Source organism: Malurus melanocephalus, unplaced genomic scaffold, assembly GCF_030028575.1.
Source record: "Malurus melanocephalus ecotype Western Australia unplaced genomic scaffold, MMel_1.1 scaffold_128, whole genome shotgun sequence".
NCBI lineage: Eukaryota > Metazoa > Chordata > Aves > Passeriformes > Maluridae > Malurus > Malurus melanocephalus.
In genome coordinates, this window is record NW_026623360.1 from 1,049,709 (window position 1) to 1,102,783 (window position 53,075).

Sequence of the window (53,075 nt, forward strand, 5' to 3'; positions counted from 1 at the left end):
GTGTTTAAACACTGGAGGTGAAATACCTGATTCCTYGTCTGTGGGATATTCAATGACAGGATGAATTCTACTGTTTGGCATGAAAGATGGCAGCAATGAAGGTGAGGGTGCTGCCGTAGGGCAGGAGATGGGGTGATCTCTTGATAATCTCTAAGTATTTAGCAGGACTGTGTAAAAATAAGTAGATTCAGAGGGGAACTGTACAAAAGCCAGCAAGGAGGGGTTCTGGGAGACAATTAGATGAAGGCACAAAGCTTTGGAAAGCAAGGCAAAGAAAAAAAGTGAGCAATCATTCTTGAGGAAGATACAGGAAAGCTGCCTTCTGTTCTGCCAAGGGCACACACATTTCAGGCAGGGCTGGAAGACAAGTGCATGGYGTGAATCCTGCCCCTGGAGCCTTCCTGGTGCCTTGTGAATCTGACCCTGGCTGGGAGGTGCAGCCTCCKGCTGGGCTCAGTAATGGGCAGTACATGGGCAAGAAGTGTCTTGAGCACAAAGTTTCCCTTCGATCACCGATAGCTCATAGGTGTAGGAGGTTGCTCGCCGGCTTCTGATTGCAAGATCTGGGCCTTTGCTGGCAAAGATCTCCTGAATTGTTCCTCCTGGAATCTGTTATTTCTCAATCTTTCAAACATGCCACAACTTGGCTGGCAATAAACTGTTCTTGCCAGACAGGAGCATATAAAAACCTCTGATCAAACTGATCACTTGATTAGATTGCCTCCCAGGGGGCTGATCAGGTGTAATAATTGTAGTGAGAGGAAGTGGTTCTTGCTTCACCAAAACTGTATTGTTCTGCTGCAGATCTGCTCCCTGGCGGGACTCTTTGATCCCTTTAGTGGAAGTTAKCTGGTGTGCAACCAGGTGGGGAGTAGCTATTGCACTCCCAAGTGCATTTGTGATGAGGTAATGAAGAGGGAATGCAAGTCTGTATTTTTGCTCATATCTTCTGAGTAATCATGGTGYTCTTCTGCAACATTTAGAAAACCTACCCTCTGAAATGGCTTCTCTGTGAAATAGCTGAAGTAACACACCCACTAGAGAGAAAGAGGCAGTGGGAGGTTAGAGCAGTGACCTGGGCTCTGATTGCAGCTCTGACAGAGATGTTTACATCCATTTAAGAAGTTTACGTACAGCTTCCTRTGCCTGATATTTCTATACAATGGGGATATTTGTATTTCCTTTATTTAAAAATAGTGATTGATAATCCTTAGACAATGCTATGTAAGAGTATTGTGCATGCACATTAACCTGTAAAGCTCCTTGGCATTAGACATAAAGTCTTCCCTGTATTTTGGAAGGGCCAAAACCATAAAATCATAGAAAGGTTTGTATTGACAGGGACCTTAAAGCCCATCGAGTTCCAAGCCCCTGCCATGGGCAGGGACACCTTCCACTATCCCAGGTCACTCAGAGCCCCATCCAACCTGGCCTGGAACATTGCCAGGGATGGGGCAGCCACAGCTTCTCTGGGCAGCCTGTGCCAGGGCCTCACCACCCTCACAGAGAAGAATTTCTTCCYMATATCCAATCTAAACCTGCTCTCTGTCAGTGTGAAGCCATTCCCCCTTGTCCTGTCACTCCAGGCCCTTGTCAAGAGTCTCTCTCCATCTTTCCTGTGGGCTCCCTTCAGGCACTGCAAGGCCACAGTGAGGTCACCCCAAAGCCTTCTCTTCTCCAGGTGAACAATCCCAACTCTCTCAGCCTTTCCTCCCAGCAGAGCTGCTCCATCCCTCTGATCCCCTCGGTGTCCCTGCTCTGGACTGGCTCCAGCAGCTCCCTGTCCTTGCTGTGCTGGGCCCAGGGCTGGATGCAGCCCTGCAAGTGGTCACATTTAATTCTTCTCCACAAAAGCACAGTCAGAAATTCCCAGACCGGGATCCCCTGGTCTGAAGGGCAGGAAATCAGCCCAGCAGGGGTTAATGCAGTGATGACCTTTCCAGCTGGACTCCAGCTGCCTGTCCCAGCTGCCAGCTGCAGAGAAGGGAAGGGGGTGGAGAGAATTGTTGCTAGTCCAAAGGTAGGAAAGGCCTCGTGTTGCAGAAATTAAAGCTCTCYCATTGTGCCACGCTCATTTGCCTCCTGAGAAGCCTATTCAGCTTCATCGCTCTCCTCATTCACTGGGGAAGGAAAAATTTTTCCTAAATTTGAAGGTATCCTGGAAAAGATAGAGACATTCCTCAATAAYGAAAGCAAACAGAGCACACACTATGCAGAAGTGCCTGAATATGATCTAACTTTCACATATTGAAGACTCACCTGTGCCTGACGTAGCTTTGCATCAGCCCTGACTTCAATCTAAGCTAAAATGGGCAGTCTTTGTCCCTGTTATCTTCCATTCACTTAAAGGCAGACTTCTTTTCCTAAGGAAAACTGAGAGCCTTCTTCCATAAATGTGTAATTTTTTAGATTTGTTTCTGTAGGGGTTGCAGAGAGAAGCTTAATTGATTTGTGTAAAGTCTAGGAGTCATAAACTCTAAAAAATGTTTCAGAAATAATATCATTACCCATTTTCACTGTCAAACCCTGTTTCCTTAGAGACYGAGAGGGCTGACAGCCTCTCTTTAATGTGACAATCAGTTTTCACATCTCTCCCCGAAGATCTGAAAGCAGACTCTACCTTCACTGCAATTATGAGTCAGCCTTTATACCGAGGGTGACTCAAATATGCAACCTTGGCACCTGTTCCCTGCCTGCCTGGGTTTGGGGAACGCTGATGGTGGCACACAGAGCAAAGGTAAACAGGAGTGTGTCCCTTCCCAGAAGCTGTTTGCCTTGGGTGATAAAGAACAAAAGCTGCTCCTTAAAGGTGCTGCAGCTGGAAGAGTGGGGCATTGTAGGGGAGGTCTCCTATCACTTTCTTCACAGAGGGAGCGGCTCCAGGGATGGATGCCAGTGACTCTCACACTTCCTTTGGCACTTTATTTTGCCTGTTCTGTGCATGTTCAGGGAGAAGGAGGAGGGACAATTGAGTTAACTAATTGTATTAACAATACTGAGGCACCTCATGGATAAAGACTGCTATTTAAGTGTATTATTATTATTATTATTATCATTATCATTGTTATCATTATTATCATTATTATCATTATTGTCATTATTAATATTATCATCATCATCAAGGGGAAAAACAATTCCTCAAGAGAGGAAGCTGCATCTTGCCCAGCGACACAGCTACAGATGTGAAGGGGGTAAAAAACAAGGCTCCACTTCACACTAACAAGGAGGTACCAGGGTTAAATTTTAGGTTCATATTGCTGGTTATCATYTGTCCTGGCAAATTTACAATGTACAGCTGCAAATAGCAACCCCAAACCCAGAACTGGTTGCTCRGCTTTCCTATGTATGTCATTGTCTGAAGTAATTAATTACTGTCACATGGAATCTCAGCCAGGATGCCTCTCAGACAGGTATCTGCCTTCAGTGTGGTTGTCACGCACATATTCATATGAAAAATAAGTTCAAGTGTAGGGAAATGCTGCTCACTGAGTATTTGCACTTGGTCCCGTCAGGTAGAAAAGCCATTTTACACCTCCTCAGAGACAGCTGTGACACAGCAGGCCTGGCACAGGGATTAGTAGTTCAAAAAAAAAAGGTACAGTTTCAGGAGGTGATGTTTGAAACCAGTTCTTTAAGATGAGGTCTRTCATGACTGGAAGCAGGGCCAAGCTGGGAGAAGTGTGAGATGTGAATSTGAACAATTCCCAGACAAATTCCACACAAAGGTGAAACTACAGAGCTGGTGTGGTTCCACCAGCTCTAAGTGCTCCCTGAAGGCAGGAGCAGGCACAGGGATCCAGTCTGACCATGTGGGTTGAGAGASGATCTCCAGCTTATCAGCTTAGGGRGGAARGCAGAGAGGAGGAGGATTTAAGGATTTCRTCACAGGATAAAAGGTTTTCTTTCTGTCTTCTTTGTCACCTCTGCCTTCATAAATCTTTACAAGGTGTTGTGGATTTTTGATTGTTTGTATTTTGAGCTTATTTTTATTTTGCTCTTACTTGCTTTTACCTTACTATAACTTATGCTAAAGGCAATTGCAAGGTAAGGGTCCCCCATTGAGACAAACCCTACCTGCATGAGTAGAAATGTTAAAATCAGGATCCTGGAATTCTGTCACTGAGCCCAGCAGCTCAAAACCTTTCTGCAGGATATCCAGAAGCTTTCCAGTATAACTCCAGTGATCCACATGGGGCTGTTTACATCTCATAATTCAGRAGCCCTGGTACAGGTGTTTTCTGGTGGCTGGTGTTAATCATGACAGTCAGAAYAGTGCCAGAAGCCCAGAGCCATGGAATGGATTTTCTGATTGCRGTAGAATTGCGTGGGATCTTGTGTTTGCCAGTGAGCATGAATCACAGTCTATTCCTGATAAGTCCAGTGACAAYAGTAGTGCTTCAGTGACAGGAAGGGAAAATTATAGTAGTTTCGTTTTTCCTGTGTATTTCAGGTGTACACCTTTGCTAGGAAAATATAGTCTCAAAAACATGCATTCTGCCAGGACAAAGAAGGCAAGAGTCTCCCTGGATGCATTAGAAGAGCATTACCAGCAGGGTCAAAGAGGTGATCCTCCCTGTCTGTTCAGCACTGGTGAGACACATCTGGAGCGCTGCATCCAGTTCTGAGCCCCCCCAGAATGAGGGAGACATGGAAATACAGAGTGAATGYTGGAAAGGGCCAGTAAGATGATTAAGGGATGGGTGTATSTGTTATATGAGGAGAGGCTSAGAGTGTTGGGCTGACRAGGGTTGGTGGATTTTATCCACAAGCGAAGAGAACTGAGAAGAGGATATAAAGAAAATAYATTTTAAAAAAGCCAGGCTTTTCCCAGTGACATGACAAGAGACAGTGCATCCAAAATGCAATACAGGAGAATCTACCTTCAACAGAAAAAGTCTTTTTTACTGGTCAAACTCCAGAACAGGATGCCCAGGGAGTTGTGGAGCCTTAAACCTTGGAGATAATCAAAATCCAGCTGAGCATGATCCTGAGCAACCTGATSCTGCCTTGAGCAGAGGGTGGGATTAGATGATCTCTGGGGGTGCCTGAAGAAGTGATTCCCTGTAAGACCAGGTAGCCAAACCACGATGAACCATGATGGAATATGCATGAGGTCAATAAACCAGACTCTGAAAAATGTGGAAAACTCTTCAGAGAGCCTCTGATGGTGTGAGGAAATACCATAATGAGCTCAGAGTGCTGCTGGGTGCCTGTGACCACACGGAGGCTGCTGGGTCAGGTTTATCCCTGGTCAGTCTGACATGATTTGGGATAGACAAGAGCACCTTCAGCTTACCCATCTGGTTGTGTGGCAAAAGGGACTGATAGCAAAGGTAGCATCATGGGAAGCTTAAGCTGTTTTATGTCAGGGCTAGGAAAAGCAGATACCCACTAGGAAGCCTCTGGTTCAGGTTTTGGGGAGGTGAGTGGCGCTGTGGCAACAGGGACAAGGAGCCAGACAGGCCAAGTGATACACCTTGTGACAGAAACAAATTTACATCAGGCACCCCAGGAGCAACTCAGCTGTTGCATCAGCTGTCTGTAGGGCACTGTGTTACAAGRAACACCCCTGTGTGCTGGTACCTGACTCCTTTCCAAAGGCTGGGAGATGGCTCCACACCACCTGCATTAACTCACAGTGAGGAGGAGTCGCTTTGGCTTTTCCAAGCCTCTAAGCCCAGAGTGGGCATTACCTACAGAGCTCCTTCTGCCAAAGTTTTGCATCATTCCAGGGACACGTCACCAGAAAATCTGAAGCTTCAAGAAATAAAATGATGCCAATGTAATGGGAATGTATATTAAATTTCATATCTTTGCTGAGAAATTATTAATAACAAGAGAACAATAAGAAACAATGCCCTTTTTTTTTTTTTTTGTCTAAACAGGGGACAGAAAGGAAAGAAATGGAGAAAGAACACATCCAGAAAGAAAAAGCCTCTTGCTCTTTAGCCCTTCCCTACAATCAGCCAAAAAMTTCCTGATAAATACATCTAGACCTTCAGCCCTAGAGTGCATCCTAGATCTTTAGATTGTGTTCAGATAGTAAAAAATCTCAGTCTGGGAAGATATTCCAGCTTTCCAATTTCTCCCCACATTTATTTATGCACACCATATTTATCTCCAGTTGAAGGCAGACAACTGGATTGGATTCTTCCATTTCTACTCTTTCCCTTCCCTCCCAATATTGATCCAATAGCAAYTTCATCAATCCCATTGATTTGCCAGGCTCAGTCACCTTCTGGCCTTGATCCCTGAGAAGCTGGTAACCCATGCAGTTTAAAATGTATTTCTCAGCCCAGTGCTGACCTCATTCTGAGGTGTGCCCTCCCTCAGAGTACAGATGTGTGAGCTGATGAGTACATGCCGTGTACAGTCATATCGGGGATCCACGCACCGAGTTCCTGATAGGAACTGCATCCCAGGGCAGTCAGCCCTGTCTGGGTCACAGAGGGTGTGGGGTGAAGAATGTTCTATGAGAGAAAGACTTCTCCAAACAAACAATTGGTGTTTGTGCCACGTGGGTGGGCTGCTCGGCCCTTCTGAAAGGCTTTCCAGAGCACAAAAGCRTTTCCAAAGCAGTGCTGTGGCTTTGCCTGGAAGCAGAAAGGAAGGGACAGAAAGTTCTTCATGTTGGGGAGACCTCATTAGCTAATTAACAAGAACGATGAGCTCCAGATCGTGGCCTTGACCACACCTTTGCCCTTTGGGCACAACCTAGGGAACATAAGGGGMCACAAGGCAGCTCATTGAGTTGCACTGTGCCTATGTGGAAAACTGCCACTGAAGTCATCTTTCCTTGTGCTAAAATATTTTCAACTTACTGAGAGAAATTTAATTCTTCCCATATACACATCAACAAATAGCTTGATCCCACCCACGAATATGCAAACAAATGCATAAGTTACGCCAAGTATTTCTCCCTCTCGCTGCCAAGTAAGAAAGGGAGATTGTTACTGCGACTTCTGTTTCCAAATACTTGGGAGGTGCTCCAATTSTGCAGTGAGGGGGACTATATAATACCTAGGCTGGAGCTGAAAGAGCTCCAGCAGCAGCTCAAAGCCTGGCTGAAATAGCTGAGTGGTGAGATTCTCCCCCTAAATGATGTTAGCAGAGCCCTACCTTTAAGTGAAACCACACATCCACCTCCTGGAGCACAGCTACCTTGCTGATTGCAAACAGGCTGCAAACATCCCAGCAGGGTGTCAGGTTTTGCTGGGTGTCAGGCTGAGCCCAGCATAGCCCAAAGCTTGTCCAGCTGCCCCCCTCGTTTGCTSTATTCTATTTTGGGCTGTGGCGAGGTGCTGGGACCGAGCCGGTGGACAGCAGCTGGAAGAAAAGGCCGGTTGTTCGTCAGGGGAGGCGCTCCCTGTGACACGCCGTAGGAAGGATGTGTGCTTGGAAGATGTGCAGAAATCATTAGGAGGGTGTGTGCAGCCCAGACAGGGGGACCCAGCCACAGGAGGAGGGAGCCAGGGAGGGGAGAGCAARGGGAGATGACGGTGAAGAGAGCAGGGCTGGAGGGACAGAGGCTGATGCAGCAGTTGGGACTACAGAAGTCAATGCTGGATGTAAAATACCTGGAGATAAATACCTCCTCTGGGGTGAGAATTGCTTTTAAATGTTAACTTGGTCACCTTAGAAGAACTAGATCTTCAGGCCCTGAACTGAATCCAGAACCCACGGTGAGAGTAAAATCTGCCATAGTCATCTTTCCGTTCCCTCTAAACTTTGCAGGGATCAATTTGGCTCCAGAGTATTTGATGCCATAATTTCTCTAAAATSGTTTGTAGGGGTTGTTTTGTTGCAGGAGATGCCTTAGGTCTGGCCCAGACAGTGTCCTAAAGTTTCCTGGTCTGAGCTGGGAGCAGGTGGATGAATCATCTCTATAGCAAATCTGAGTTTCTCTGTGTCAACAAAACAGCAGCCGCTCTTTTAGGACGCCCCTTTGCCATGCACCAAGAGGTGAACCTGGCAACCAGAGCCGGATTTGGCCCACGATGTTAAYGGAGCTTTAATCACAGAAGGGAGATTGTGCAGCAAAAACACACAAGAGGGTGTGAGTGAAAGGCCAGAAATGAACCTTCCTGTTTGCTCTGTGTGCTCCACACCTTTTCTATCCCCCAGCTTAGCTGTGCCGGTGGCTCAGCTCCTGGTCTCCCGGAACCACTAACTCAAATCCTGGCAGGATTGACTCAGGCCCTCTGTAATTTAGAGGTTGAAGGAAACTGTGAAACGAAAGATTCTGTGGCGAAGTGTTTGCCCCAGAATGTGTGACCAAAATCATCCTGATGCTTTTTGTACGTGGCACACTGAGCTGACTGGTGTCCTCTCATTGGGTCTTCATTCCTTCCAGTGTGCTAATTACCTTAATTACTGCCCTCAGTATTACTGAATTAGTCACGTGTTTTGAGGGAGAGACTGTGGTGTATACGTGCTATCCACATCTTCAGCTAATGCTGATGCTGTGCTATTGCCATTCCTGGAGTTACAATGCTCTGCTGAAGATCTGCTCATTAAACACACCCATTAAAATTCACAATAATCCCTTGATTTCAGCTCTTTATGGGTTATTAGTTGAGATGGATTATTTACTATTGGAGATGAAAAAAGCCTGTGGGCAATTTTTAAAGGGATCAGTCTGAAATATTTTTTATTAACTGTCAGGCTGGAAGTGGGTTGGATGGGATTTTTGTTTCTTTTCTTTGAGGGAAAATAAAACAAACATGGGTGTCAAAATGTAACCCAACCCTTGCTTTTAAAAATTCTCCCTTTAACTTTCTAGACTTAAAAACCTTTCATGTTTTTCTTTTTTTTTTAAATGAAATATTGCTAAAAATATTCTCCTGACCTGAAAGTTTTGACTGCCAATATTCAAGACTTCAAATATGCTTTTATAGCCAAGTTAAAAATCTATGAAAAATAGATTTATCACCTAAGTAGAAATTAACTTGAACTAAGCCAAGATCCACATGATTCCTTTATGTTTCAGGATGAAATGTCTGTTGTTCTCTTTTTTCCCTCCCAACTCGTTTAGAGGCTTGATATAGAGACAAATGCTTTTTAAAAATATGTCTTAACTCAGGTTCTTAAAAGATAAAGCTATCAACATAAAACCAACTCCAAGGACCTTACCACTCAGTTCTTTCTGCAAAGGTTTTCCATRCTCTAAATGAAATAATGAGAAGTAAGTTAGGACGTTGTCAAATACGGTGATGAGTAAGTGGACTCCTGAGCAATCCTGAGCAGCAGCATTAGCATTTAATTTGTTGCTCAGGACTCTACATTGTTGTGTTTCTGCAAATAAAATTCCAGCCCTGTGGGACAGAGGTTTCACTCTTTAGGTCTGTAGATGGGAATATCTACATCACTCTTTTGACATTTCCCTTGGAGGGGATGTCCTGGGGGTCTCACAGACTGAAACCCCATGGATCACAGTGGTTTCCCAGCACATAAAGCTCTCTTCAGAATGTCCCAGCCTAATTCATGTTCAATTCTGAATTCAAAAGTTGTTCACAAACATCTTTGTAGCTCACACAGCTCTGGGGGAGGCCCAGCAYGCCTCAAGGCTCCTCAGGGCCCACAGCTGCCAGGGCTCTCAGCTCTGTTGCAAAACCCTCCAAAGCTCAAAGAGGCTCCACCAGGAGCAAGCACAGAGCTCTGAGCTGAGCTGCTGTTCTTCCTAGCAGCAAACATGAGGAYGAGGAGGGTAAAGGACATTGACAAGGTAGTAGCATTAATTAACCGTGGTCACCCCCACTAGACYCCAGGTGTAACTGGGGATGCCTGGGAAGGAGCACATCCGTGGTGAATCCAGCTCTCTCAGAGCCCCAGGTATCCATCCCACTCCCATCCACCTGTACTTCTGTTTGGGCTGCCTGTCATGAGGAGATTTGTCTCTGCTCTACCCCTCCAGAGCCCTTCAGCCCTCCAGCTCCCCACTGCCCCCTCCCTTCTGCCAGGATTGTCCTTCCTCCAAAGCCTTTTCTCCCCAGTACGCTCCAGTCCTTCCCAAGCCCAGAGCCCTTCCTCTGGCCATGTCCCCAGGAGCTCCAGGCTCTCACTAACAATGCACTGCCTCTGTTTTGGCTTCTCCAGCTCTACCTGATGAAATGCTGTTGCCTCACATGTTGGCTCTCCTTGCCTACTCCTGTCACCCCACTGCTTCCAGGCTCAGCCTGAAGTGTCAAAAACATGGATRTGCTCCCGTGGGAACTGAGGAAGACTTGGCTCAGCTTTTGCTCCCTACAATGTCTCAGATGGGACTCTGGGGAAATAAAAGGGCACATCTGAGGAAAAACTGGATCTGTGGTCTCTTCAAGAGCCATTTTCGTTGGTTTGGAGCCGCTTTCTTGAGTCATAAAACCTGTAMGTTTTTGTCTTTTTTTCCCTCCCATCATAATGGCTGAAGTTTAAAGTTGTTTGTATCTTAAGCATTTCTATAGCAACACCTCATCAGCATGACCTTTTCTTAAAAATATCTGTGTTTTACCTGCGATATTCCAGTAAAATCTATAAAATATCACCCACTGAAGGCATTTCAGAATGCTTGGGGAAAAGGGAAATMTGGGAAGTTCTCATTTTATATAGCTGGCTAGAGTTGCCTGCAGTTGGTAGTATAAAAGAGATAATAGAAACAATTTTTTATGTAAAACTAGCCAAGATTTCAGTAGGCAATTCCAGAGGGTAATTAGGAGGGGAATAACCATCTCTACATTGGAAGAATACAAGCTGTTACAAGCTATTTCAAGTTACTTTTCCRTGTAGATATGTCCGTGTGGCTTTAGCATAGGCTCGTTTGGAAATGCGTCAAATCAAACCACAAAAAAAGGCACTTCTAGTTAGAGTAAGAGCATCCACGTGGGCAGTTMAACCACAATAACTCCACTGACACCCTGGCAAGTGTCACAACATTCCCCAAAGAGCAATGAGGAATTCCTGTGAGCTGCAGCCGGACAGGGACACTTGGAGGGTTCCCCTGATGGAGAGGTGGCTGCTGTCAGGAGCTGAAAGGGCTCCAGGCGACGGAAGAGGAAATGACTCAGGCTAAGAGGGGAAAATCATCCGATGGCCCTGTTTGTTAAAGGAGGTGGAGGAAAACTCTTTGTAACATCATCAGCCCTGTGCGAAATATTTTCAAGGTATCAAGTTGCTGGTATGAATTACATATCAGTAGATCAGAGGATTCTGTGTTTAGAATATAGAGAGACAACAGCTGAAATGKTTTTTTCCTCCCAGCCTCCCCTCCCTTTTCCTCTTCTCCCACCCACTCTTTTCCTTCTCTGTAAACTTTAGTGGTTCAGATAAACTGAAACATGGACCTTCCCTCTCCTCCCATTAAATGTAAAAGGAAACATCTTCAAGCAAGATGTTATAAACCCAAGACTTAGCCATGTGCATCCTTCCTTTATATTATTCCTGRGTTCAAGTTATATGTTCTCAGTGCCAGTAGGGTGTGAAATTTGAAAATGAAAGTATAAACAGTTTAATTGTTATTTATTCATATCCCAATTTGTAAATGCATGATGGTGGCATAACTGCTTACATTAGCCTGAGACAATAAACCACCAGAAGAAATGCCTTTAAATGAACAAAACCAGGTTTATACATAATTTATAGAAATTCCTGCACACAAAGAGATTTCAGAGCCATCAGTGTGTGGCATGCACTGAGCAATTTCCACCCCCACTGTTGTAGCTGTGTCAGAAGTAGGGCACATTTTGGGACAGACTTGGTACATTTACATTGTACCAACTTCATAAAACACAGCAATGTAAAACCTGCAGCAAGGATTTTTTCCTACTGAAACTAAGTAGAAGAACTGGGTAGGCAGAGTGCATTTATTTGATGAAGTTTGGGTAGGATTTCAAACCTAAGATTACTCCTGCTAGGCTAGGAAAAGCTGGGCATAGGCTGGGAAATAGGAATTGGGTAAAAGGTACAGTGATTTTTATGTAGGAGCCAGTCTCCTCCATAAGGGGCCAAAGGGCAATTAGGGAGTAAGCATTCACAAATAAAAGCTAAATCCAAGCAAAAAGCTCTGTGTCTGGAAGTTCTCTTGGACATGAGCACTTCACAGGWGGTTCAGTCAATCTTTTTGTCTGAGGGAGAGCATCCACTTTCCCTCAGTATCATTTAAAACTTGTCCCCCGTGCATGAGACTTTGTGACACTGGCTTCTTTCCTCGAGTTTCTGAGCTACTTGTTTGCCACGCGAAGGGAATGTTTCATGTATTGAAAATCCTCTGTGTCTTTCACGCTGGTTTTTATCCTGAGTTTAGCAGCGAAGGACTGTGCTTGGAAAAAGCATGTTTGAAAAAGACAATAGCATCTCTTAAGGGCTGAGGAGGGAGTCTTGATGTGGCTTCACTAAATGCCACACAAAATATTTCAACAATTTGCGAGAACTAGTTCTTGAAATGTTGTGAGAGAAAAGATACATTCTTACCCTGCCCCCACATTACTAAAACTGTGCTTTGCTGGGTTTTAACCTCTGTAGCTCATGCCTTCAGTGTAGGATTTGAGTACCTCACCTTACACAAAACCCCAGAAATTCAAATAGTAAAAGTCCTTCTCCTCCTCATAGAACAGCTTGTTTGGATGAAAATACATGTTGTTATTCTCCAGAAAAATACTTTTTCTCTAAAAATGCAGTCCTCTGCTTCTGTTCAAGATAGATCCTCCCTCACTCCCTGCTTCTGCCACAGTACAACTTTTAAGACACCAACCTATTCCAGAAGAGTGGCAGCAATTAAACACAGCAGTCATTGATTTCATTGCTAAGAGAAATGTGGGTTCTTTTTTTGGTACAGTCAGGGATGAAGTGCACCCTCAGCAAATTGCAGATGACACCAAGCTGTGTAGTTTGTTAACATACCTGAAGAGCAGGATGGCATCCAGACAGACCTGGACAAGTTCAAGCCGTGGCCCGTGGGCATCTCATGAGGTTCAACAAGACCAASTGCTGGTGCTGCACCTGGGGCAACACCCAGGATGGATCCAAGTGGGATGAGCAGATGGAGAAGCCCTGGGAGAAGGACTTGTGGGTGCTGGTGGGTGAGAGCTGGGACTCAGAAAGCTCCCATGCTGTGGGCTGATCCCCCAGCATGGGCAGCAGGGAAGGGGGGAATGATTCTGCCCCTCTGCTCTGCTGAGCCCCCCCTGCAGAGCTGCATCCAGCCCTGGGCCCAGCACAGCAAGGACAGGGAGCTGCTGGAGCCAGTCCAGAGCAGGGACACCGAGGGGATCAGAGGGATGGAGCAGCTCTGCTGGGAGGAAAGGCTGAGAGAATTGGGATTGTTCACCTGGAGAAGAGAAGGCTTTGGGGTGACCTCACTGTGGCCTTGCAGTGCCTGAAGGGAGCCCACAGGAAAGATGGAGAGAGACTCTTGACAAGGGCCTCGAGTGACAGAACAAGGGGGAATGGATTCACACTGACAGAGAGTAGGATTAGATTGGATATGAGGAAGAAATTCTTCTCTGTGAGGGTGATGAGGCCCTGGCACAGGTTGCCCAGAGAAGCTGCGGCTGCCCCATCCCTGGCAGTGTCCAAGGCCAGGCTGGACGGGGCTCTGAGCAACCTGGGATAGTGGAAGGTGTCCCTGCTCATGGCAGGGGATGGAACTGGATGATCTTTAGGGTCCCTGTCAACACAAACCATTCTGTGATTCTATGACCATGTGCACCACTGCTCATACAAAGTGCCACCGCAAGACTTACAACTCAGTTAAATGTRTGCATCTATGAACACAGGCAGGACATACGTGTACACATGTGTACATATGCACATGGGACCTGAAAAATGGAAAGACCAGCCCTAACTTTACTATGCTTTGTGTTAATCTTCTGTTAAATTGATTCATTCTCCTTTTTGTCTTCATGGAGCTGCCAGGCAGAAACTCTGTTTGTCTTTGTGCCTTGCACAATAAGCCTTTTGAATGAGATTTTACTATCTGATTACTGTATATTAATGTCTGTGATATAAGTTTATTACTCACCTAGACAGCCTTTATCTTGTTTTGCTTTGAAACAAAGAAACTGCAGAGCAGGCTTAAAGAAAGTCAGTTGAGTTAGATTTCTGTAATGCACTGTAATTGTACTGTTTGGCCACATGCAACCTCCATTTCTGCCTGTGATGTCAGATGATACTAATTATTTCTCTGCTTTCACTAAGTATTTCATTAATGAACACTGAAAGGAAYGGATGAGAATAAGCTACAAAGTTCAGGGGCTAATAGGAGTTTATATTTTCAGAAATTAACTTTCATTTTAGCCCAATCAAGTTTTCTTTTACATTAAAAATAAAACCAAAAAACCCAAGAGATCCCAGAACACTGACTTGAGCATCRTAAAATAAAGGAAATTTCAGGGTGATTTCTGTCACAATGCTCAGGGAAACTCTGATTTGAACTTTTTCCACAGAGCATCTCTCTGCTAAATAGRAAGCTTTGATAAAAATGTAAGGGTGATGTAAGATGAAACTGTCCTGTAAGGAGCCTGTAAGAGGCTGGAGAAATATCTGTGAGCCATGTGCAGACTAAAGAAGAAAATCAAAAGGCAAGCAAGTGAGAAATTGCTCTTTCATTTAGGACTGCATGTGCCAAGGAGGAATTTTCATCTCAAAGAGAACTATTGAGGAAAATAGCAAGGTAAGCTCATTCCCTGCTGCCTTCTGTCAGTCTGACAATGGGCACTCAAAAACAGTTTGAAACKGTAAGATCTTCCAGCTTTAAGATGATACAGCAAAAATTAAATAGAAGGATGGTAGGCAAAAGGGAATGTAGGGAAAAAATCTTGCACAGCATGTGCTGTCAAAAAAAGAGTGAGCTAAATGAGCTAACTGGATAACGTGAGGTTTGATTTGTTCTTGTGATAGAAAATCTGAGAGAAAAAGCATAGAAAGCAGAGAAATTATTTCACTGCCTTGAGTATTGCCCATCCCCATCCCCCYGCCCTCAAATCTCTTTGTTCTATTTTTCACAACCACAAGCCCTAAATAAACATCAGCATCCTCACTAATTACGTATGACAAGGTGCTCTGAGAACTCCTTGGAGGTCAAATATATTCCATGGTGTCCTAAAAGCTGTGTTCCACAGTCACTCCCTCCCCATAATTGTAGGGTGAGGACAGGGGAAAATCTTCAGGGTCTTATTTTTGGTGAACTACTTTGGTGAATACCATTTTTATACAATGAAAACTTGCAATCCTCTGTCATCTTCCTTTCCTGGGTCTCAAACAGATTTCTAAGCTTTACCAGCAGTGCCGCTTGATGGGAATTTTAGAGAAATTCCTCAAAAGTCAGTAGGTAATACTCCTCATCACAGAATCACAGAATCACAGAATCACAGAATCACAGAATCACAGAATAACAGAATAACAGAATAGCTGGGGTTGGAAGGGACCTCTGGAGATCATCCAGTCCAACCCCCTGCCAAGGCAGGGTCCCCCAGAACAGGTAACACAGGAGGAGGTTTGGTATGATCCAGGTGGGTCTGGGTCCCTCCAGAGAGGGAGACTCCACGCCCTCCCTGGGCAGCTGTTCCAGGGCTCTGCCACCCTCAGTGTACAGAAGTTCTTCCTCATGTTGAGGTGGAAATTGTGTTTTAGTTTATGGCCATTGCTCCTTGTCCTGTCACTGTGCACCACTGAAAACAGTCTGGCACCATCCTCTTGGCACCCTTTGAGATATTTTTATGCATTAAGGAGATCCCCTCTCAGTCTCCTATTTTGAAGCACCACATCAGTTTAGCAAACTATGGTACAGAACTTTCCTCTGCAGGCACTGAGGAAGGAGGAAGACCATCTTTTCTGTTCTTCTGATCAGCTGCAACTCTATCCTCACTTTGCTTAACACACTCTCTGGTGGCTTGTCTTGTCTAGTTTTAAATTATTCATACAGCCAGACTTGAGCATCAGATAAAAGAGCAGCAATTTCCTGGGACAGAATTTTGGAAATATTTCCATATTAAACAGCAATTAGTGAGAATAAATGAGGAATCTATAAACTGATCAATTACTTGATCCTATCCTTCTTGCTTTACTTAGGAAGCAGTTCCTTGAGGCCTGGCTCTTTTCTCACTGCCAATTGTGTAATTATTGAGCAACTCTAACTGCAGTCACCCCAGAGTAAAACTGACTTCCGTGAGAGCTGAAGCAAGCAAACTCTCCAAGAAAAGCAAGCATCAGTCAGGCCTTAGCTAGAAAATTTCTGTCCCTTAGCCAAGAGACAGCAAATTTTGGTGCCTTGTAGGTCAGGTTTCCTCTCTCAGAGCAGGATACAGAGGTGCTGACTTGGGTATTTCCTTAGGGTAATGTGTCTATTTAGAGAACATACAGACACTTGCTGATTACCACAAGGCTGGTTATAAACAGCACACAGTCAATTTCCCTTTGTAGAAACRCCAAGGCCTTGTCCCAAGGAACAGATGCTTTTTCTCCGGGGTGCTCACAAATCCAAGAGGCAGCTGTTTGGACGCATCCAGCACCCTTTTCTCTCCCCCACCACTAAATGTGAATGGGGGGAACCTTTGCCCAAGGCTCTGACCTCGTGGTGTGGAAAAGCATCTGGATCATTAAGCTTGGCTTTTATAAATCTGTGCTCCGTTTCACAAAGGCTGCTCAGAAAGGTCTGAATGCTTGCACAGAGAGACCTTCCAGCTACAGAGTATCCTCAGCAATTCCGCCCTTTGTGGTTACTGCTTGGGATTTTTAACTTTTCGTTGAAGAATTTTATCATGGGTGTGATGCATCATGTGCAAACCATTAACTCCTCTCACCGTAGCTGTACATTTTCGAATACAATAGTGCTCTTTATTAAAGCACTTAAAAATAGCATTCTGGTGCCAAAGGTTATCCAGTGCCTTTCTGTCAGCAACTCTTTGACAGTTTGCAGTGCATGGCAGTGATTTATTTGTGGCATTCCTAGAGAGCAGGGGCAAGCTGTGTAGAAGCCTTGATGCATCGAGTTCAATGATGTGTGATAAAAGATGTAATAGCTGATAACTCAAACGTATTGAGGAGGTCACAAAGAACATGCTCTCAGTCTGCAGACCTGATGAGAGCTGGGACCTAAGGACAAGTGAATGAGAATTGTTGCAAAGCTCACGTGGTGTTTTAATGTGGTCAGGGAGGGCCTTGACAGGGGATGGAAAGAGGCTGGCACATAACACGGGACACGTTTATTAACAGGTAAAGGGACAGGGACCCCTACCTGTCTGTGCAGCTCCACTCTGGATGGGAGCTGGATCTGATCCTTGGACAGACCCTGGGCAGACCTCAATGCAGGATTCTGGTAGTGCCAGCTCCTCAGTGCCTCAAGTCACCACTGGCAAATTGCTTTATGTTGGTCTGGGATGCGAGCTGGTCCCAATAATTTTAACCTAGCCTCAGATTTGCACCAGCTGAAAACCTGGCTCCAAGGGATTCTGAGGGAATTTCCTTGATTTTTCTCCACCTTCCCTTTAGMAATAAATTACTGCTGCATGTTTTCRATTTTCCTATAGGCTTTCTATCCAGTGACCCAAAATAAACATCTACATTTCCTTCCTTGCTACTCTATGTCATTATCTGTTTAGCTGCCTCTGCAAGAGCAAGGAATCTTAAAAATAATGACATTGGGATTAAACAGAAATTTCCTTTCTTTTTAGAATAATCTAAAGGYGTTACACCTCAGCAATACTTCCCACTGTGTTCACATGTACCATCCCTGGAAGTGTTCCAGGCCAGGTTGGATGGGGCTCTGAGCAACTTGCTCTGGTGCTCTGGTGTTCCACCCATGGCAGAGGGTGGAACAAGATGAGCCTTAAAGTCCCTTCCAACCCAAACCATTCTCTGAYYTTAAGRTTCTAGAATGATTCTTGCAGTGCTTSTGGATGCATTTCCTAGGGTTGCATGCTGTTGTGGACTACAACCTCCATTAACTACATTAACCTCCATTAGACACATTTTGCTGTAATTTGTTCTAATTCAAGTCTGGAGTGCATGCAGCCATGGATAATTCTGCATGTGTAAGCTGCTGRACGGACAGGGGAATCTTCAGAAATGAAGCTGAACGGAAACTGAATTACTGCACAGCAAAGGAGGACCTGCAATCTAGAGTAGAGTGTGCTTTTCTCGACATGAAATTCTAGCCCTGTGTGTGTGTGTATGTGAGGAAGCAGGTAAACAATCTGCTATTGCTGCTGCAGACAGGCGTTGCTTCTTCCTGTGTTTTTTTAGTTATTATAGCCTATATTGTAACAACCAAAGGCATAAACTAAGAACAACAACAACAACAAAAGGTTTGTAGGTTGCTATGAAATCCATATTAACACACATAATATATTTAGGCTGGCCCTAAGTGTAGASTAAGGACAGGAGACCAGGATGGGAAGAGGCAGGAGCAATGTGGTCCCTCTCTATTTTTTGCCCAYAGCTCTGGCAATGTGTGGAAGCGTGTGCTGAGGAAGAGCTTGGTTATTTGGGAGCAATTAATCTGCTTGGCATGGCCATACCCAGTAGAAGCAACCACTGTCCAATGCCTCCTTGTGCCTGGGCAGCAACAGGAACAAACAGCTCAGCTCACCAGAGGTTTTCTCCTAGTTCTATCCATCCCACTGCAGGGATGGCAGGATCCTCTCTGCCTCTGGCCACATATTTGAGTTCCAAAACTTAGTTTCAAATATAATCTTGTGAAGCCCAAAGCTGGCTGCAAGAGGGTTCACTGGTATCCCTCTACACACACTTCACTCCTTTATCTTGGTGGAGGCTCTGGCCACAGGAGCTGCCCCAGACCATTTACCACCTACCAGAATGTGTTATGTAACCAAGAGGAATGAGCACGAAATTGTATATTCATGCTTGGGTTTTGGTTCACAGAATAATCTGCTCAGAGACCAGATGTATTTTAAGCACCTCATGACTGGGAATGTGGGCATGTGCTTGACCCTCTCCTTTGTGTAAAATCCCACCATTTCCATTTCATGGCCTTACATTTGTGTCCTGCCCACACAGATTCTGCCACTGATGTGCATGAACACAGAAGTCACAGGCCACAGGGAATCCAATCCTACATTATTGGGACAGGCCAAAATGACCATTCCATGGGCCATATTTTAGCCTTTGGGACAGCAGTGAATGAGAATCATTGACAGGTCATGAAGATGCCACAGCAAGAGATGTGTAGGTCTTCATGGAAGGGGCAGCAGCCCATTTTCCATGGGAAAGGATACATAAGATGAGTCCAGCATGCTCCTTGCTATCGACATCCAGGGCTTCCAGCAGAAATTACCACCACCCTGTGCTGACCAGCCTTCTGGTGGCAAACAATTGCATCCAGATGGAGAAACACAGAGTGCCAACCAGAATTTTTTGTGTTGAACTGGTGATTTCAATTTAAACTACTTGCTTGCTCCAAAGCCACCAGGCAGTTCCCTGAACTGCAAGCCTGGGTAGCTTGGCTTTTCAGGCTCCAAGCTGTAAGAGGTCTGTGGATCACTGAGGTCAGAAGCTTCCAGCCTTCCCTAAATCTTCAAGTTGTCCAGCACCTCCAGAGGCTGAGTTTCCCAGTCTGGTTTGTACTCCCCAAGCAGCTGATGCCCAAGCAAAGAGGTTTGTGAGAAGGGCTACCCTGAGATTCTGCTTCTGGTTTCCCAGGGGAWTTGTGGAAATGCATCCTGTCCAAGAAAAATGTGAGCTGCTACTGCTGCTGGAACATTTTTTATTTCTTTGAAAAATATTAGCTCTTCATGCCTTGTCCTGAGCTGTAGCAACATGCTCAGCTTAACAGGTCTAGGCAAAATAGGCAGAGCACTGTTGAGGCGGAAAAAGGAACGTCGTTTCCAAAGTGCTGACAAGCATCTTCCCTTTTTTTTTTTTTCCTGAAGTAAAATTTCAGCAGTAAAAGACTAGCTTCTTCGGAAAGAAAATATTTCTCTCTTTTTTTTTTTTTTTTCTCTTTATGAACCATTTTAATATTTTTCCATGTGTTTCTAATCATCTCAGGGCAATGTATAGTTTTTCCAAACTCCAGAGAGGTGAAGCTCTTGGTGATGTAGAACGCAGCTAGATCCCAAAGATATTAATAATGTGTGCAGAGGCCAGTGATGCTGAAGGGCAGACAGTGCTAATGTGTAAGGCACAAATAAGTGGCAGAAATGCCACTCACTGGGGGCAGGAGTGGACTTTAGGCTATGCCAAAAGGCAAAATCAAATGAGTGTTTTACTTTGGGGTTGCCCTCAGTGTGGATCGGCCTCATACATGGATTCCTCTCACCCACAGAGGATGGGTGCTTTGAGGCAGGATGGACCAAAGGGATTGTTCAAGGCCTCTCAGCCCTGCCTGAGAGCACACACCCTCCTAAGGCACCAGTTCTCCTCCACAGCACTTGCCACTGGRAAAAAGAGCCACGAAACTCATGAGGAGAGCACCAGGGAGCAGCTCACCCTGGTATGACACAGAAACCTGGGATGGAGGCAGGTAATGCTGCAATCCTCCTGMGCTTCTGCTCCGTCTCAGGTAGGAGGGATCTACTTACCTAAGTACTTCTTCCTAGTGCTACTTTTTGGCACCTTTTAGGGAGCAGCAGGATTGGAATTCCACTGTGCCTAATGCCTTCTTTTCCTCCCCACAAGACAGTCCATGCTGCACACTCAGTTTTGGGCGCTGAGCTGCTGGTGCAAACAACAGAAAAGAAGCATCAAATCACTTGGTTTAGAGAGGCAATTTGGACACCCCACTGATTTTTCCAAACGTTTTTGGGCCCTATTGGGACAAAGCCCATTAACTTCAGTGGGCATTTTATGATTTCTTATATATACAAAACTTGAAAAAATGTGCTTTAAAAGAAATGCCAAAGTTAAATTGGGAAATTTTAATGATTCTCTTTGTATTTTAATTTGGTGGCTGTATGATGACAATATAATTAGAGAGATGCTATGTTAATTAATGCCAGATGACATTAGTGGGATGGCAACAGCATCCAGTTTTGTAAAGAATAGTTCACAGTTGWACTGTTCCTTTCTCCCCACCCCATTTTTAGTACAGAACCATATTAAAAAAGTCAGAGACAGCTGAATTAAACTAAAAGTCAAACCATTCCCAAACATCATGTATCTTAGCATGTTATTTTCAAGCCAAATCTAATGTTATTGCAGAGAAATACATTAGCCATGTTTCCTTTAGTGCCTACAAGCTAAAAAAGGAAGGCAGGTTTGCAGGACCTAATGTTATTCTTGTGCCTAAAGTGGGTAGTGGCCAACCAAGTTGCCACTGAAGTCAAAGGAGCAGGACCTAGACTTGTGCTTTATAAAGCTGAGTGTTTGAAATGTAATTTTTGGTTTAGGGTTTGTGGATTTCTTGGGGTCCATCAGATAATTTGAAAAATATTTGCAATGATGGGGCAAAACACATTCATGTTCATTGTGAGTCCATACATGCTATGTTCCTATTGTTGGTGAGTTCAGCTATGTTACATTTCAATCCGTCCATGTAAAATTACTGGAGCCCCCCAGACCACTACAGGAAATTTGATAAGGCATAAAAGTCACCATCCCATGAGAACCATTGTCTTTATTTTAATATAAACTTACATATTCCAAATTGCACATGTAGAGATATTTATCTATGGATGCAAATATTTACATATTTAAGTTCAYGGTACACTGTCGTATAAATGTCTTGTAGATCCTGTCTTGAGTAGAGTTAGTGAATTAAAAGTCTTGGGGAATATAATTGTATCCTGCTGTGTCAGTAGACAAAGAATTGCAAGCACACTGCAAGCACTGCTCTAGATGGAACTTGAAAAATCTGTAGGTGATCTCAACGAGAGCAGCAGAAGGAAGTTGGCAGAACTTCCGTAAAAGTCTAAATTTTCCTGGGRGAAGGAGGCAAAGGTAAAACCTGAAGGCTGGTAGATCCCAAACGACCTCTGGCTAAATCCAGTGAAGTATCCTGGCRCGGCCAGGACTGAATCTGTGCTGGTGCCTGTATGGCAATGTAGGTATCACTACCACCTTTGGCCTATCTAAAAAACAATTACCTTTACTAATATTCCTAATTCACAACAGGCAAACCTGAAGCTGCACAAACCCACTTACCTTCCTTGCTAACACTTCATTGGTTTTACATCTGCTTTGCATAGAGTTCAGTGCCAGGAAAAGCCACAGGAAAATGAACTCTTGCCCCAGCTTGTCCAACACTCTCTGTTAACAGGSAAAKCTTACTATTTATCCCTAGACTGGAGATGAATTTTACATGTCCTGCCCCCCAGCCCCCACAACTCCTGACAGGTGATGAATGCTCCTATATTCTCAAAATGAAAATGTCACTGAATTTATTGTATCATGTTTAGGAACGGGCAAATCTGAGTAGTGTAAATGTGGGATTATACTTGGCCTAGTGCTTGATATCATAGGGGAGGMATCTTGTTGGAGTAAGGAAGTGTGACTGGTGATTTGCCTTCCATGTYCCATATCCATGGAGGACCCAGAAGGCTGGGACTGCAATATTTTAATGCCATTGTGAAGAAACCTTTGAAGTGACAAATATGGTTTAACTTAAGTACTTAGCTGCAGCACACTGAAGTGTTCAGGGATTTGAGCGTGTGCATCACCTCTGTACGTGTTCAGAATTCTCTGTGCAAATCACACTGAAGAAACAATCACTAYAATGAAGTTGGTCAACTTACAGAAAAAACCTTCCACAGAATCTAAGAGGTTTTGCATCACTTGTGCTATCACCAGCTTTCATATCAATGCAGAGAACGGGCTGGAACTTAATGTTTTTGATCATTTATTTGATCTTGTTTTCCAACCAYGTGAGCACRAGAAGATAGTTCTAAATTAAATGCRAATACAGCAAAAAGCAATTTCATAATAGATATTTATAAACAAATCTGTGCACAAAAAAAAATAAAAATGTTTGCATTCTGCTTTTTTTTTCAGAATCCTAACAATTTGTTTTCCCTCCTCATGAAATGCAAAAGAATTGTTTGCACATTTTGTTGAGATCATATGGAGATAGGACAGCACAAGCTGTCATCAGGACCCGAAGTTTTCATGGAGAAGGTTCTGCCAACAGCAGCTGCTCTCCGGATACTTTCCTGATCCCAGCTGTGGCTGTGTGGATTCAGGGCTTCCCACATCCCAAGCTTGTGGTTTTACCACCAGGCTACTAGTTCTTTGAAAGCAAGTCTGACTTTTGGTTTTCACATCTGCTCATATGAGGCAGCCTAAYTAATAACTCTGATTTGTGAGATGATCTCATGTTACTCTGTCACATGGGTTTTTGTGAGGGTTTTTCTTATTGAGGCTCTTGGGAAACAACCTTTAACACAAAAATTAAAAGGTTACTAACACCCAAATCCGTAGAAGCAAAAGAGGAATCATAAAGAGTTTCCTATCCCTGGAAGTGCTCAAGGCCAGGTTGGACAAGGYTTGGAGGAACCTGGGATAGTGGAAGGTGTCCCTGCCCATGGCAGGGGGTGGAACTGGATGATTAAGGSCCCTTCCAAGCCAGGCCATTCTAAGATTCTATATTTCAGTTACAGGAATTATGGTTTTGGCCTTTTAATAAGAAAACATGGCTTACTGTGCACCTGTTAACTCATTTCAAAGAACGCTACACACTGTGTTTGGTAACTTTTATTCAGAGAAAATAATCAAACCKTGCATTTTACTTTGAAAGCTGACCAACTTTCCTTGGTTTGTAAGTGTTGCAGCAGTTCCACAAATCCTCTGCTGGCATTTCCATGATCGGTAAAATCGTTCTTTTTGTGTAACCAGGCACTGCCTGTCCAGGCAGCCCACACATCCCCTCAGGACAAGCCTGTCCCAAGCCTTATGGTGGCTCTTGCACCTCTTCCCCTCCACGGTCCCCATGGGCAGTGAGGGAAGGAGGAAACAGTGAGGRAATGCTGGAATTGTGCACATTTCCCTTCCCCGCCCTAGAGCACACTTCCCGGACGGACACTTCCCAAACGTCTCCTCTGTGCTTCTCCCCAGTCCCAAACCCGCATCCTCCAGCCCCATGGGGTCACAGAATGGGTCAGGCTGGACGGGACCTCAGTGGGGCACCTGCTCCCACCTCCCTGCTCCAGAAGGGCTATCCCAGAGCACACGGCACAGGATTGTGTCCAGACAGTTCTGGAATATCCCCAGTGAGGAGACTCCACACCCTCTCTGGTCTCTGTTCCGTGCTCGGTCACTGCCCAGGGCAGAAGTTCCTCCTCCTGTCCAGGTGGAACCCCCTGGGCATCAGTTCCTGCCCGTCCCTCTGGGGCCATTGCTGGGCCCCCCGGAGCAGAGCCTGGGCCCTGCTSGGAGCCCTCCCTGCACACAGGGACACACAGGGCTCAGGGCCCCTCTCAGCTGGGGCTCCTCTCGAGGCTGAACAGCCCCAGCTCCATCAGCCTTTCCCTGGCMGAGATTCTCCATTCCTAAATCATCTCCGCAGCCCGCGCGGTCTCCCTGATCCTGAGGATCCCGGGACCGGACACGGCCGGGTGCAGCCCCGAACCCGCGGCCCCGCGCTCGCAGCCGGAGGGAGGTGCCGGCGCTGCCGCAAGGGGCGGTGGAGCSCAGAGCGCATCGATCGCGGCCGTCCATCCGTGCATCGGCGCTCGGCTCCCTGGGCAGCGCCCGCCCAGCCCTGTCCGTCCCCCGCCATTTCGCACCGGGACGGGAAGGGAAGGGACGCGGAGCGGGAAGGGAAACCAGAGGAAAGGAAGGGGACGCAAGGCGGGCACGGCGGGTGCCGGGAGCTCCCGCGGCACCGCCAGCCAGGTACCGCCTATCCTCACCCCGCCGAACCGGGGCGACCCTCTTCCTTCCTTCCCCGCTTTCCCTTCGAGGTGGGAAGCGTAGCCGGGCGTCCCCTTCCTCCCCCGTGCCCGTTCCCCCTCCCGTCTCCGTTTCCCTCTTCTATCCCTCCTCCTCCCCCGCTGCTCCCGCCGGCATCTCCCGGAGCCTCATTCCCGGTCCTTCCCGGCGGGAGGGGACAGGTGGCCAACGCCCTTCGGGACTCGGCGCTCGCCCGAGACATCCCCCACCCCTCCATTAGCCCTCATGGATTTATTTCCCCTCCACCCCCACCCCTCCTTCCAGATCCTTGAACCCGGAAAGTTGGGGCGGCGAGGCGCTGGCGGGGGCAGAGGGAGCCGGGGCGGGGCGGGCGATGCCCCGGGGCCGCGGGGGTCCCGCCGGTACGGCTCTATCGGCAATTAAAAATTAATAAAACCTACCCTCAACTGTGTAGGGGAAGCMGCTGGGGGAAGCTGTGCTCACCTTGCCTCCTGTCCGGGTACGGGAGGCGCATTCCCGGCTCTGAGCTTCATCCCGATGGGCGCTGGGACGCTCCGGGAAACCGGGCGGGCTCCGGGAGGCACCGGGAGGAAGCAGTGGGGAACTAAATCCCTGCACGGATTAATTCCCTGCACGAAATGTTCTTTTGGCCTTTCTCGGAATTTGAYGCCTTTTTCATTTATTCAGTGGATTTATTTTTTTTTTTTTTAACTTATTTCGTGTTCTTTAAATCTCTGTGTGACCGCTGCCTCTCGGCCGAGTGCCCGCGCTACATTCCCTGTGTGTGTAATATTTGAGGAGCAGCATTCCCTCATCCCTTTTTGTCTTGTCTTGCAGGGAGGGAGCTGCTTCCCGGTAGTAGTAAAGAATCCTGACGCTGAATGAGAAGGCACCGGCAGCATCCTCGTTAGTGGGAGCCCAGCTCTGCTTAATGTTGGTTTCTTTGTCATCAGGTCTGCTAAAAAATGACAGAGTATAAACTTGTGGTGGTTGGAGCTGGTGGTGTAGGCAAGAGCGCCTTGACAATACAGCTAATCCAGAATCACTTTGTGGATGAATATGACCCCACAATAGAGGTAAACACTTTAATCTCCTACTTTTTGTGAGGGGAGATTATCAGTTAATAATGGTACCTGTTTGCTTTTGGACATTACCACAASGACAAGACTTTATAGTAAAAAGAGCTCAGGGATAATGGTCTGTATTGGACCAGCATTGGAGAAGAAATCGCTGTGCTTCTTGATCTGGCTGTAGAACAATAGCTGCAGTAAAAAAATACCAATTTGGATCAATTAAAAGCGTGATGTTAATTGCCATGTATCCTTGGGCAGTTTGGACGCATGTGCTTAGGATCTGCATGACAAAGTATTTGCAAACTCACTTGCAAATGCTCGGTGAAACTCTTCATGGCTTTGTGCAACCTCTTAACTTTGATATTTTTTCTTTGATAAGAAGGAAAATTAGTGGTTGTGAAATGTATGTGCCAGTCTTTCTCAGCTCCTATCACTGTGATCTGTTTGACACAGTGAGGAATGTGTCCTAGAATGTTACAGTGAATGAAGCAAAAATTGGAGCCTGTTTTATTTTATTTTTTTCTTTTATTTTTTAAACACACCAGTGAGTGTTTYCCTATCTAGACAAAATGTTATAAGGTAACTTCTATAGTGGATTCTTAGAAATACATGTCTCAGTACATCAGAGTTTGAATTGTGTTCAAACTTTCAAAGTTAYGTTGTTTTTAATGAAAAGGAAAGCTCTGCCTTTTAAATATAAGGAAAATACTAGTGTTGTCTAAAATCTCCTGTGGATCATTGCATTTAATAACCTCAGACTCTATAAAAGGAGRAATGACACCATAATTTACTCCAGGTTTTTATGTTCCCAGCACTGAAGCTCTGCATCTCATGACTTCATTTATATGTTTATCCAGTGAGGCACTTCCAGGCTCACTTGAAGGAATCACAAGGGTTTAAATTTGGGCTTGAAATGGAGAGTTGGGAAGTGTGTAGGTAGTGATTTTCAGGGAGACACAAGCAAGAGGAGCTGGTGCCCTGAGGTGACAGAAATTTAGTGAGGGCCTGAGCCCAAACAGAGATGTGTTAACTTGAACCTGTTTCGTGTGTGTGTGTGTGTGTGTGTGTGTGTGTCTTGTCTCTCTCTTGTATGGTCAAGTAACATCTTGCTTTCAGGTGATTTTGTGACTAGTGCAGGAAAGTGTGTTTTACACTGTGATATGAAGTCTTAACAACAACCCCAAAAACTCCTTAAAACTGCAAATCACACAAAACTTACTGAGAGGAACAAGCCATATGGGATTTTACTTGCAAAAGGAACTTCAGAGGTTGTTGGTCTTCGAAGATTGTTCGTCATTAGCTGGGTTTCTCTTAAGTTAGAGGTGTGTTTAGGCACTGCAGTATGTGCTGTGCAGSTTCCATCTTTTTAAGTTGTTATTGTGTAAACAATTTAGAAACACACAAACTTAAAGGCCAATGTTCCTGGACCAGTTGAGGGATTTTGCTGTGTAACCATCTGAGTGTTTTGCAGAGTAGCAAAAAAAAATTTAACATAAAATAATAAAATGGAAACAGAGCTCCTTAGAGAATCAGCCTAAAAATCCCAGGACGGTGTCTGTTCATGGAATCATAGGATGGGCTGGGTTGGAAGGGACCTTGAAATCATCTTTTTCCAGCCCTCTGCTGTGGGCAGGGACACCTTCCACTATCCCAGATTGCTGAGAGCCTCATTCAGCCTGGCCTTGAACTTTTCCAGGGTTGGGGTAGTCGTTCAGTGATGTGGTCCAGAATTCATGTGTTCTTTTGAAAGAAAGACACCGAATTAATGGATTATTAAGCAACCTAATAGGTTTTACTAGCATTCACAGTTTGTTACATGCAGCAGTATTAATTTCTGCTACTCTTGCAAGTTCTTGTCTACTAGTTCCTGTTCTTATCTTGTAAATTCTGAGACCTTGAGGAGGGAAATTCTATCTTCCTACTTGAGGTAATTTGCCTTGTGTATGCTCACATGTGGGTGGGCAATAATTCAGTTATGGCAAGGGCAGGCTGTGATTTGGAGTGGCAAACAAAAAAATCATTGGGTTTAAATGCTCCAGTTCGTTCAGTTGGGCAGAATTCTGCTTGTTGGGAAGGGTTGTGTGCTGGTGTTCCCTGTGTAGGTGCAGTTGTGGTGCTGATCAAAGAACAGTAGCTGTGGAGTGGGTTTTAGGCAGYATGAGGAAATAAGGCTAAAATTGCCTTCATTGCTGAATAGGATGGTTCAGTAGTGTCACTGCTGTTGTTTGCCACTTACTGCTGTTTCTTTCATTGTGATACAGCAAAATACTCCCTTTTCCATGCAGATAATCAAGCTAAATATTTTGGGGTAAACAGAGAAGTACTTTGGTGTTTGTTGTCCGTGGTGGATTCCATAACTACACAGCTACTGAATAATTCTAAATATTTCCYGTGATTAACAGAATCAAACTCCACACTTATAAAATTCTCCTGTTGTGAAGACTTGGTTGAGCAGAGCAAAAACACACTAATTACTTATTCACAGGTGCCTTTACAATGTTAATTTTGCTGCTGTTTTTGGTGGAATGAACCTAGTGATTCAACAAATAACCTGGTTAGAAAATGTCAGGTTTTAGGGCCTGCTTGAGTATTTTATTACTTACATCTGAGCATAGCAGATGGCAGGGCAGGGGGTGGAATGAAAATGAGTGTTGGGGTGGCTGCAATTGTTCAGATACCGATGTGTGTTTTACRGTCTAATACTTTATTTGAAGTAGATGTCCGAGCCAAGTAATTTTAAGTGTTTTAAATTATMCGTGCAATAACCATTGTAAATCCGGCTTGAGCAGTTGGGGCAGTGCCCTCTACCGGCTGAATTTGGGTAAATCTGATTTGTGATCGATTTGATTTCTTTCATTTTTAGCACTTTTACACTTTCAGGACATTTTAGCCCTAAATCTGCATCGTCTCTTAGATGTCCCAGAGAAAGGGCACCTTTCCTAGCTGCTTGTCAGAGGTTTTGAAATTGGATTAGCCAAATCCCTTGGCTGATTTAGGAATACTGATATTTAAGTCCATGTTCTTAAATGACCTGTACCCTTGTGGAACAAGCACCAATATTTAGTAATAGCTTAGTCTCGGAAACTGTGATATTTTAACATTAAATCTCTGGTATAATGGATTTTTGTAATAKTTACTTGGATAGATGGGATTTATTAAGCACTGGGATTTTTTAGCTAAATTCCATATGTTGTGTAGAGCTATTTCATATCATATTTTCTTATTAGTGCTTGGGAGCAGATGGACTTATTATTCCTTTAACATGATTCTTACTGTTTTTTGTGCCTTTTGAGAGACCAATAAAAGCAGGTTAAGTGATCAATGAAATTAAAAAAAAATTACATAGCTATGCCAAGTCTGCGTACTGGGGGAAAACTGGAATTTCACATTTGAAGCTGGCTAGGAATTAGGAATTAATCTTCTAGTTTGCATTATTTCTAGTTGGCATTTTGTTTTCACTTTAATAGTGACCAGTGTGGTTTCAGGTTTGATGTTTTGCAAGGGGGAGGGGAAAAAAAGCAAAATGTTTATTATTTCCCTTGTCTGAAAATCATAAGCTTCAAGTTTTCTCTCCCACATCTCTCTTTTCTTTCTGCCTCAAATCCGCTTGTGAGGTTGTGACAAAGTTTTCGCCCCAGAAGTGGCAAAACAACWTGGCATTTCAAAACAGTAATTTTTTTGTATCTATGATATACTTTATGCTCGTGTATCTTTGCTGCTACTGCTAATATGGTAGGMAGTTCTTAAAAGTGATTTTCTTTTCTCTTAARWAWTWTTYWYYWWRRWRAAWAWTWYTTAAAGCTTTTGTTTAGAGCTCAGTTGAGGGGAATTTATTTCCCTTTGAAGTGCCAAGATGGAAGGGAATAGTACAGGCTTTTCAAGAACTGCTTTTCGTATTTTTGAACTAGCAGTCAAATTGCAAGAAGAGAAAATGAAAGCTTTGTAAATATGTCTGGTGTAATGATAGAAGTTCTGCTAGCACTGTGATGCAAGTATCTTAGGATGTGGGAGATCTTCTCTCCAATAGAAGTGTTGGAATGAAGATGCATCCTTAGTTTTTTAGTTTTTTTTTTTTTTTTTTTTTTTTAATTTTTTTTTTTTTTTTTTTTTTATTTAAGCAGCAATATAGTATTTTAACTTAATTTTAAAACCTGTTGGAGTTTGTATATCTCTCAGGCTTGTATGTTTCTAAAGTAAGTTACCTGCTTCTTACTCGAATACTGAATTAGCACTTCTGTGAAATAAATAGTCCCAAAATCATGTTGGAGGCAAACTTTTATCTTTGAGGTAAACACTCAATATTGTTTTAATCTGATACTGTTAAATGTCATCCAGGCTCATAACAAAAGGGATATTATAGAGTTGCTTTAGTTAAGATACTGGTTCTATACAATTATCTCCTGCTTGTTTCTTAGCATGAACAACAGAAAAGAGGTGAGCCTTTTGTTAAAACACAAATCAATAGAAAGTACCCAAGAGTTGGTGTATTGTGCCCTAAAATGGGTCCAGGAGAAGGAAGGTTGTTGTGCATTCACCTTGAGGCTGGCTAGMATTGCAGTTTTAATTCTTTAATTCCCTTCCCGGTAGCTTAGGTTCCCTCCTGTTTAGTGTCAGAACAGCAGCAATGTTGTGTTAATCTCTAGCTAAGGAAGCTGAAAGATGATTCCAGGAGCTTTTATTTATACCTGTTATTTGTTACAAGTGCTGCTTACCRAGAATAATTCCTGGTACTGTTTGATGACACATTTTTCAAGCTCATTGCCRTGGTTTTATTTCAAACATAGAGGGTTTTATAGAAGTTATTTGGCATGTAATGCTCACCTTCTTACTGCTAAAGCTGTGTATTCATAGAGGCCTAGCACYAAAACAGAGATGTAATGAAATCTAGCTGGTGCAACTTTTTACAGATTTTAGCTACTTGAATCAGTGACCTGAAAGCTTTTATTTGATAGCATTGAAATAATTTGTTCTGACATGTCTGTGAACCAACCCATCAAGGTTTTGATATGGCTCTGTTGGTCTATCCTGGCTAAAAAGCTTGAATTTCAAATATATCAACTCAGCTTTGTTGACTTAATAACAGATACCATTATACACACCTGCTTAGGCACACAAAACAGATTTCCTGTCCCAAACACTGAAGGCTTTTTATTCTTCACTTGGTTTTCAGTGGCATAGATTTTTGGGGTTGTCTTACTTGTGTGTTTGTTCTATTTTATTATTTTGTGCATTGTTGTGGCATGGAATGAGAAGCAAATTTTAGTTAAAAAAAGTTGTTAAATWAAGTAAGCCTAAACACAGTCGAACATTTTGAGTCATTCTTATTGCTAGGTAATTATTCCAGTATCTACAGATTTACTGATATTCAAAACCTTACTTGTTTGTGGTTAACCAAGGTATACTTTTTCTTTTCCTAGGATTCCTACAGGAAGCAAGTAGTAATTGATGGAGAAACATGTCTCTTGGATATTCTTGATACAGCAGGTCAAGAGGAATACAGTGCAATGAGRGATCAATATATGAGAACAGGGGAAGGCTTCCTGTGTGTGTTTGCCATAAACAATACAAAGTCTTTTGAAGATATTCACCATTATAGGTGTGTATATGGAGAGATAATCAACCAACTTTTGTATTAGGTGGGCAGGGGGCTTGTTCTTTTTCTGGATARTATAATGATCTCTCATGAAATCGGGAAAATTTGAAAATTAACAATATTGCAACTTACTTGTGCATTTATTATCTGGAATTTTGGGTAATCTGAAAATCTGCCTCGTTCGTAAAYGAGGTGTAAACTAATGTGGCTTAATATTCCAAGTCATTACTTATSCAAAGGTAAGTTTTGCACACTCCACAGATAAAATAGTTTACTAAGATGGGTAAAGTGATGCAGTTAAAATTGTACAGACAGTAATGTCAGTTGCTAGTTTTGTTTGGAGCTAGAGGGGGAAATACCTGGGGAGTGTTGTGAGGAGAATAACCTGTGTGARCCCTGATTCCTAAGAAAGACAGACACACAAAATGAGAACTCCAAAATGTCACTAAAAAAACAACCTGTTACTGGTTTCTTTATACTATCTTTAAAAAAATATTTAGTTAAGAATTCCAACTYATGCTTTCTTTGTCAACTACAGAACTAGTACAGAAATAGAAGCAGTCTCTGGTGATTACCAMAGCAGATCATTTATTACTTAGTACCTTTCCAAATTCTCCCTGGGAATTGTCAGTGCAATTCCCACTAAAGATCACTGAGTTTAGCAGCATCAGCCTAAAGCTAGTCCCAGACACGTGTTAATCTATCCACAGTTAGGCATTTGTAATAATTAGTATTAGTCGTATTATCACAAATGGGTTTCCTGTGGTTTTAGAGGAAGAAGGGAAAAAGGCAGAAGAGGTGTTGATGTGAGGGGAAGAATGAGCATAGAGGKTTTTATAAAGAACTTTAGTTTTGAAAGAGAAATGCAGATTTGTATAAGACCTTCCCAGTTTATTTCAAAGCTTGTTGGGATTTGAATGCTGGAATTTTTTCGGTGCATTGAGRGAGCTCTGGATGACCTTGCAGGCTTGAGGCAGAATGTTCATMAAGAGCTGGAAACAGTGTCTATAATAATTAAGGAACATCCTGCTAGATTATTTGGGAAGGCAAAAATAAAGAAATAAGGGATTTTTATTCAAGATTTTTTACTAGTATATCTAAAAATCTTTCAAGAGGCTTTCTGAATAGTGCTTGAAAGGACTGTCTTACCAAGTTTCTCCCTGTAGAGAACCAGATAAGTGGTCTTCAAAGTTTTAAAGCTCCTATCCAATGCAGAATTTTTAATGCTGTCTTTAATTATATTAAAGATATATTATATAATATTTAAAGAATAAAATATAATCACAATCTTGCCCACCAAAACCAAACCTAAATCAAGACAGCAGACATGACAGTSTTTTGGCAAATAAATTGAGTATTATGAGCGTTGAATAAGCAATTAGCTGCTAAAAAGTTAAAAAAGGAAAAAAAGTTAAAAACCCAGTGTAATGGCATCTATAATATTACCATCTGTAGTAGTTTGCAGAATGTCAGCTTTTTTGTTTGTTTGTTTTGGTTTTGTTTAGTAAGATGCTAAACTTGATGGTGACAGGATTGGTCAATTTATTTTTCAGTGCTTCTAACAGCACTGAAATGCTGTTACTAATGTTTACTAATGTGTAGTAAATTAACATAAAGACTGATGTTGGACATTATTAATTTAATGTTTTGTTTTTAAATCTAYCATATAAACTGTTAATATTTGTTAAATACAATATTTTATTCCTTTGTTTTTAGGGAACAAATAAAGAGAGTTAAAGACTCAGAAGATGTCCCGATGGTGCTAGTAGGAAACAAATGTGATTTGCCTTCCAGAACAGTAGACACAAAACAAGCTCAGGATTTAGCAAGAAGTTATGGAATTCCTTTCATTGAAACATCAGCAAAAACAAGACAGGTAAAGCTCAAAACTTCCCAATTGCAAAGGCAGAGCTCTCATCTGATTTCACATCATGTTAATTATTTYAGGCATTGACAATTACTTGGTCATATCAATGGATACATTTCTCCAGATTGGAAATCCTTGGTGTCTCTTCTTTCTGTCAACTTGCTGATAATTGGTAATTGTTTATTGATGAGTGATTCATTGGCTTCATCTGGGTAGTCTTGGGCTGAGACCTGGCCTGCTGTTGGTCTTCTCTGTCATGTGGTTGCAGCATTCTTGTAATTRTGAAAGGTTTTAATAGAATAAAAGCACTTCTGCTTAGAGGTGAAATGCTTTTTTTTTAATTCCTTAGAAAGAGGATTAAACAGATAAACAGCTAATTAGTTTATTGTTTAAAGTGTTTTTATTAATAACAAAGGAATTTTTCCTTGAGGCATTAATTGTGTAATTAGGGGGACATGCTTGATACACCTTTCTGTAGCTAAGCAATTGACCATAAGGCTTTTTCTGAAATTACTGAATTAGTTGTTTGAAATGATACTTTCCTAAGACTTTAGAGCTCACTGTTGGTTTATTGTAGCCTTTTTTTTTTAATTTTATTGGTCCTTTCAGTGTCTCTGTTGGGGTTTGTGAGGACATAGGTGACAGTGGCACACCTGTGCATTCAGGAGAAGAGAAACTCTATAGGTAGAAGTGGAACTGGTTCACTACTTCTGGAAAAAAGCAGTGTTTTCAAAAATGCTGGTTGGTGTTTTCTCTTGTAAGAGCAAAAATTTTACTGTCAGTACAAATTAGATCAGGCCTGAGTAGCTCATACTCTGCTAATCAGAAGTGTTRTGTGCAGGTTGTGAATCAGGAATTAAGGAGGTGAATAAGGGCAGAATGCTSCAGTTTGAGTAACTGCTCAGTAGAACTGCTAAAGAGATCCAGCTACATMACCTGGCAGAATTTCCCTATAGTATTTTTCATATAAGAAATGAATATTTTATTAGTGCAAATTTGCTACACCCACCCAAGTTTTTGACAAGTTGAAACCTGGGCTAATTAGTAAAACTTCACAAGGTAATGCTAACTTCTGGYAACAAAGAAAGTCTCTGTTAAGTAGGATTAAAAAAAAACAAAGCAGAATTACAAAACTTGAATGACTGAGAATAARTCAGGCCACACAAGTGTCCTGAAGAAGGGGGCATATAAGTGGGCTGGATAATGACAGTGACCTTGTTTGGGAGGAGCTGTATTATTGGCTGTCATAGAGACAGGAGGGTAAAAAAAAACAACTCCGAAATTACATTTGAGGTTTGAAATAACAGAAGTTCTGTACTRACATCTAGATTTTATTTTGTTAGTCTGTCTTATAGAGCATCAGACTTTTTGGGGGTAAAATTCCTTTTGCATAGCTGCTTTTATTAAAAGGAATATTTTAAAGTAATGATGCCAAATAGACTCTTCTGAACATGTTGTATTCTAAAAGTTGCTACCACTAGGGATGGTTGCTGTTTCTTTCCCAGTGCTGTTCAGAGTATGTTGTGCTGTGAAATTCCTTCATAGGATGCTGTGTAAATAAAATGTTTCTGAGAAGGRAAAAAGGCACTGGAGAAAGAACTGGAGTTAATTTGTAACAAGGTGATCTAAATATTTGTGTGATTGTATATACATGTATGTGTATGTACACAGAATGATCTTTCAGTCACACTGTCATGTGTAAAAAATATATTTATATATGTRTATATATATCCATCTTCTTCAAAAGTAATWTTAAGTTAGGGAATTCAAACCATTTTGTGAGCTGCATATGGCCTATRGACTGTAGTTTTATTCAGTCTTTGTCTAGAAGTTTACATGTAAATACAACTCCCTATCCTCATGGAGAACTTCCAGGTATGAACCGATGTACCTGGTGGTTTTCTGGAGTCTGTAGAAGAGACTGCCATGAACATTTAAAAGTAGGAACCTTCTTTTCTCTTCCTGTCCTCACTTCCACCCCATGGAAACATCCTCGCTAATTTAAATGGTACCAACAGGTACCCTGTTAAAAGGTACCATTTTCTTGCCTCTGCCCTTCACTGTGCTCAGTTCTACCCCAGAGGGAATGAGAAATGTTTCTGCAGAAGGAAATAGGGAAGGTGAAAATGGGAAGGAGTTGTCAGAATAGACTTTTTTGATTGCCAAGATACTTTTTTAAAATGATGGYATTGCATGCTCATGCAGGATGATGTCTCAGTTCAACTAAGTTTTAAAGATTTTTGAAAATTCATAGGTAAAATCAGAAAAGAGAATATTGAAATGAATTGCAGAAATAAGTTGTTCTAAAAGTTAGTATGTTTTGGTTCTGACAATTAAGGTGCCAGCTTTAATTCACTGCAAGAAGTTTGTGTTTTAAGCCAACTCTGAGTTTTCATAGAAATGATTGAGTTCATCAGTGAAACCTTGGCATGGTAGACCCTACAGCTTGGCTATAAGGCTGTGGATGATTCATATTTTCAATTAGACCACTGACTGAAATTAATGTAATTTATGAAAAATCATGATAATCCTGTTTCTGAGTGTAAATAAGTGGCAGTATTGGTGGTTTTGTAAAGCCACAAGCATTTACTCATCCTTTCACAATCCTTAGGTAGAAGGGGATGAATGTCTTAGGTTTATTTTGATAGCTGATGTTGCTTTCCCTGTTTGGCATAAGCTCTGTATTAAAGTTGTTCTRTGGCTACATGAGCATGTAGCTCCCATTATTATCAGTGGTATCAATGACAGATGAGGGACAAATGTGATTTATCCCCACCAAGGCTGCACCCCCYATTCTTTATTGGGCTTCCCTTTGCCTGTGAGTTACACACGGAAAAGCTGTAAGGCCAAACCACCTGAATRTGGTTTGACTGTAGGGCTTTGTTTTGATTTCAGTTTTCCTACTGATACTGGATTCACAGGAAAAGGAGATAAATGGGCATTATTGCAAGCATGGTAAAGGGTTTCCCAAAGCGTTAGGTCTCATGCAGAATGTATGCTTAAACACGCTTTTGAGGTGCGAAATGAAGAAGTTGACCTAAATAACTAAAAAGCATTTTAGTTATTTCAGCTGTCTGATATACAGAGGGTTAGGCACCAACCTCGTGATGACAATAAATTGAGAACCTCTGCCTGGTCTGATGAAGTAACTGGGGATGTATTTACGGAAATTCATCCTACATCTCCATTAAAATTCATGACTAACTGATTCATGACTAACAGATAACCAAGTTTTGCTTCAACTGTTTTTAGGGGTTTGTTGTATCACTCCAAGCCATTTTTAAAATGCTGCTCAAGTGTACAGTTTCGTCTTAAAGCTTTTTTGTCAATGAGTTTTAACTTCGTCAAATTTTACACTGGGGSCGGAGTTTTTTCATGTCAGCTGTGTTGTAAGGTAGAATTTTTGTGGAAAAGCTTAGTCTTCCCTGAGGACAAGGCTCCAAGAAAAAAAAGTTTTGATMTAAAAGTTGCTTTTAGAAGATCAGCTGTGATAAAGGTGGGCACAGAACAATTTTGAGTTGTCAAGGCTTTCATTGGTTTCCTTTAAAAACTACAGAAGTGRAACATGTGAAAATTCCTGTTTGGAATACCTTGGTCTGTGTTTGRAAGTGCCTTCCATTGCACATAATCATATTTTAAATGGAATGTTTGGCTGTCATTCAAAAAAAGGAGTCAAAAGCACCTCAAAWATATTCCTTCGAGGTCCTGGGTTCCTTGGGCTGTTTAGACCTTTAAGTTTTTAATAACTGCCAAGAGTGTTTTTGCTTCCAGCTTTGACAGCTAAAAGAAGAGGTTAATATCATATGTTATATATGATCATTGCTCATTGAAGGAAATAAGAATCTTAAATTGGTAYTAAAATGACTTAAGTTTGTAGGATTGACATCTGGCTCTTTAAAATGTCACCTTGTGCAAATGATATAAGCAAATATGTGTCTGTACAGATTTTTTTGTTCAGAATAATCTCTTTCAGCAGGRTTCATGAGACTATTCTTGGTGGTGGCAGTAATAGCAATTTCTTTTCTCACTCTGTGCCTCTCCATCTCTCTGCATTGCTAAAACAAATTACAGCTCCTGCTGGTGATGGGAAAGTTGGCARTAAATGTTGACTCAAGAGTTGTTACCTAATTTTTCATGTGAAAGCTCCATAATCAAATTAAGGCTTTTGACTGCAAACAGTAAGTTTGCGAAAATGTTGATTCTTGTACAGCCTGTGCCTTGGCACATAGCAGGTRATCAATGTTTCCTGTTTCTACTTCAGAAAGAAACTTCCATTCCTTCCAGAAAAAAACATGAAAATATGAGCTTTACTTGGGTTTTGCTTGTTTTTAGTGTCTTCCTTTACATTTTGCAACCTGTTGGACATGGAATATAAGACTTATCCAYGCTTCCCTACATCCTAACAGGGCACATTATGTGTATACAGGGAAATACAATTCAAGAAAYGAATCTAATTCATTTAATCCTCAAATTGAAGAGGCAGTAGTTCAGAAGAACCCTCAGATAAGCAGCAGTGTGTTAAAAGTAAGTGTTCAGTGTGATAACCTATGGCACAGGTCATGTAAAATGACCCAAAARCTGTTGGCTGGCTTTTATTTAGTGCATAATGTGAAGATGAATTAGAGAGAGAATTTATGGAAAATCTGCCAAATAAAAGCCCAGACTAYTCATTGGTAGTAATAAAGTTTTGGGGCTTAAGTGGTTGTGCTGCWTACCATGATCATCAGTCTGTTCTGGTTTTATTTTCAAATGATGAGTTTGTATTAAATTAACAGCCCTGTTGATCTGATTGAGGAGTACTGAGATTTATAGTAAGGCAGAGGAGATATTTGCTCTCCCCTTAAAAAGCTACAGTGAAACATTTTCCATCTTGATCTAATAAGAACGTCCTCACAGACTGATCTAAATTCTTAAATTTATGGACAGATACACTAATTTTGAAATACAGCACCTGTTTAAATAATAGTATCTCTTTATACTATTTTGGTTAAAGATACCTTTAGTCTCCATACACTTTTTTTTTTTATGCTTGGGGTGTCATATCCAAGTGGCCTAAATRCAGAGCTGCAGAAAAGTAAGGTAGGAGACCAAAGGTAAAACATGTAGCTCAGTGTTACACCGGAACACCTGAGGAGCATTTCTGCAGCGGATTAAAATCTGAGCAGCAGAACTTCACAGGCTGCTTGCATTTACTTCTTATGGGACCCTTGTAGTTCCTGAGTCCGGCCCAGAGGGACCAGATCAGGTGTGTCTTGTTGATGTAACCAAGCTCTTAAAGATTATTATAATGAACATTTGCTGCCATAGCTGAAATACCACTTTTGCCAGATTTAATACCATTGTACTTGCTTTGTAAAGTAAGGAGCATTAAAAATAACATTGCCTCAAATTTAATATTCATAGAAAATTTTATTTCTTTATAACCTCTTAGAAAATTACCTGAAGAGACTTTTTCTCYACTTTGTTAGCTTGATCCACAGATTTTTGCAAAGTTGCTGTTTTTTATAAAGAACAGAACAGGAGCTTGCTTTTTTTTTCCCCAAACAGTAACAGGTTCTCATTTGGGCTCAAAACTGCAAATTGGTGGCTAACTCTGTTTGTAAGTAGCCCCCAGTGTACAATCTAATAAGGTTTTATGCCTCCTAAATACATCCATGCTYACAAAAATGTGGGAATAGATTCAGTAACACAAGCAGTATTATTTTCAGCAATGGAAGAAAATAAGTCTTACTCTTTTTTTGKCCCAATGTTACCATGCACAGAAAAAAAGCAGAGCTTGAAGTGTAGATACTGACAATAATTGGTAATCAATAAATGTCTCTCCTTAGCTTGAATTAAGAYGTATTTATCAAGCARCAAATGAGCAAGCCCAGCATTTTAAATACATAAATTAAGTTACATARACTTCTCTCAAGTAAAGCTCATAATTCCAGTGGTTTTGTTGTGGTTTTCCCCCCTTCCATGGGTGTCCCAGCTTGTCTTGTCATTAACAAAGCAGTTTTTAAGGAGTTGTGTTTTACAATGCAGAGAGTGGAGGATGCTTTTTATACATTGGTGCGAGAGATCCGACAGTACAGAGTGAAAAAGATCAGCAAAGAAGAAAAGACTCCAGGGTGCGTGAAAATTAAAAAATGCCTTGTAATGTAACAGGGTAAGTTTGTAATGTAACAGGGTACAAGTTGCAAATCACTTGCCTAATAAAACTGATTGATGGTGTTTTGCCAATCAGATTTTTTGTGGCTAATCAATGATGTAATTTCAGATATAAAACCAATCACGTTTCAGTGTCTCGAATATGGATTTGCTTTGTTTCATGAGGATTTGATAAATGSATTAACAAGGAGTCTTTACTGCATATTGAATTCTCCAAGTGGGAAATGGAAGCACATTTCTGAGTRGGAAGAAGTTAGGAAGAAGAAGTTTTATTAGCAGTATATTGCAGATGCTGTTCAAGTGAATATTGATTGACTATTCAGGCTGATGAACTGAGGGGAGAAGATTGTAACATTTATAGTCCTCCTCAGATGCAGAAATACGAGGTTCCTAATCCAGCAAAACAGTATTTGGCTGGTGTATAGGATTTTTTGATTATCAGGCCCTTCCTCATGCCATGCAATATTTTCCTTGGTTTTCCCCAGCTTAAAAAAATCACACCTTTACCATTTCCAGGAAGACATTTTTTGGTTTTGGTCAACTACAATGCCATGTGTGATCCAGTTCTGGACAAAAGTATGTTTCACCTTTTTTGAGAGCCTTTACAAGAGGTGGGGGCTAAGCAACAGTGGACTAACGCTGAAGGAGAGAGGAGACTAATCCAAAAAAACCCGAAAAATAGTGCAAAAACCCTCAATAACCAAATTCTTGAAGAATCCTTTCTTTAATCTATGTATTGTTCTGTAAGAAAAAAGGGAGGATGTGAGGGCAGAGGAAACTGCTGTGGAAGAAGTGCTTGTGTAAATYACTTGCAGTGCTTTTTGAACAAACCATTGGAGCAGCTCCTTGCAGATACTCTTATCCCATTAATTCTTCACCTCTTACTGCGCCAGTGCAGAGAGTGGGTTGTTAGTCCTTATATATTTGTTCAACAGGAGGGTGACCTGGAATTTCCCACTGTGTAAAAGACAAACTTTTCAAGGTGTGTTTTTGTACTTCAGAGTATGTTGTCAGAGAAATAATAGAATGTGACTTGTATCTTTCAGAGACTGTCACAACTGTAGGAATATTCCCTTCAGTGAGGGAGTTTTGTTCCTCTTTCAGGAGGAGAAATTTTGATTCATAGCAGTTTTCACTAGATTTGCTCTGGCTTGTTACAGTCTCAGCTCTTAAGTGGTGAATGAGTGTTCTGACTTGATTGCATAGATTGTTTTTTCTGAAGAAAATGGAGTCGCCATTCCTGGAGGTGCAAAAGGAGCAACTGGATGTGGCACTTGATGCCATGGTTTAGTTGACATCAGTCAAAGGTCAGATTCTATACTCTTGGAGGTGTTTTCCAACCTTAATTACATGAGTCAATTACTTTGTGATACTGCATCACAGATTTCCTTTGCAGGAAACTAGAAACTTCAGTCATGAAGTTCCCCAGTCTTGTAGCCACATATCAGTAAAATTGATGCCATCAAATAATTTTGTTTTATCTTTACCTGGCTATCAARCAACAACTAACAGAAGCTGGGCAAGATGAATTTTGATGAGAGCAATAGGAATTAAATTGCTTAAGCCYGTAGCCTTCTAGAAACCAACTTTGCACTTACTTGGTGTGTTACTGATGTAACCATACCACAAAGTAAAATTTACTTTTTTTTTTATACTGCTACTTGAAAGATCCTGAGTTGTGTCKGCTTTCCCTTTGTCTTGGGAGATTGAGAATAGGATGGTGGGAATTTTAGTTTTCAAAGGAAGGATTTTTGCAGATCATAAGGTTCTGATTTATGGCTTAGCGAACAGTCTTTCTACCAGCTTCCTACTTTCTTTCTGGTGTTGTCCAAGAGAAGTACTTTTTGAGGAGTTTGCACTTTTTTTTTTTTTTTTTAAGAATCCCCCATGGGGGAAATCTTTTGTCAACAATGGATATTGTTGAGTTTTGGATGTTTATTGTTGTGTTTTCTTTTTTTCTTGCAATCTATTTAGAAAACAGTCTTGGATCTAAGGCTCTAGAACTTCAGTAGTCTGCTCAGGGAMGGAAACACTTGTTATTATCCTCGAGTGAATTCTACATGGCATTGATTGGAATTTCAGCAACTTCATATTTAGGGAGTTAAGCTGGAGAAAGCATATTCCAAAATTACTATAGCACACTTGTAGTCCAGTAGTGATTCGAGTGGAATAAGAAGTCTGACATTTAAACCAGCTTGGCTTGTATTTCTGTCATTAAAAGAATGCATTATTTCAGTCTGATGTGTAGTAGATGGCTAAAGAGAGGAGCACCTGATGATGTGAGCCTTACAGTAGGGATTTTGGACTTCAAAAATATTGATTTTAATTCAGATTGCTATGATAGCATTCTGTGAATAACCAAGTTTGATGATTCAGAGTGTTTTGTTCCCTCTTGGAATATTGTTTATCTTCTTGCTGCCTTTGGGATGCTTTCTTAAGTTATATTAGTCTTGCATAAGGAAACTCAAAACTTTTACTACCCAGGCTGCTGATGTTTTCCAAGGATTTMATTCCTTTGGCTGTTACACAGTAAAGCAGAAAGTACAGAATTACTGCTTCATTTGTAATTTTCGTCTAGCAAGGAGAAATTTCCAAAACTCCATGTGAAATCCTCAAAAGAACTCTTTCTTGCAAGCATCAAATTTTTTACATAAAAAGCACACWATAACCAAGCTTCTCTAAGGCATCTAGACATCTAGATAATGTAATTGAGGTTGAGTTGGGTTAGTAGTGAAAAGTCTGAATGAGAAAAAATCTGGATTTGAATTTAAAAATGCCTAAATTCTTGATTAAAACTGTAATTTAATGATTTCTCTCCTAAGTACTATAGACGTGCACAAAYAATTTCTATTTCTCATGACTGATACATGTGTGTATGTATATATGTATTACATGCAAAAAAAATTTAAAAAACCTCATACAATTCCAAACTTGTTTATGGGTTATTTTTGGGACTAGGATTTTAAGGAATTCCAGATTCCCTATGAAATTACTGACAACTAGGTTAGTTGCCCAGTTTCGTGTGTGTGTGTGTAATCATGCAGCCATATCTCCAGACTTCTCTGCAGCCATGGGACCATGCGGGGCCCCAAAGCAAACTTTTGTAGCCAGGAGCAGGCTGTTCCTGTGGGATCAGTTCTGCTGTTTCTGTTCCCTCTGCCCTTTGGAAGATCAAGGGCCAGGAGCAAGGCCTGTCAGTGAACCTTTAGTGAGGTACTGGGGTTTAGTTCTGAGCCTGCCCAGGGAATCGTGAGTTTCTAATCTGAGCCTGGATTTAAAGCTCTCATTCAGTATTTCTTAACTTCCCCAAAAGCTTGCACACAAGAAATGCATTGTTCGAGGGAGGAAGGTCAGCTGCCTGCTACTRAAGGTCCCTTCCTACTGAAAGAGCAGACTGGAAAGGTTGGCAGCCTTTGATCTCACAGCATTGATGCCTTCGGGGACCTTCTGKAGACAGAGTATCCACTACTTACATTGAAAATTTAATGGGCAGGCTGAAAAGTGAAAGGCCTCCCTTTAMCTTGTGTTTTCCACTTCTAGCTTGTGAATGTCCTAAGCATAGTTTTGTATGTCATGTTATATTAATGACCTGAATTGAAGACGRATTGTGGCAGAAGTAAACATAATCAATAATTAGTGAGGCTTGGCCTACAAAGGTGTAAATGTGAGGATGAAAGACAAGTCAATTCTGTAATCTGGTCTAGTGAAAAGTGTCCCTGCCCACAGYRGGGGTTTAGAATGAGATGATCTTTAAGATCCCTTTCAACCTAAACCACTCTATGCTTCTGTTTTGCAGCATGTGCTGTATKTAAAAGATCATCATCTTACTAGATAGAATAAAAATTTCAGCCTTGATTGCGAAGTCATGTGTTTAAAGATTCATGATAGTATCTGGACATTACTTTGTACAAGTCATTTTCTCTGCATTTATTTTAAATGACCAACCCTCCCTTACTAYACTTGTTTTGAAGACTGAAATTGCACTTATTAAGTGTGTCTTGTTTCAAGACACCAACTGAAAGCCAAGCCAATTCTGAAAGGTGGTTCTGTAAGGGAATGTGAACAGTCTTGTAAAAGAACATTTTTTTTCCTATATGATTCTTCTTTAAGAATGAAACTTATTTTGTCTGTTGTGATTGAGTCTTTATGCTGCCCTTCTTAATACTGAGGCCTGCAGTGGAATCACTTTGAACTGTTSCTATTTCTGAATCATTTCCCTACTTGAACATTGCTAAATATTCACTTTGTACATTAATGCCAAAGCTGTAAGCAAAATACWCTAGTTCTCTGTAAAGTAATACCAAGTGGTTATAATTCTCAAAAAATTAATGAGTGACATGACCTTTTGCAGAAATAGGGCTATTCCCCAACTAGGAATGCTGCATCCATTTTATACTCGTCAGTAATGCCTCAAAATGTAGAATGCGTAGTTTGCAAGGTCTTTGTAATATGCTAAAGTGTGCTATTAATATTGGGAGATACACTGCCAAGGACTTGGAACATCAGTTGTTTRTAAATGTTTTATGAACTTGAAGGTTTTAAAGAACTGTAGCTTATACTGGAGTGCTGCTTTTAACACCTCACTGTTGTTTGACTCTTCATAATAAGTTTCATCACCGCTTGGAGTTCGGCTGAAACAGTAATGAATTAGGTGATTCTTGGCTTTTTGTTTTTTCAGAGTTCATTTTCAGTTCTTTATTGAAGTAGGCATAGAGGAGTAAATGCAAAATGTTATTTTTGTTTTGGCAGCTTGATGGTATACTTGGGTGGCTGACAAGTTGTGGAGCTGAATTTCTAGTTCTGCAGTGATGCATTTGGCTGCTGTGATACATCATCTCTCTAAAAGATAGGAGTAAGGCAGCAAAGTATCAAGAAGATTTGATTCTTAAAGATTTCATAACTGCCTGTGCTCAACTTATTAAATGTAAATGCAGACTGACAACATGGGTACTTTAAATGGGAGTCGAAGCAACCTAAAAGCTAGGCCACAAATATTTGACATAAGTAGGTTGTTACAAAGTACATTGTACAACGTTGCACTTGGTAGTGTTCCATATTAGGCTTTTCGATGTGTTGGTCTCTTTTGATCAGAGTTAATTTTTGTCAGCTGTAATTAGCCCTGAAAATAATAAAAAAACTACTCAGTGTGAACAAATCTTGGCTTTTGTTTCTGTAGCTTTAGTCTTGGAGCCATGGAGATTTTATGTGACTGTGCAGCACCAGAGATAATGTTTTTTAAGTGTCCTTAACTTTAAAAGTTGAATAGAATGATTTATCAAATAACTTATCATTGGGACATGGGATTGATTTGATTGATTTGCATGTGTAAAATCTATAAAACTGTGGTGTGATTACTGTATCAGTGTGCCTGAGAAATGATCTGAATATATGGATTAACCATAACTGTGTATTTTATATTGAATTATTGGTACAAATGTTTGAATTTGCTTTCCAGAGCTGCATATAAATTGTTAAAGCATAAATAAAGATAGTTAATGCCTCCCARCTTCCCCATGAAGGTGGTGAAGCCCTGGCACAGGCTGCCCAAAGAAGCTGTGGCTGCCCTGTCCCTGAGGGTGTCCAAGGCCAGGCTGGATGGGGCTCTGAGCAACCTGGGATAGTGGAAGGTGTCCCTGCCCATGGCAGGGGGTGGAACTGGATGGGCTTTAAGGTCCCTTCCAGCCCAGGCCATTCTGTGATTCTGTGATAATATGCACTTACTAGCTAATAGTGAGGTATTATTATATATATACATACTCCATATATGATACTTTTGTAGTTTGAGGTGGGGCAACGTGTGCMCTTGGAGATGGAGAAGAGGGCAGGACACACTTTATTGTTTTCCTTCCCACATCAGTAATGAAATTTCACCCATGGGTCACCTGTGAGTAATCTGCAGGATGTCCTAAGCCCACTTGGGAACAGCTGAGGAATAGGGCAGCAGTTCCTTCACGTGGTTGTGTCAGTGCTGCTCAGAATTCCAGAGAGGAACAAGATTGATCCTGCATCCAGGATTCATTGTTCAAAGGATGACAGGCAGCAAAATGTGCAGTTGGACCTTGCTTCACCTGGCCAGGTCAGGAGGGACACAGGCTGTACCTCAGCAGGCTTCTGAGTCTGAACCTGCTCCTAATGGGCCATGTTTGTGTCTTTTCAGGGTGTTGATGATGCCTTCTACACATTAGTTCGAGAAATCAGAAAACACAAAGAGAAGATGAGCAAAGATGGYAAAAAGAAGAAAAAGAAGACAAAGACAAAGTGTATAATTATGTAAATACAGTTTATCCTTATTCTTAAGAAGTACTGAAGTAATTTTGTACATTACACTAAATTATTAGCATTTGTTTTAGCATTACTTTACTTTCTGCTTCATGATCCTGTTAGCTTTACCTGAATGCTTGTTTTAAATGACAGTGGAAAACTTCATTCCTCTTAAAGTGCCAGTATTCTTTGACTGTTGGTTCTTGAACTAGCAATGCCTGTGAAAATAAATTTTAAAAAAACAACAAAAAAACCAAAACAAAGAAAAAAAAAACCCACCCAAAAAACCTGAGGACTGTCTTAGGACTCTTTGGTGCATGCACAGTTGCTAACTTGCTATTTTTCTTACTGATTGTGAACTTCTGTTCTGTGTGCAAAGCAAACAAATGATGATCTACACATTCTAACATCCCCTCTAAATATTTGGGTTTATAAATTTGGTTGGGAAAAAGGACTAGTTAGCGAAAGGAACTTTCAGCCTTTCCTTTATTTTAGACTGCAATAGAGAGAGACCAGAAGCCTTTATAGTCTTCCTGTAGATTTTGCTTCTAGGCATCTAGTCTTGTAGCATTTCAGATCAACTTTAATGAATGTAAAGAAAAAACTTTCAAAAAAAAAAATCCACTGCAATTTGTCACGGTCGCTCCTTAAATACTCTATTTTTTCTATAAAAAAAACTTAAAAAAAAAAGAAAAAATTTTAAAAAAGACAACAGTGCACACCTGGCAATGGAAAAAGTAAAAGTTCTAATTAGGTTGATTTGCTGTTGTTAATGCATCGCTGTAAGAGCTTCACTGACTTTTTGTGTCTGAAGAGCAAGGTGAAATCCCCCTGTGTCAAAGCTTTGAGTAACTGTTCAGTAGGGTCAGGATTTCACCCTGAGTGTCCCCAGGAAATACTAGAATGCCTTAACAGAGAAGTTGATTCAAATTCTGTGGTTAGTTAATTCATACATGGATCCAGATTTTACCATAAGAATTAAATCAGAATCAATCCTAAATTACATAGTGGAGTAAAACCATTCTTTTTCTTTTTCCCCCTCAAGAGTGGCATTAAATATTTCCAGATGCCTATTTTGTGCAAAACAGGGGAGAAAATTCAAATTCTAGTAACATCAAATGACTGAATGAATGAGTYCATATTAGCTGCTTCATGCAAATAATTTGGAAATCCACTATGCCATGGAAATGGTGTGGAATTTGCACAATCTGTCAGCATAGAACATGGTTTCCAGAGTCAGTGTTGTTTGTGTGATGTCTGTGAAGTACTGATTCAATGGTTGGTGAGTGGCATACCAGTGTCTAGACCATCATGAAGCTACACCAAGAGTTTAATGTTGTCTTTCTCTGTGATTAAGTTCTCTTGTGATTTTTGTTCTTTCCTCCCCTGCTTTTTTTTTTTTTTTTTTTTTTTTTTTTTGGAATTAATGCAGGATTTTTGCAAGAGCTTTCACTTTTTGGTACTGCAGTAGGCTAGTTATCCACTGAAGTACGAACCAGTAGTTCCAGTGTTTCCAGTTCCTGGTGTCTCCCTGTAAATATGGAGTCGTTTGGTTCAGTAGAACTTTGGTCCCTGAAGGTGCACTTCTTCACAGCAGCTAACTCAGCTGCAGAGTGACACTGCAAGATGTGACTCTGGTGGACCCAAAAAATAAAATGCAAGACATTGAAATAGAACAGTTCAGGACACTGGAAAATTTGGAACAGGGAATAGCAGCATTGCCCTAACCCAAGTTATTCCTAAACAATTCCATGGAAATTTTACACAGGTATGTAAAAATTGCACTGTGTAACTTGGACWGTTTCTGTAAAAAGTATTATTTTGCTTCTACAGAAGATCCCAGAGTGAATGYTGTAGGTGGAGAGCTGCAGAGCTGGCAGGAAGCAGAGTGTCTGAATTGCTCCATATTCTTAATTTCATTGCGTCTGGGAGAAATGGGGCCTTTCCCTTCCTGTGCCCCCCATTCCTACCCTTCATCAAAATCTAGACYCCTCCCCTCCTTGCAGCTTCATTGTGAAATGTAGGTTATTAAATATTCTGAAAAACAGTAACAGGAGAACCTAACTTTATCCTGTAAGGACCAATAAGGAGTAAGAACAGATTCTTAATGTCACAAAATATTTCAGAGCTTCCAAGGTTAAAATGTGTTGGAGACAGTTATTTGCACATTTTATATACGCTTGATAATACATGAAGAACGTAGCAAAAGTGGGTTGTAAGCSTTGAGCAAATGAAAGTAATCTTAAGGTTACTTTAATTTTGGTAACTGAGTCACACTGCATGTCRAATTAGGGCTGGTCTAAAATTCTGATGTTCATTTAACTAAAAGCTGTTCGGAGAATTTGTAGCTGAAATGTTTTATACAACAAAAGTGGATTTAATATAGCTTTACTATRAAGCTATACGTAAACCAGCGTTGGGGTTTTCCAGCAAATGTGAGCTGTGGCTTCCAGTCTAATTAAATTAGTACAAAATCCTCATTTACTTTGAAAAAAAACCCAACCAACCCCCTTCCTTGCCACTGTGGTGCAGTTTTGTCTTCCTATTTGTTGAGATTTGGTGAAGCATGCTGGATTGCATCTTGCACTAGTTGCTCCRTCATCATTGTCCTGCCCTGTTTATGAGATGCTTCCACAGAACATCCCTGGGTGCTGTGTGTCCTGAGAGCAGCTCCTGAGTGAGCCTGAGTCACTGCCCATGTCCCYACGTCAAACTGCCATGTGTCAGGGAGTAACACCTTCTTACAGTAGCTTTATGTACTCTGCTAAATACCTGCATCATCGATTTGTTCCAAAAAGAATTATTCTGACCAGTTTCATTGCCCTGAAATTTTTTGCTATTTTTGCTSTGTGGGCTTTGTTACAGTAACAGGATAATGGGCAATACTGACACACACAATCTTCTGCTCTTGTCTAGACTATAAAGCAATACAATTATTACCTTCAAAGACCATCAAACTGTAAAACAAATCATTGTGTCTCAAGTTTACATAAAGCTACATAGATGGTAAATCTTTCCTAACATTTCTTTATTCCACTGTCTTGTGTTTTCATGTTGAAAATACTTCTGCTTTTTCCTCTTGAGTGCCAACTTCTTACTAGAATGACTTCTTAATGTAATATGTTTACCTGGAATGTATTTTAACTATTTTTGTATAGTGTAAACTGAAACATGCACATTTTGTACATTGTGCTTTATTTGATGTGGAACATATGCAGTGTGATCCAGTTTTTCCATAATTTGGTTGTGTGACCTAGGAATGTTGGTCATGCGAGACATTAAGTTAAAAAAAAAAGGAAAAAAAAAAGACCACTGTTTGTTTTAAAATTTTTAATGTTTTTAGGAGTATGTGCTGTGAGGTGATCTGGAATTTGTCATTTTTTTTGTCAAACTGTACTGCTCCTATTTATTGTAATGTAATAAAAAATAGTTATTGTGTCTGTCCCAGTTTCCTCCTCCTCTACAAGAATTTCAATGGGGCATCCCAAGAATTCCACGTGCTTGGCATTCATTCTCCATTCTTCCTTGTACTTCTTTGGTGCTTCCCCTCTCAGAGCTGCTGTCCTTACCCTGCTCGGTGCCCCTATCTCTGAGGGGCAGCTGCTCAGAGCAGGTACAAGTGCAGAGGCGCTCTGTTGATGTGGAAGGAGTTTTTAATGTCAAATGTGGTGACTGGAACTGGAGCACGTGTGTTTCATCACAAGGTGCTGTATTCTGCCATCATTTTTTAAATTCTGTGCTTCAATCCTCTGAGGGCGGTGCTGTGTCCACCCCCCCCTGTTCCTCAGGCCATGCTGTGATGTCAGAAATGTTTGTTAGGCCTCAGCCGTAATGACGAGACCTGGGCTGACCTTCTTTGCAGCTTATCAGGAACAGTTCCCAGAACTGGTGCTGTTTGAGGAGYTCCTGCTTTGTAACCAACAGCCGCAGAAACTTATTTTCCATGCCCGAAGAATACCCTCAATGGAACAGCATTTTTCCCATCGAAATTTCAAAGTGAATTGTGGTCAGGATGGAAAATTGCTGTGAGTAAACCCAACTCTCCTGTGACCCTACAAATAGTGGTCCAGAGCAACACCCTCGGAGCTCTCCTGGACTGCAGTGGGCAGTGATCAGAAATCTCCCTCTGTGTGGGGTCTCTCAGAGCCAGTAAAGTCTCTAGTTTGCTACATTTGGAGGACCAGTAACAACAGAGCCTGGGCTGCTGTCCCCTTTCCTTGAGGCTCAACCCTTCAGCCATTGAGAATATGTAAAGGTATCCAAGGTAAGTGCTTCAGTGAATTCCAGGGGAATTTTATATCTTGTACATACTCCTTAAAGAATGTGTGAGTGTGGATATACTATAGAAAATATACAATGGGTAGTGCTCTCAGATTATGGAATACTTAAGATTAGCAAGTAAGTTAGGCCTGAGTCAGTTACTGTTGTGCTTATAACAAATTCTATATTAATCTTCAGTTAAATTGTTTAACTGTGGCTTACGTGCTGTTAAATCTTCAGATTCTGGGRCACAGTTTAGCAAGGKGATCYACTCTGAACATTGTGACTTACTGGAAGCATCTTCCTTATCCTTTTAGCCTTACCTTTTCTCATCCTTATCCTTTTTGTACCYCCAGCCTCCACAGAGATAATTTTTRGTTGATTTTGGTTTAGATTGATTGACTGTAGATTTTAGTTTGCTTCTTCTCTGTGCTTTAACCACTTAGTAAAGTAGAGTAAACCTTGTGAATGGACTTTGTCACACTTTCACTTTTATATTAAACCCTGTTTTGCTGATGCSTGTGCTGGCAACTCTTTGAGTGACCTTAAAACTGTGTGAAGACTTAGTGATAGTGTGAAGACTTGCTGCTACCAACAGCTCTACTGCAGTGATTCCTTACCTGTATTTCAAAAACTTTTTCTCTCTCCAATGTCATTTAGTTGGTGGAAACACCAAYCAACCCTACAATGTACAGAGTACCAGCTCTGACAAAATTAGGAGTCAAGCCAAGGCCTACAAAGACAGCTTTGAGCAAACAGCCATGGCCAAACTTCTCTTCCAGGGGCAAAAATCAAGTTTTCTATTCCTGCTGCAGCAGTTACACAACAGCAGAAAGTAGCAGTAGCAGCAATTGTCTTCAGGGTCTGAGTGTTTAAACCACTATTGTTCAAACTCTCCCCTTTCCTGACCCCACAGTCATCTCCCTGGCACAGTCAGGTGGGGCCTCTGCAAGTAGAACAGATGAGCTTTAAGAATTTACTTTCACAGAATCAGAGAATAGGTCAGGGTTGGARGAGACCTCTGGACAACATTTAATCCAACCCCCTGCCTGGAGCAGGTGACACACAAACAAGTCCAGGTGGTTTGGGGATATCTCCAGAGGGAGACTCCAGGCAGCTGTTCCAGGGCACTGCTACTCCCAGTGTACGGAAGTTCTTCCTCATGTTGAGGTAGAACTTTCATTTTACTTTGTGGCCATTGCTCCTCGTCCTGTCACTGGGCACTGCTGTAAGGAGTCTGACACCATCCTCTGACACCCCCTGGACGTATCTGTGCATTGATGAGATCCCCTTTCAGTCTTCTCTGACCTAAAGRGGCCCAGCTCTCACAGTCCCTCATAAGAGAGATGCTCTAGACCTCTCATCTTTATGGTTTCTGCTGGATCCTTTCCAGCAGCTCATCTTTCTTGAACTGTGGAGACCAGAACTGAACACAGCACTCCCTCTACAGGGCTGGAAACTTCACTTTTGAGGGGGTGCTCATTTCCAGTGGAAATGGATCATGCAGTGCAGAGGACTTTCAAAATCAGGTGACATCATTCAAGTAGAAAGCACAACACCTTGAACCAACACCCAAACACACAGCTATGGGGTAAGAAGAGTTTCTGTTCAACACATACATTGAAATGAAACAGAACAGGGCTGTGCAACCACTCCTTCCTGCAAAATTGTTTMATACCTGAAGTTTTAGTTTGAGGAGGTCAAAAGCAGTGGAGGAAAACCTATTATCCATAAAGTGCACCCCCCAAACCCTTCAGGCGACTACTGATGGGGAAGCAAAGCCCTGTTTGAGAGGGAGTGGAAGAATGTACATCTTATTTCTTTTGCAGTTACAGCTCTTTTATTGTTACCTTTGCTGGTTGTGTGTGGTTACAGGCACAGTCAGGACTTGTCATCRCTGTAGTAGCGCTGCTTCATGGCTCGGTATTTCCTCAGGAAGTACAAAGCTTCCAGCTCCTTTATAACAAATTCTCCTCGGGCAATCAGTTGCTTAATTTTTTCAGGGTCTGTCTCATCTTTATTTTTTAAAAAAGCTGCTTTCAACCGCTTTCTGAAGTAGTCTGCTCCTTTGGGATACTCCCTTCCAAGGTACAGCAGCTTAGAGAGAAAAGAATAATGTGCTTTTAATAAACAGTGAAAGGGTTTTCATTTTCTGGTTAAGGAAGGTGCTGGTGGCATTTAAGACACTTACATTTTTGTACAGTTTCACCACTTCACTTCTTAAATTGGCCATTCTCACATTTCGGTGAACTCTCTGTCCTTGCGTGATTTTTTTGGTTTGTATGGGTTTTTTACCTGAAGGATAATCAATTCGACATTAGCTTTCTCTGGGAGTCAGTAAACCCCAGCCTCAGCCTTCCTAAAATTCTGTATCCTACTGAGCCCCCTTTGCTCTAACTCTGGTTCTACRCTGTCTCTTCTGCTTTTAGCTTCTTCTGCTTTTCATTCCATTTAGTTCTTGTTGTTGTCCCCCCTCCCACAGCAACCAGAAAACAAACTTCCAAAAACTTTCAGCTACTGTGACTTTGTGCTGTTCCCACACCCTTACAATTCTCTGCCTACTGGCCTGGCTGCTTTTCTGTTGTCTGCTAAAAACTGTATCTATACAGTCATAAAGGCATATACATAGAAGGCATATAAATATTGCTATATTAATATAACCCCATATCTATTTATGCATTTATAGATTTCTTTATTTTATATATATGCAATATTGCCATTTTATACATGTATATTCCTGCAGCTGTCACATTAATAAATTTTGCTTTTCAAAGAACTCTGTAAGTGCATTATAGAGYCCAGTGTGCACTGGCAAAACATTAAGGGTGAGCGACAAAGTAATTAATTTTTATTTCTGTAAACACAAAATCACAGAATGGCCTAGGTTGGAAGGGACCTTAAGGATCAATTAGTTTCATAATCTAAATTATGAAACCGGGCACCTTCCACTATCCCAGGCTGCTCAGAGCCCCATCCAGCCTGGCCCTGGACACTGCCACAAACAAATCACTGCAATCCAGTGCAGCTCCCGCTGCGGGACCCGCCAGCCTCCTGGAGCCGGGCTGGTCCCTGGGGCCGCCACCCCCGCTCTGCC

General features: G+C 41.8%; 2 protein-coding genes across 7 annotated transcripts; one reads left to right on the plus strand and one right to left on the minus strand.

Moving 5' to 3' along the window:
* The first annotated feature begins 24,599 nt into the window (after positions 1 to 24,599).
* On the plus strand, positions 24,600 to 49,168 carry KRAS (KRAS proto-oncogene, GTPase). Of its 6 annotated transcripts, none has more exons than XM_057370529.1 (6): positions 24,600 to 24,756; positions 25,728 to 25,850; positions 31,265 to 31,443; positions 33,157 to 33,316; positions 39,335 to 39,458; positions 45,618 to 45,676. In XM_057370529.1, exons 2-5 carry the CDS (start codon positions 25,740 to 25,742, stop codon positions 39,452 to 39,454), a joined length of 570 nt encoding a protein of 189 aa, XP_057226512.1. In that variant the 5' UTR covers positions 24,600 to 24,756; positions 25,728 to 25,739; the 3' UTR covers positions 39,455 to 39,458; positions 45,618 to 45,676. The 6 variants fall into 6 exon arrangements, with proteins under 6 accessions (XP_057226512.1, XP_057226515.1, XP_057226510.1 ...); XM_057370532.1 differs by having other exon boundaries at positions 24,601 to 24,756; positions 25,612 to 25,850; positions 39,335 to 39,420; positions 45,618 to 45,709; XM_057370527.1 differs by having other exon boundaries at positions 24,601 to 24,756; positions 25,612 to 25,850.
* ETFRF1 (electron transfer flavoprotein regulatory factor 1) lies at positions 47,636 to 52,295 on the minus strand. Its single transcript, XM_057370533.1, has 2 exons — positions 52,173 to 52,295; positions 47,636 to 52,078 (listed from the first exon to the last, which is right to left on the minus strand). The coding sequence occupies exons 1-2, from the start codon at positions 52,212 to 52,214 to the stop codon at positions 51,863 to 51,865; spliced, it is 258 nt and encodes an 85-aa protein (XP_057226516.1). The 5' UTR covers positions 52,215 to 52,295; the 3' UTR covers positions 47,636 to 51,862.
* Positions 52,296 to 53,075: the final 780 nt, after the last annotated feature.